Consider the following 72,089-nt stretch of genomic DNA (forward strand, 5'->3'; position numbering starts at 1 on the left):
ATGAAGACAGCTGTTCTGGCAAATACTCGTTTATTTATTAAGGGTTAAAATGAGGTAGGACACAGTCATTCTCCTATTATGAGATTTTTTACACTAGCCCTTCATCAAAAAATAATAAATAAATAAATGAATATAAAGTAGATGAACTGCTTTCCCTAGAGAACTTTACCTTCCTTTTATTTACTCCATGCTTTTGGTAATTGAGTACTTTAATAGGCCATTGAATACACAAAGTCATTCAACTGACCTCTTTAAGGAAGATTGATTTTTATTTTTCTTACATTAGTGCACAATAAAAAGCCTATTTACAGCACTTTGTGAGATCAGAATCAGACTGACTTGTCAGTAATGAAACAAATACTGCTACTGTACGTTAAAAGGTTCTTATGAACAATAAGCATACTCACAAATGAGTCACTAATGGGAGTTGAGAGGAAATTTTCTAAGTTAGTGTGTAAATAAATTTAACATCAGTGCCGTTTAGTTCATGTGTTAAGAACATAGTGAACTGAGCAGAGAGCCTCACTGTCAAACGTAAAATAACTACCTCTGCCAGCCTGGAACTGCTTAATCAATTTCTTATCTAAAATAATTACAATAAATTGTACATTGCACTTGTTAAAGTATAATTCTTTAGATCATTGCCTCATGTAAATCAATACAACACTAATGTGCATCCATTTTTAACAGCTAAGTATCCTCTCAGCTTTTCAGTAAATTCAGTATGAAACTATATAGTTTAAAAACTATAATATTGCATAATGCATAACAGTTTGTTGCACAGAAATAATTGAATGATAAGCTAGGAAAGCCTTCATTTGGCTTTGTCTATGAGGCAGGAGCAAGTAGGAAGTAGGTCACTGGTCTCTGAAACTTGAGGAACACCTCAAGAAGTCCAGTGGTGGGGGCTCCATGTCTTCCCCAGGCTTCCTATCACAGCTTAGAAACTTCAGTTACAGTTACAAAGTTCGGATAAAATTTTTCATTTTCTCTCTGAAGTGGCCTCTTAAAATTCTAATACTGTTATATTTCCCCATCTTTGTTCTTAATGTGAACAAACCAAATTCATTCAACAATTTTATTTGTAGAATTCCTATATAGTACTATTCCCTGAATCTGCTCCTTCTATTGCACATCTTATTTGGCCCAAAATTAGACACCATCCCCAGTGGAAAGTTTACCACTGTGGGAGGAAAATTGTTATTTTGAATGGTATCAGGTCATATTCTTTTGCAATTCCCCAGCAAAATCTACGTCTGTTTTTCCAATACCATCACATCACTGAGTGAAGTGGAGTGAGTAACCCATTATCCCCAAAGAATTTTCTTCAAAGAAGCTGCTTAGGCAGTTGTTTTCCAGTCTGGATCTCATTAATGGTGTGTACATAGATGCAGGAAATATTCACATAAATAATTTTTCATTTAAGAACATGAGACAGGAAAAAAATCTGTTTAGACTATATTTTTATATTATTATTATGCAAAGCCTCTTCATACTTGAATATTGTAAGAATAAAATTGCATTGTTCAGAAAATTCCACTTATTTTTTTCCACAAGTATGAACTTTTTATATGCACTTTGTCACACACAAAAAAAAATCTTTTTCTATTACTTCAGAAAATACAGATATGCAATTGTTAAATTGAAAGTCTACTAATATTTCCTCCCAGAAAAAGTTACAGCATTCAGATATATTTGGCTTTGGTAGACAATTTTCTAACTTTTGTGAAAGCCAAATTTCCCAGGTTGTATTGTACTATATTGCTTGTGAAGATGTACTTCAGCAATCCAATTACAGTAACATCAATGCCATCACTGCTAATCTCAGAGGGATCAATAAATCACTAACACTTCTGTCAAAGGCTTATTACTCATGTCCCTCACTACACACATGCAGCAGAGAAATCTGCCCCTAAACATTAAACCACAGTATTTAAAGTACCCGTCAGCTGAAAGTTTTCAGAATTATTTGGTACTCAGATGTACCTTATGTTTAATAGAGGAAGACCTCCTTCCTTTGTCATGTCCTCTTCTTGTTTTTCCTTTCTAAAACTAGAAAAACATTGACTAAAACACTTGGCTAGGAAAAGTATGCTTAGAGTTTTTTCCACTCATGTTCTTTTTTTTTTTTTTTTTAAAGAACTTATTTTTACTTAGAACTTGTTAAAAGCATGTCTTCTCACTCATGATTTCTTGGTTTTAATAAAAAGAACTACATATTTTAAAACTAAATGCTTTATTTCAGTGACGTGCCAGCTGTTCTTACACATATAATAATTGAAAATTGCCTAGGCAACCTGCATAACTACTCAGGGCATGAAAAATCCTCCAATGATACTGGCTCTGACAGTTTGCACTTAATCACTTTCTTCTTTAATCATGAGAAGTGCATAGTCTTGTGTCTGCATGGTACATTGCCTTGTCTACAGATGGCAGCGCTTTCCTTCACCTTCAGCCTGTGTACACATGCTGGCAAAGGCGAATTATCCTTGTGAGCTTGGTCTCCTTAGACTGCCTGTGCAGGCAAAAGAGGGAGATCAGTTTCTCCCAAGGAAGGATGAGAGTGCTTAGAGCTCCATTGCTTCTTGAGGAAAACAGAAGTGGTGAGCCCCAATAGACTAAAGCTAACCTTTGTAAAGCTAACCTGGTCTCCACTCACATAAATTATGATGGCCTCCATTATCCACGTTTCTTATTCCAATGACATATTAAATATGGAAGAACATTAAATTACATATTTATTTTTCTGAAATCTGATAGCACAGTCAAGTCTGTGCAGCTGTATGTTCACTGATGCAATATTTTCCATATCAACTTGTTTAGTTTACAAGTAATATTTCTAGACCTATAAATAACCAACAACAGTATGCCAACCCGATTTCTTTCCATCTCATCTTTAATAAAAGCTTAAATTCCACTCTGAAAGCATATCAGCAAATCAATCATGAAAGTGACAAAAGCTTATAGCTACCCAAGCTATAGTTAAGCTTATAGTTACCCAGGTCAAGTTAAGATCACAACTGCTTTACCAGGTGGATGCAAATCTGAACACTGGCTAATTTACCACCTTGAAATATACCTATTTTATCCATGAAACTTCTTGGTCTTCAGTGTGGCATTGACCTATATAGTCTCTTACCTTTGTGTTTGCACAGGTATCACCATTTTCAGCAGGAATGTAGTACATATATGTATTTAAGTGTTTTTGTTTGTTTGTTTGTTTGTTTTTCAGAAGGAAAAGCAGGACCAAAATGATTTTCTTTTAGTATTCTACAATGTTAAGTAGCAACAGTAAGAGACAACATTTACTTTTCTAACAAAAGCAAGGAGGTAAGCCTGGAATGCATGGAAAATAGAAAAAAAAAAAAAAAAGGAAAGGAAAAAAAAGTTCCATGACTCTCTTCTCAAACTATAGGTAGTTACATTTGCATTTTTGATTTATAATAGTAAATTAACATTCAGTACCCACAGTCAGGATAAATTGTACATAAATCAAAATTAACAAGTTAATGTATTAAATTACAGTGATCTGAAATGAACTACTTTATAGTACACAGATTAGCATTCAATTATTCTTAGGAGACAATAAATTCAATTAGATTCCGTATTTTATTGAGAAAAAAAAATCAGTAAAGTTCTCCGATCTTGGAAAATAATTTAGAGCCTGAATTAGGTTAGCAGTGTTTTCATGCGTCTAAGGGTATGCTTTTTTTTCAGACCAAGTCTTTAAAATAACAAACTAATAATTCATAGAAATTAAAGTGACATTTTGATCTTCATAAATGCAAATAATAACACAAGAAAAAGCAGTGATAAGCTCTACTGCCCCAAAAGAAAAAATCTCTGGAGATATCACTGACTCTTGATCCTGAAATAAGTCCTAGCTTTGTCTTCTATTATATTCTTTCATGTTAGTCATAAAGTTCTTCCATATTCCACTCCCTTTACCTATCTGGGGCCTCATTTTTTTTGTTGTGGGGTTTTACATTTGTCCTTGTGAAGAACAGGAATTTGTAACCAAAAAGCATACAAAGGTTAAGATATTTCCTTCCCTGTTTCGTCCATCAGATCAGAGTTCCAAGGACATTGATGGTGCAGATCATGAAAGAAAGAGTGCCCAAGATGGGAATAGGAGAATTAACTGTGACAGTTGTAGTTATCAGTACCAAGATTTAGCAAAAAAAAAAAAAAAAAAAATCTTACATCCAGGCATACATAAATATTTGAGTTACGAGCATTTGTCAGGAAAAACAAATTATCATAATGGATTTAAAATAATTTAAAATCTTGCATAGAAGTTAAATAAAGAAATGAGTTTATGTCACTATAGTCATGACAAATATGTCAGTAAAAAATATCATTTGAAAGACAGAAGACTGAAAAAGGAGCATACTGTTTCTTTTAAGTGTGAGAATTTTATTCTGATTTCAAAGACGGCATTTACCACTTTTTAAAAATATTAGTGTATTCTTATGTCAAAGATTGGTACTCAGAGTCAAGAGAGACTTGATGTGAAACTAAAGAGTGAAGGTTCCCAGCATGCCTGCAGAAGACTTCAAGGTTACCTAGAATATATCCAGGGCCACCTCAGTGCTAGGGGAGTCTGAGGGTCACACATATTGTCCATCTGCATAGTTACATGTGCCTACAACACATGACAGAAACCCTTTCGATCTCACAAAACAGACAGAAAAGCTGGATAAAATCACGAAATTTTGAAGTTCTAGAAAGAGAGAAGGAAGGAAGGAAGGAAGGAAGGAAGGAAGGAAGGAAGGAAGGAAGGAAGGAAGGAAGGAAGGAAGGAAGGAAGGAAGGAAGGATTATAATAAACTAAATAACTCATCAGTATTCCAGAGAACATCAGAAGGAGCCTTCAAGAAGATATATGCCTTACTGCATTTTAAACAAATATCAAGGTAGTTATAGGATAAATGCACTCTCATTTTATTTCTGTAATTTCTTAGAAGGAATAAAATAATATTTGTGTTTTTTTTTTTTCCTTGAACAATTACCAAAATTAAGTTGCTGTTATTTCCAGGAACCATTTCTGTCCCAACCATGAATGACAGGCAGAGAATTTCTGTAGTATTTCAAATGGTTTTGAACCACAACCCAGTGAATTCATACTCTGTAAGGGTGCTGGGCAGAACGAAGGTTATGCAAACATGCTCTTCTTTACTTTATTTCCCACTGTGTGCTATCTTTATCCTCACACACTTCTAGTACTAACTGGGTTACTCAGAAAAAAATAAATAAACAGGCTTTTAAATCATCAGTTCTATTTTCTAGGAATCCATTTACACCAGACTCATCACTGCAGTACCTCAACCCTCTAAACGGCAAGGCTGTCATGTGCAGATGATGCTCCCATATCCAGGAAAAGAGATGAAAACAGGCTTATTCATGGTCCAGACTCTGAGTCACTTATGCTAAGTTTTGTTTCATGCTCCCAACCAGTTCTCTCTGCAGCCACATCCTCCAGAGAGGGGTCTCCTGATCCAAATTTAATCTTCACAGTGAGACCTAGAGCAGGATGGTTTATTCAGCCAACAGAAGGTCATACCATTGCAACTGTGAAATGATTTAAATCATGCAGACCATCTTTGTAGAGATATTTGAAAATGTAGATATGCTTCCATGTTATTTTTAAAGCATACAGGCATTCAGTTCCTTTAGGGTGTCAGATGTCTTAGCATTTCCAAAGTAATCTTTCTGGAAACTACCTTGAGAAATTTGCCTGCATGACTTCCCTGGTCTTCTGACAAGTACCTGTGGCAGTGTCTGAGAGTGAGCTCCACCTTCTTAAGCCCCTGTCCAGTATACCTGCAGCATCATCTTTCCATTCCTGGAGCTGCAAATTGAAGAGCTAGACCGTGAGCTTTGTAAGGGACAAAACATAGCTAGCTTTTTTTTGACAAGCACCAGAAATAGCTTTTGTAGGGAGAAAATTTGGAATTCACAGCTGGTTTCCACCAATGCAGATTTCCCATGGATATTATTATTTAACTCCACTTTTTGAAATTCAAAAATGTGGAGCAGAGCTGGCAGCTGAAGTTTTACTTGTACCCCAAACCCTATGCTTTTGCCATATGATAAGCTGAAATGTGAATGAATCTCCTATCAGCAAAAATGTTGTCCATGTGAATTCTTAGCAACAAAAAGGGGAGTAAGAGAACAAAGAATTGGGAAGAAAAAAAAAAAAAAAAAAGAAAAAAAAAGAAAAAAAAAAGAAAGAAGAAAAAAAAAAAAGAAAGAAAAAAAAAAGAAAAAAAAAAAAAGAACACTTTTTAACTAAGACCAGCTGCTCAGGCTGTCTGAAAGACAAGAATTCAATTTGTAGCAAGGAACAAAACAGAGACCACTTGAAAATGTTCAAGTAGAAAAAGAAAAGCCCTCAAATGCAAACCTGGCAAGCCGCTTCCCACTCAGCTAGACACTCATGCAGCTGTTTCTTGTCTCCTGTTCCTCCTCAAGCAGAGCTGTACCTTGCTTCTTTGCAGTGTGGTGTCACAACCTCTCTCCTGCTCCACACCAGACACAGCCACAGGTATCTGGGTCTAACACATGAGGTATGGCACAGCCTGCCCAGGACCCACTTTCCAGGGAGCCCAGCTAAAAGACAGAGCATCATTTCCTTCACAGCCCTTCATGATAATGTAGCTTGTCTGAGAACCCCCATGTGGGTCACCTCTGCCATAGCATCAGCCACTCCTGGGTCTCACGTGTCTCCAGAGAAGATGTCTGCACAACTGGAAAGTGATTGGCAAAAACAAACAAACAAACATACAAACAACAACAACAACAAAAGAAAACATTCACTTCAGTGATGAATCCTTTTCTCTAGGAGACAAGATCCCTGTTTCAGTCCCTGAACACCTCTTTTCAGCTGTACTAGACTCTATCCCCTATATTCCAAGTAAGCACACAGCACTTGAACTGCAGCCCTTCTGGGGTTGTTTTTGTTTTCACTAAACCTTACACCCTTTTCCTCTAGAAAAGTTTTATCAGAACAAATATTTCTATGAAGAATTTCATTTTTGATAAAACAGTACTGCCTAGTGATAAGTACAGCTCTCATGGTTGCATCCAACCACATCAATGTACAAAACTACTGGGATGTGGTGAGCTTTGTTCATTGTTTACAGAAATGAAGGCATAGGAATGAACTCTTTTTGTCATCTGTCATAATTAGCAGTAAGTTAGTGTTCACTGAATAAAGCTTTTGGCAAGTTGTCAACCAGAAAACTGAAAATCAGAAAAAGAACATTTATCAGACCTGAAAAATAAGAGTAGCATTTAAGCATGTTTAAATCAAGATTTGGTTTAACTGTGTACAGCTGCTGTGAGTAGAGTGGAAACAAACAGAAATAGGCACCTGTTGAGAGAGAAGAAAGAAAAGAGATTAGAAGACTTAATCAACAAGCCAAAAAATATTACAGGATTCACTATGTCAGATCAGACTGTTGTTCTAGCAAGATCAGGGTACTTCTACAGCAGAGGCAGTGAGAAATGATTCTGCAGAGGGGAAAACACAACTCATCTGAACCCATTTGTCTTGGTTTCAGCTAGATAGAGTTAATTTTCCTCATAGTAGCTGGTATGCTGCTGTGTTTGGGATTTAGGGTGAGAATAATGCTGATAACACACCGATGTTTTACCTGTTGCAGAGCAGTGCTCACACAGAGCCAAGGCCTTTCCAGCTCCTGGTGCTGCCCTGCCAGCAAGGAGGCTGGGGGTGCACAAGGAGCTCGGAGGGGACACAGCCAGGGCAGCTGGCCCAGGCTGGCCAAAGGTATGTCCCATACCATGGGGCATCTTGCTGAAAAAATATACGGGGTGGTTGGCCAGGGTGGGGGGCGATCACCGCTTGGGGATGGGCTGGGCATTTGTCAGTGGGTGGTGAGCAATAAACTGTCTTTAACTCAAGCCACAAGATTTTTTTATTTTTATTTTTCCCCTGACTCTCTCCCACATCCCACTGGGATGTGTAGTGCTGAGCTCCTGATGGGTTAGACCACAATACCAGTTTAAACAGAACAGCTATATATCAAATTCACATTTAACCTCCAAGTTTCTCATTGACTTTTAAAACCACTGATAAATGCTTTGAAGCATTATATCTGATACTATTTTTCTAGCATATGTACCTACAGCAAGAATATGTTACTGAGGAAAAGTTACAATGAGCCATCAAACTGAGAGCACAGGACATGTTAGAAATATATGTGAGGCTCACAAATAATGATGCAGACGAAAGCAAGCTAAGACTGCTTCAGTGATACATGACTTTCCCTTTATTATTGACATGGGCATGACAAGGACAAGAACTAGGCATGCCTGCCCTGAGGTGAGGGAGCCTATGAAAAAGCCTATGTCCCAAGGCCACAGGCATATGCCACAAGCAATCCTGATCCATGACACCTGTCACAATCCCTCCTGAGCCATTTTCCCTCTGCTCCAAGAACATCTTCCCACTGCCAGCCCCCTCACAGGCTGGGGACCTAAGAGTCAGGCTACAGTATGTAATTTTTTCCCCAGGATAGGAGAAAAAAGACTCTTTCCCTTTTCTCTTTTTCACCCCATATATCATAATGCTTTTCTGAAAGGAATTCCACGTTCACAACAGCTGTATTAATAAACAAGGCAACTTTCTCTGTCTACCAACTCTTTTCATGCTTAGCAGCAAATTTCTATTTCTTTCCTCCATTTATTAGAGTTGATATGTATTATACCTCATAAGGTTCCTGTAAGGCTGAAGCACCCAGGATGTGTGAAATGTTCAAATCAAGCCAAGCCACAAGACATTACACAGTTTACAAATTGTGTAGGAAGGCGTTAATATCACAGAAACGTACAAATATTTTTCTCGGTTCCAGATTTTGACCATTAGTTGTTTGCAGCGAGGTGAAAGCTCATTCCGCGATAGTCATCTCATGAAGACCTCTTTCCCCAAGCAATCACTTTAAATATATGACACTCTAGGCCCTGCCTGAGTTTACTACAAGCCTTTAAGAGTAGTAAAAGTAGGAGGATGAACTAAAATAGAACGTTTCCTGTTTTATTCTGAAGATAAATATTTTGCAACCAGTGGATATGCAGTAACAGACAGATATATAAAGGTTGTGGCCCACCCTAATCATTTCTGTAGCATCTTCTAACATGGCATATGTTCTTATTCATGCAGTGCTATAGCTGGCAAACAGCCAGGTGTCCCCATCAATATCAGTGTTTTATCTGTCTCTGGAAGTAGCTAGCATCTCTTAAAAGGCAGGTCTTTTTAATCTCCCTTTGGAGAAATGAAAGATATTAAAGAACAAATTTATGAAAAGTTTTTTATTCTCTTTCAAGGCACATTTGCAAAGGCATTGCCACGTATGACTTGTTCTGATAGGAAACCAGAGAAAAGGTAAAAAGAATAAGATATCCAAGAAGTGTCTTCTAAGTGTTTGCTCAAAGAAAAGATTTTTTTGAAATAAAAAGTGGCATAACAATTCTTAGTGTATAAGGAAAGGTTTTGTTGTTTGCTTGTTTGTTTGTTTTTAGTTTAGTAGACTGAATTTCTCACAGTGCATGCTGGGACAGCACAGTCCTTTCTGTGCATCTTACACATCATTTGTATCTTGCCATGAGGTGACACAAAGTTTGTTATACTGCAGTCTAAAATAAAATAAAATTGGAAAGTAGAAGGTGCTGGGAGAGGGGGCTAATGTTCAACTACTTATTACTAAAGCATGTGCTGAAAGATTGGATCAGCTAAATAGGCTAACTATCACTTCAGTTCTCTAACAGAAAAAAAAAAAATCTTCATTCTTATAATTAAATAAACTTAAAACTAGCCTTATAGGATCTATGATCAATATGGTAGCAAAGGACAAGACAAGGTGAATTAATGTATCATAATTAATGCACAAGGCTGCACTAAGGCTGTCTGAAGGTATCCAACTTGGTGATAGTTAGGATGCAAGTGGTATTGGTCCATCTTCTTGCCTGAGAATGGCAGCATTCATTCATCCAAAGTGCTTCTACTTCTTTCAGCTTCTTAGTCAGCAATACCCCACATTCAAACTCAGCCTTTCTGAGATGGAGCATAAGAATTAAAACTTTCTGAGCAGAAAGAAGTGCAAACAAAAGCTTTCAGCTGTATTTCCTCTGATGGCTACAGGGTGAGAAGATGCCACTCCAGCAATACCCCTGTAGGTGCCTCAGCCTTTGAATTGCCTTAACAAGATACAGTTACTCTATAAAACAGAAGGTCTTCAAAGTACCATCTGAGGGACTAAATATCTTCTGAAAACAGCTTTTGTTGTTCATATGGAAGGTACACTGTGAAGAAAAGTCCTGCTTTAAAGCTGCAGGAGCTGACAGTGATTCCTCTCCATGAGCCCTTTTCACGCCCTTTTATCCAACCAATGCCACCTCCAGTCCTGACTCCTGCATCTGTTCTTGTACTTGGTTAAACCAATTGTTCTCCTTTGCTGTGAGCCACTGTTTGCCCTTTGGGAACTCCTCTGCTGTAAAGAACATCAGGTTGGCTGGAAACACTATCTGTTTTAGTTGTTGTTCGTTTTGTTTTGTTTTCTGCAAAGCCATAACATTTTCTTCAAAGTGCTTGGCCAGTTATAAGCCTGGGAATTCATCTACCTGAAATTCTGTGGAATAGCATTTAAACAAAAAGATCTTATCACTTCTCCCAATAACCAAATAAGTTTCTGGTTTCTTCTTCCAAATTCTTCAACAAGAAAGAAATATATACTCATTGTATATCATTTTTAAAGTACCTTGGAATCTCTCCAAATGAAAAGGACTATAAAAAGATACAGTTTTCCTATTTTAATTTATTTCCAAGCTCTCTGCTCTTTGATGAGACTACACAAAAATGCCTCCCATGGAACAATATGATGCCTGTCCTGACTGTTGTTTGACTAATTTTTTGTAAGCTATATAAATGAAAAATATCTGTTTAGAAAAATCCTTATATTTTTTCCTACCCTGGTTAAGAAATAACCAGAAATAGCTATACATGTATTGTACAGTGGCTATATGAGAGAATCCGATCTGACATGTTGCATATGTGACACCAGTTAATATTTGAAGAAAAAAGATTCAAAATTCATGTTCATTCAACATTTGCGTGCTCCTAGCCAGAACTGGCAAGCAGAGTTAGGCTTGTAAGACTAAAAAAAGATCTCTGTATTAGTCATCTGATATTAGTGGGGTTTGAATTGCAGCTGTGGTGTTCATGGGGTTATCATTAGGTCTGTGTGACTTAATTGTATTTTATTTTCTGTTTAAAATTCACTAATCAGAGTGAAATCAGAAATGTGATTTCTCTCACCCACAGAATAATTACTTTCAGTACAAAGCTTGTGAAGAGGTCTGCTTTTCTTTAAAGAATAAGTGGAATTTAACATAATTTTATGCATCAACAGAATACTTCAAATGTCTTTCTCAGCTGCCATCCAAGTCTACAGAAGCCTACAGGCTTGTATATTTTCTTGAAAGTTTCTATGTGTCCAAATTTTCACTTTGTATATGCCCAGATTGTGCGCAAGACAGCCAACTACTTGCCTTGTTCCTGCCTTTGCCTGCCAGTTACAGCTTGGAAATCTCCCAGGTGCCTCTTTGGGTTCAACCTAAAGTGCAGTTGCAGTTGCCATAATCTGGTATTCAAGAAAGTGGGAAAAAAAAAATGTAGCAGAACTATTTTGATGGCAGAGCACTTCACACCATGCTCAAATCCAGCTCTGGGACCTGCTACATGAGGTTCAAACTTGTATCGCTCAGACGAAAGAGTCCCAACAATACCCATGGAACATATAGGAGTTTCCAAAATTTTTTGGAAATGGAAGCTGTAGAAAGATTTACAAAATGGAAAACTAAAGCTTGTCTGCAATATAAAAATGAAAAAGACCACTGGCTGTAAGTGGTGATGTCTTCTGGGATGATGTGGTGTAATGACCACACGGACACCAGGGTTCTTTTAGGATCAGTAACTGCTACTACTTTACTGATGACATAACTTCAACTTCAATTTATTGAGGACAGGCTCCCTTCTTATACCATTCGCTCTACATCAGTACTTTTCCACTAAGTATTCATTGGTCAACTACTTTGTGCGGCAACAGCAAACACCCAGCAACTTCCATGTCTTAACAGCTGAAGGACTAGCAACCCGAGACAGCAAGGCGTCTCCTGAATCACCCTTCTTTATTCCCTCAAAACTCTTTACATTCCTTATATCCTCATGGTTAAGAGTCCAATGTTATCACCAACCACGGAGCTTGTCGACCCTCATGGCCACACACCCACAGGATGAGAAGGGTTTTTCCTCTCTCTGATCTCAGAGATACAGAACATATTTTTTCATTAAATGAATAAAATGTCACAAATGTTTCATTTTATCAAGAAAAATATATTTCAATTACTTTCATAACATTTTATACGAAAAATTTATTATTGTTCTCATTATTATTAGTCATTTGTATGGCTGCCACACCAATGGGGATGTAACTCTGGGTTATGGCAAGATCAGCAAAAACCACAACAACAACCACAACCACAATATTTTTAAAACACGCACAAACACAAATGCAAGCAAGAACCATCTATATCATTATAGGCTGCTGTAACGGTGTGCTCCCCCACCCCTGGCCCACCTTCAGCCTGGCCATTGCCTTGCTCAAACAGTGGCTGTTTCACCTGAGGCCTTGCTCATGCAGATGCTGACCACAATACCGGCTTAAGCTGGGTGCTGGAGGAACTGACAGACAGACATCTTGCTCAGCAGCTGAGGGCCAGTGGAGCATGCACCAAAAAACCAGCATGACTATTAGTCCATCATCTTACCCCATAAATATTGAGCAGGCCAAGAGCCACTGGAACTCCTCTGCACAGCCCCTGGCTGCACAACAGTATCTCCCCTTGAGTCGGGATGCCTCTCAAGGCCTGCTGCAGAGGTCCTGTACTCCTTGGGAGAGATTCCTTGCTGTAACAGGTCCTCAGTAAGTGATTAATAGCTTGCTAAAATTTGCAAACTTCACTAAGATTATATCTCAAATTGACTGTGCACATATAATTGTTAGATATAAACCACTGAACAAGCCTGGGACTAGGAGTGGATTCAGCCACACCTAAACTCCTCACCTCTTCCATTCAAGGCATTCAGAAAGCAAGGGGTCCACTCTGAACCTTGGGACTCAGCGCGAGGGTCTCCCTGACACGTCTGGCTTATCCCATCCTCTATGCAGTAAATAATCAAGTGTACCTTGCCATCTCGAATCTTGTTAAGTTGATGTCTTATTTACAGTTAAGCTTTGCTAGATCACTACATTATATCAATAAACATATTGCTGCTTCTCTTTTACAAGTGAAGTATATAATGTAATCCACAACAGCTGCTGATATCAACGGGGTGCAGTAGAGTGGCTAAATTTCACCGTGCCCTGTCAGAAAAGAGAAACTGCATACTAAGGAACAGCTGCCAACAAACACTTCATGTATGTGTTGGAATATAGGACAGAACTGTAAAAACAGTCATAGTTCATGTAGGGACAAAGCACTGTATTTTTCTAAATAGATGGAGGTAATTGCTGAGTTTTGGGCATCTATAAGAGATACGAAGATGAAAGAAAAAAAAAAATGAAGATAACTATGTACATATAGCAGCTTTATGTTTAAGCATAAAATTTCTAAATCCCTTTTTTCAGCTCCCAGAAGGTGAAGACAGGAGACAGAGCAAGACTGGCAAGAGGAAAGATTCAAGGTACACAAGGTAAGCCTAATTCTGGCGTCAACACCAGCAGCACTTTCCTCAGTCGGTGTGGTAGGCCATTGCTGAGCGTCAAACAGCTTGTGTTTCTCCCTCTTCTACTCTGAATGCTTCTTGCACCCTGACACAAACCAGAGATAAGAAACATCACTGGGCTGATGAGGAAATAGTGCTCTGGGACCACAAAACAGCTATTACAGAGGGCAGTACATTAATGCTAGCTTTGAGTTAAATAAGGGCATTTTTTAATAAGGGCATTTTTTGGCCAAACTAAATTCTTCTGGATGAAAGGAAACACAGAAGGGAGGTATTGAAGTATCCCTAAAATGCTTCATGACATTTCCTTGGCTGATTAACTATGGCTTTGCCAAGTACGTTACAATTTCACAGTACAGAAGTATTTTCACAGATCAGTCAAGCAATTGTCCAATAGATGAAGAATTTCAATGCTGGGTCTCAGGTTTTTAGAAATAGAAAATAAATGCATTCAATAGGTTTCTTGTCCATAGTAAACAGCAGTAACTAAAGAGCATCTTTTAGTCTCAGATCTATCATCAGACTGCCTTTATGATTGCTTTCTGGTTGCTCTTTGAAAACCTTGTATAGCAAAATGCTCTAAGAAAGGTCATGGCTTGTTTGAAGAGAGATAGTTAAGTATTTGCTTTGATGGGAAACAGTCTGAAACAAAGCACATCAGCAGTAATAAATAGTCTTCCAAGACATGATGGCCTCTTCCAAGAAATTCTGCTGCATAACACAGAAGTTTCTGAACTCTCTTTTTACCTTTCAATCCTTTCCTACACACCAAATCTCATGTTTTCCTTTTGTACTTCAGCACCCACTATTTCTACTTTATTTCCATACACTAAAGCCTTCTAAATTGCTTGCTTTCAAGCCTTTCAGAACATATTTCAGATTATTTGAACAGAGATAAGTTGTTTTTCTGTTTAAATGATAGGAGAAAATACAAATTTACATCTTTCAGAAAATACATAAAATTATTTCCAATTTGTTCAGAAATTTTTCTTTGTCTGTGCTATATGTTATAATAGAAAATGCAAATTAAACAAGTTCTCATTCTAGGTCAAAACATAAAAGCCTTCCTCTATTAAAATTGTCTAAAATGAGGGATCAATAACACTTTGGAGTGTCCTCCCATCTCGATCCCTAGTCCTCAAAGCCACATCAAAAACTTGTGTTTAGTAAAAGTTTTTCTCTGCTTTTTATAACCCTCTCTTCCTTTTTGCAGGTTAGAAATGGCCTTGAAATGGCAAACAGATTATTAATGATACCTCAGCCATGTACAAAATATTTCACCTAGCTCTGCTGGGTGCTGATGACCATTAATAGTTTCTCCATGATACGTACACTTTAACATATTAAAACTTAACATTCCAGGATAAATTTTCTGCAAAGTAGTACTTTATAACACTTGACTATTTTAAGACAAAATTGTTCTATTAATAAAGTCCACCTTAGGATGTACGAAGAGATCCAGCACTCAACTCACCTAAGAGCTGGTTTGCAGAGAAGATCTGCACACAGCAGCTCACAAAAATTCCATCTCTGCGTATGCTGCCAACCAGTATCAAAGGGATGCCACCTTCATGTGGTATTTTTATGTTTCCCTGGGGCTTCAGCTCCCCACCACCATCTTTCTTTTTACCAGAGCTACTGGCTTATGCTTTATAGTATGTTCCTAAAACTGTGAGTTCAGAGTTCTGTGTCTTCCTGTTACCAAGTTCCCAGAGTCTCACTTTAAGGTGTCCAGGCAATCAAGCTGCCATGTATGAAGAAACAATGAAAACTAAACATTTATAACAAGCATTAGGAGAAGAAAATAATATTTTAAGTTACAGAGAGGAATCCACAAAAACTTAACACCTTTTAACTTTCCTGATTTACCTGCAGTCTTCATTTCAAGGATAGACCAAAATTAAATCCATGTTTGATTCTAGAGTCTTGTGGAATATTTTATTTCTGAGAAGAAGCAGATGTTAATCAGCTAGTTTTCTGAGATAGGCCTTGTAGAATAGATACAGTTTTTCACCAGTGGGAGAGAGAGAGAGATCTTGTACACACACACATAAAAACACACACAACATATTTCTAATATCTTCTAGTTTTTATATTGTCCTAAGCATCTGCTATCAGTCACTGTTATAACAGTTTTCTCATACAAGTTGCCCCTCTCCTACTTCCAAGTATTCACAGTGTTAAATCACTAATAAACATGAATACTTTCAGGAGGTTACAGATTTGTGTACATCTTTGCAGTGGAGTACAGCGGATCTGATATTTTTCAGTATCCTTTTTAGTGTGGAGATAGCAATGTAGATCCCTAGGGCCATCATTATGCCCTGGACCAGGTCACCTATGAAGGAGATGGGTATTGCCCTTACAAAACTCCCTAAACCCATTTCAGGTGTTGTCATTGGTATAACAGCTTTGAGAGATGGATCAGAGACTGTATATTTGCTGCCAAGTTCAACTGGCATTGGAGGAAAAGCATGCTGAATGGGATGGTTATTTCCACAATTAACTTCCATAAGTAGTGTCACCTAAAGCTGACTCACCCAAGGCACCAGGCAACGGAGGTGCCTCAGCCAGCAGCCTTCCCATACAGAGCACGGCAGCTCCTACTGCTCACACAGGACCAAGCTCCTGCTGTCAGCCACCTTCCTCCTGCCAGCAGCTGGCCGTGTTTGCATACCACCTCTCCTGCATTAGCCAAACAGTAGGAGGATTTCTGGATGTCAAATTGCTTTTCAATATGTGATCAAGCATTGCACGTAAGTGCTTCATGGGATGTATTTATGCAACACCCTCTCCCAAGCTTTGCACACTCCATTAGTCAGCTACTCGGATGCCTGAAGAGGAAGGTAAACTTGTTTTTCTTTCTGGACAGTTACAAAACAATACTGCCACCACAGCAAATAGTTTATGAAGACGTATACCACTGCGTCTTTGAATAACCAAAACTGTTGTGTATTGGCTCAGAATTTTACATTCCCCTTTGGAAGAGAATATTTGCTTCCTTCTTAGAAAAGCAAAGAGTCTCAGAGACTAAATATTACAATGGACAGAAGACTCTGAAAGTGACGCTAAATCTTAGCTTTCTAATTACCAGCTGTCACACAGTTCTAATCTAACCCAAGGATATGCTCAAAGCTGTCAAATTCCCATTTAAGAGGCATAAGAGACAAGGTCCCCAGAATTTCCAAATAGAGCTGAAAATAAAATAAATCATACAGATAAGAAAATCTTTATTTTTTTTTACCTCCTTCATATCATTTAATCTAACTATATGCTTTCTGAGAAAATTTCAGCCTTAGAATTTTACTTGTTAAATCACAATAAAAGAGATTTGTCTCTTGAGATACGTTCCTGAAATATGGTATCAAGTAATACTGAACAACACGTCCTACTGTTTGCATGTGGTATGGACACAGCAGGAGGGAGGAAAGTGTTTACTTTCCTAGTTACATTATAATCAGTCACACGGATAATTTGAGACAAATATTTGTATTGATTTTGAAGATATGGCCAAAACGTATGCCTTTTGAAAACAGGATTATTTTGTCAATTATCCCCATCACGTATACAAAGCACTGTTTCAAACACTGAAGGAGAAAACATGTTTTTCACCTCTTCTGTTTTTCAAAATTAGATCATTTCACGCATAGTAGAATACTAGCATTATGGTGACAAAGTTTGTTAAAGTTGTGTATAGATTAAAATGTAGGAGAGAATATAAATATATGAGGAGAATATTATTAGCTGTTAAGATTAACTGGTAAATTAACATTGTTATGAGACTTTATTCCCCAGAACATACTTCATGAAAATATCCATCTTTTCTTTTTTCACTTTCCTAAATTAACACTCCTTTATTATCCAGCAGATTTAGAATGCCTTGGCACATACACCAAAGTACATCATCAGCTATTCCTTTCCTGAGTATAGCTGTCATTTTAGATTCCATTTTAAAATTTTTATTTCTTAGTCTTAAAGAAAAGCTGCTTCTTGATATTAATTTCCTTTCCCATCAGATACTGTTGTTCAGCCTAAAATTCCTGGATGTCCTTCCCAGGGCAACATCCATGAAATGCCCTGCTGCTCTGAGTGGGGACTTGAAACAAAGCTGGACACCAACTTCCCTGATGGTAACAGTAATATCTGTTATGTGTCCTATAAACTAGAATTTGTCTTATGCTACTGGCTAGTTTAGTGTTGGCTTAATGCCTGAAATGGTGTTTGAAAACATGAAGGTTTTCATCCTTCTAACTTTCTGATTCAACTACAAAGATAATTCTTTTGGAAGATATATAATAATTCTTTTTATTCATAATTCTTTTATGACTGAGCCATGGGCTTTAATTTCATGTACTGGCAATATATGCTTTATGTATAAAAGTTCTTTTATTCATGAGTTTTCAACATACTTTCAATTTCAAAAGCCATGTCTTTATTCTTGTACTATGGTGACAGATTATCTTTACTGCCTCTTGACGTTCATTTTCATCTTTGTGTAGCTCACTTTGTCCAGCTCACTTCCTTAGTAACCTTAACTTAGCTAATGGAAACCCAAGCTGAAAAATTCACATAATGCAAAGTTGCATCCTGCACATTTATTTGTTTGACAGTTCTATGATGATATTGCACTAAGCTGTGATTTTTCGGGCAGGATTACACAGCTACAGCTTTTCTGTATTTATACACAGACAGGTTCTAATCTACTCAGGAAAATCTTCTCACCAGGTTGCCTGGTCCATATTCTTCTTCTGGTGGATGATACCACACACATGGCAGCCAGGTGCTTTTCCTGAAGGGTAGCAATAATGCAAAGTTTATAATGAAAGAGAAAATTCCTTGTTCTGTCGGAAATTCTGAAGCTTTCCATTTGGTTATTAATTAAGACGAGCTGTCAAACTTTCAGGATTTTTCAAGAAACAAAACAAGCCAAAATGCTTTGTTTCATCCACTTGAAATGTCTCCTTTGTGTTTATCACTCTGGTGATTAACTGATGCACTCACTATGCTATACTATATATCTGCAAGATACAGTTAAATATGAAGCACTTTGATGCTAAACAGGCAAAAAGAATTTATTTATTTGACATGTTAGGTAAATTATCACAAGCTTAATGAGTTCTGCTGAATCCACATTTTCTGAAGAAAATATCTCAGTGGAAAAAAACAGATCTAGAGTGGTTGTGTTTGATTAAGAACTGATAGAAAATTAAAAAATAATAATAATCCCCACATAATTCCCTGACTCTGTTCTCTGCATGGGCTACATTGCTTTACTGGCACAAGGATGAACCCTGGCTCAAATTAGTGAGGGGTTTTAGCATTTTCTTTCACTGGATAATGCTCTGTAAATTTTCCTCTCAATATCTTGACATATAAAGATATTGCTCAATCATTAAATTTGGAGTGTCTCAACACCTGGGTGTCATTTCCCTGTTGTCTGATGGTTTAACCATTTCACGTTTCAAAAAGCTTGCTGCTCATGCTGTGCCATCTTGTTAGCACACAGCCTTCAGATTGGAGCTCTGTCTTTTAGGCGGCATCAAAAGTATCTGGAGATGGAACAGAATTCTAGCAATTCAGAAATATCACATCTCTGAGGAGGTGGGACAGGGAAAACAAGGGAATTCTTGAGGCTTTTATCAATCTGCATAAGGAACAACCAAACCATATGAAAGAGTAACACTAAATCAGCCTTCAAACAAGCAGTTTGAAATCAGTAGTCCAGAAATCAGTAGTCTAGAATACTTTGTTCTTTCTTGACCATGCCCCACTTGTATCATTTGCAAAATTATATGTATATATAATATATATAGTTCTGAAAACTTTCACAAAAAGAGTATAGAAAGGAAAGATTAATTGTATCTTCCTTCCTTCCCTTTTTCCTACCCTCCTTTCCCTCCTTCCCTCCTTCCCTCTTTCCTTTCTTCCCTTTCTTCCTTCCTCCAGTCCTTCCGTCCAGCCTTCATCATTCAATGAGATAAATGGGCTTTGCTGCACTTTATTCTCTTTCTTCTATTGTTTCCACAGTTCATATCCCTCAAAAATGTGTTACTACACATTTCCTTCCCATTACACGGCCACGGTTGCTTAAGAAGACAACAACATATCTGGCTAAAAGCTAATGTGTAGATGTTTTCTAGCTGATTACAACAGCTGCAAGCAGAACAATGGCATTTCAATACTTTCATATGGAGTCCATCAAGCATGTTCTAACAAGTGATTTTATGATTTCAGTAATGGTCTGTTCATATTGACCATAACTTGGCAGAACTAAGCAGGTCTGAACTTTTGGAGAAAGTTCTGTTTCCTAAGCGATGGCTGCTTTTAAAGGACATTCTCTTTGAACTTGGCAAGCAGTTTGGGATATTGGGCAACACTTCAGGGGCTGCTTCTTTATCTGTAGTAAAATAGCATCACTTCAATGACATTTTAGTTTTTCAAGTCTAAGATTCTTTTTTAAAAAATAATGATCCTTGTTTTCCCTTGAATTAATTAACAGAGTTTATCTTTAAAATAAAGTGTTATATTACTAATATACTAACTATTCAAACTAATATATATATTAATTTAGCCTCTTTGCTTTCACTAGGCAAAATATGGAATTTAAATAGAACAGGCTATTTGAATAAAACTCCCTATTAATGTCTAGATTTCCTATTAGAAAATGATTATTACTTAGTATAGGAAACAGAACTAATGTTGATGTTTGTGTGACAGAATTTCTCCCCCAGGACACTTAAGAGTCATAGATTTTCCCTGAAACACTTTAAATATTGCATACTTGTCTTAGCTCTGTGACAGTGAGCAACACAGATCACAAGTTTTTCTCTTAGTATACTGGAAATAATACAAAATCTTACTGTTCTCACAGCATGTGAAACTTGCTCTTTTGGTCCCATCTGGTATCAGCACAGAAAAACATGGAAATGAAAGTGTTCTATGCAACTCTAAAGATTCCTCTTCTGCCCAGTTTTTGAATGTACGACAGTATTAATGGCAACTTAAGTTAGCTACTTTGGCATATGTTAAACTGAAAATAAAAGATATCATCTCTCAGCATTAATCGCCTCAATCTAGAGCAGTGACTGCCTGAAAACTTAGCTGTTCCCCTCTGCATACAGCAGCAGAACAGCTCTCATTTTTTGTACTGTCGTAATGATGCATAATCTTATTTTAATATTTTATTTATCCATGTAGCTAGAAAACTGCATGACGAATATTTCATTCCTTTTCAATTTAATGTATGTTGAATGTACTAGGAGTGAGGGACTAAACAGTATTCTACATACACATGCATGTGCACATACATGCAAAGAAGGTTATTTCTCATGCACACAGACATCACAAAGCTTAACAAAGGAAAATGCCAGGTTCTGCACCTAGGAGACACAGGTACAGACCAGGACCAGACCAGTTCTGCACCTAGGAGACACAGGTACAGACCGGGAGAGAAGTGGCTGGAGAGCAGCTCAGCAGGGAGAGACCTGGCGGTGCTGGTTGACGGCAGGCTGAACATGAGCCAGCAGCGTGCCCTGGCAGCCAAGAGGGCAAACTGCAATTTGGGGTTCGTTAAATACAGCATGGCCAGACAGTCAAAAGACATAATTCTCCCCTGTATTTAGTGTTGGTGTGGCCTCAGCTCGAATATGGTATAATGTAACCTTGGACAATAAGAAACAATGAACTACTGGGCTGTAGCTGAAGGAACACTCTGTGACCACCTTGGTTTTTAGAGGGTGATGGCAAAGCTAGGCAACAGATTTCGTATTTAAGCAAAGACACTTTCAACTTGTAGAAAACATTTAGCATTAAGGAAAGTGAAGGACATTTGACACACAGGGATTTTACTAGGTGTTTTCCCAACTTGAAGAAGAAGAGGAGGAAGAGAAAGAGAGGAGAAGGAGAAAACCACTATAATTCCTTATGGTAGAATTCTGATACACAAATATCCATGGACTCAATTAAATCCCCAGGATTAGAGATATTTGAGTAAGATTTCTAGGGTTTTTTTTACACCTTTTTCAATCTGCAGCAAAAAATCCACAAAATTAACTATACGGCTTGTCTAGTGGCAACTGTAAAATATTTAAATCTTAGCTAAACTTAGAGTGGAAAGAGAGGAGAGAGTGAAATAGCCTTACACTCTCTCGTTAATCTGGTATCTCTGCACAGCACAAGTCTGAGATCTCAGAGATGATGTTTGGTCTGCAAGCTTCAGTAACTCAGTGGTAATTCTGTTTTGCTGTGCTTTCTGAAGCACAAGCAGAAGCGCTGAACCAGAACGCTGTTCACTGTTTTCCATATCGAGGATTTTTAAATGGAAAGAGGCAAGGAACACACAAAGTTATTCCCTAACATGAAATGGGAAGTTGCCCCCACTATCTATCAGGTCAAATGACAAGACCAAATTTTTAGAATCTCTGTAAGCAAGAGAAGTGAGACCAACTGCCAGAAGTACGGCTGATTGTCAGGCTGACTGCACAAATCTCCCCACACTGCCTTCCTGCAGGAGCTGTGGGACAGCACAGCCCATCCCTGCTGCCCTGTCCCCTGCCCAGCACAGACAGAGCTGGGCTAGGCAGCCCTCATCCCCTTCCTCCACCTCTCATTGCCTCCAGGAGATAGGTGGCTACACAACAGTGAAGGCAAAACAGTTGTCCAGTATTGCAGAGAAAGGTATTTTAAAAGGATTAAATACAGGTTTCCATAGTCACCGTGCATGTCCCTGTGAGAACGATTGTTTTTGCAAATTGGTCACTCCAGTCTGGTAACTGCTGAACAAACAATGGGAATGTAATCAACTGGAAGCAGGTCCAGTAAGCAACACCATAATGTTATTCTATTTTTATATATTTTCTCAGCTATTTAAAAAACAATCTCAGCCAACTTTCCCCTGCTGTTCAACGAAGTGTTGTAGGACACCTAATTTTACAAGAAAACCTTCAACCTTCTGCTGCATCAGGACTAATTTGACTGTTAATGTTTTATGGAAAGAAATCTTTAGAACACATTTTATATCACTTTTCAAGCCTACTATATACTACCAGAGGAAAATTGTTAGGATTTTGTTCTTTCCTCCAACTGTGGTACAGAAGAAGCTCTAATTTCTCAAAAATATAATCAAAAAAAAAAAAAGATAATTAGAATGCTCTGTTTTGTTTTTTATTTACAAATTCAAAACATTGATTTTCATTACAATGCAACTGTACATAATGTGTAGAGCAATAACTCTACTGTAGTACAGATATACATATGCAACGCAATACTAAAATATGAACAAAAAAAAATGTTATTTGGAACGAAAATAATTCATTAGGGCGCAGTTCTCTCATAGTATGTTTACTGCTAACTTGATAAATACTCTTAGTTTTTACCCCAAACATTCCCTTTTTGTGACTAGTTAAAGGTGAGAACATTATTTAGAAATGTTTATGCATGTTACAGACATACATTCCAAAAATAAAAAAGAAAAAACAAAGAAAAAGAAAAAAAAAGAAGGAAAGGGAGAGAAGGGAAAGGGAAAGGGAGAGAAGGGAAAGGGAAAGGGAGAGAAGGGAAAGGGAAAGGGAGAGAAGGGAAAGGGAAAGGGAGAGAAGGGAAAGGGAAAGGGAGAGAAGGGAAAGGGAAAGGGAGAGAAGGGAAAGGGAAAGGGAGAGAAGGGAAAGGGAAAGGGAGAGAAGGGAAAGGGAAAGGGAGAGAAGGGAAAGGGAAAGGGAGAAGGGAAAGGAAAGGGAGAGAAGGGAAAGGGAAAAAGGGAAAAAGGGGGAAGGGAAAGGGAAAGGGAGAAAGGGAAAGGGAAAGGGAGAGAAGGGAAAGGGAAAGGGAAAGGGAAAGGGGGAAAGGGAAAGGGAAAGGGAAAGGGAAAGGGAAAGGGAAAGGGAAAGGGAAAGGGAAAGGGAAAGGGAAAGGGAAAGGGAAAGGGAAAGGGAAAGGGAAAGGGAAAGGGAAAGGGAAAGGGAAAGGGAAAGGGAGAAAAAAGGAAAAAAAAACGAGATGGAGAAACAGAGTAGAACATTAGAATTATACAACCAGTTTTGTGAACCTCATTCATTTCCTCTTGCAAATCAAGTGTCCTGAGGTCAGCTATGCTCTTATCATACAGAAAAAATTAGAAAGTGCTAGACTTGTCCAGAAAGGATTATCTTCAATATTTTCATTTACAAATATAATTGAATGACAGCAGTTTGTTTTCAAGCACCAAACTCCACAGCCTGAACCTCATGCCTGCGCTCCACAGGGCAGCACCACCAGAGGGCTGTAGACACCAGGGACTGTTCGGGACTGGTCTAGTGCTGCAAGATGAATGTTGCACTGCATTTGTTCACCTGGTACCAAAAATATTTGACGTATGTCACTGTATTAATACTAAAAGATGTTGAAGTTATCCAGAGGGATGAATTTCCACAGCACTTCCATAAGAACTGCACTGCCAGCGACAAAAGAAAATCTCACAATTTGCATCTGTGTGCATAAAGGATTTTTGGTTGGTTGCTCCAGTACGACTGAACCAGTCTTTGTTTCTGAGAAAATTTCCTATGCAGTGAAGGCACCCTCATTAGTCATGATTTTGTATAAAGAATAAAGTTGTTAGGAAGATATATGGTAACCAAGTCTGCTTTTAGTGAAGAAAATGACAGCATTCCTCCAAACTTCTGGAAAGCAAGAATTGGGATAGTAATATATCACTATTGGGAAAACAAGAAACTATAGGCTGGATTTTAGGCACAGTTTTGCCATAAACTTACCTTCAGCAAGCCATTAACTTGTGTTGCTGTGCCTTGTTTTTTCCATCTTCATAGGAACACAAAGAAATTTACTGAATTCATAGGACTGCATCAAAGAAAATGTATTGTCATCAAAAAAATAGGAACTTTTCCAATCAAGCACCGTTAAACCATCCAACTTATTTAATCTTCATTTCCTCTTTATCAATCCAGTTAATCTGTTTGCTAATTCAGTAGTTTCTAACAACTCTTCAAATATTTATTTTGCTCTGCCTACAAGTTGCCCAGGAAAACAAGTACAGCACTATTTTTAAGTATGTCCCCTTTACTGAAAATGGAATGCGCTTATTTATTCCCATATAATGAATGTGGCACAGTTATTCATCAATTTTTTAACAAGTGAAGAATGTACAATTTTCTAGTCTCTTGTTGAAAATACACCCTGGAAATGTATATTATATTATCCACAATCATAAGTATACAAACATCTTGGAAAAATCACACACAGAAAATGTTACACAGAGGTGATTAAACACGTGCAAAAATATGCTAACAATTTTCCTTAAGTCTCAGTATTTTAAATGCTGCAATGCTTTACCATACACAGACACAACAAAATTACTTTGGTACGTAGGCAGATCATGCTTAGATTGAATTTCCACAGAACAGACAAATGTTACAAATATATTAGTTGAGGATAATATTGATTATAGTTCTGGCAGCATTCTGCAGAAACCTACACTCTTCACTGTAAAAGAGTATGATAAATTAAGTTGTCAAACTACATACTTCAGAAGCACTCGATGTTGGGGCAAAACTTTGTTTTTGGCATAACTTGGTGTTATAGCCAAATGCCACTTAATATTATATTACATAGTGTAAAGAGGAAACTCAGAGCTTTCTTTATCCAGAGTAAACTGGTACAATATTAAGGATCTCTCCTCTCCTAAAAAGTGTGCATTAGTACCTGATCAACTACAGAAAACACGATGCCAAAACCTCAGGTCCTCTTCATTTGAGCTTAGTTTCAGGAGGTTCTTACTTGTCAATAAATAACTTGCTTTAGTTCAAACGACTAAGATTTCTTAAGTATTCCAAAAATATCTGTCTAGGTGAGTCTAGCTCAAACTGCAGTGGTAATCTGTGTCAGTCCTAGATCATTGGATTCTTCTCTCTCTTGAGGACAGTAGGATGACATTTCCACGACTAGTCATACAGGTTTGTTTGTCCCATCTGTTTCCCTCATATAAGCTGGGTCTTGCACAGTGTTTCTGACTCTGCTCGTGCTCTGCCTGTCCATCCTCATCTTGAGGGGGAAGCAGAAGTCCTTGAAACATCTCTTGAAGTTTTCATCCAAAAAAGCATACAGGATTGGATTGAGGCTGCTGTTGGTGTAACCCAAAGCGATACAGAAATAATAGCTGGATATAGCAGCAGTACTGTGGGACACGTCCCCTAATGCTTCAACCAGCACAAAAATGTGAATAGGGGTCCAACAGATAATAAAAACTGCCACAACCACAAGAACCAACCTGGTGATGCGGCGCAGGTTTCGATCTTTCTCTCGAGACCCTGAGAGAAGCCGTACGCTTTTAAGGCGCAGGATCATCAGAGTATAGCAAACAATTATAATGAGGACTGGAATAACAAATGCAAAGACAAAGACACAGATTTTCATGAAGATGTCCCACCACACGTAATCTCTGTCTGGAAATTGCAAGGAGCATTCAGTGCTCGTGGTATCTAGAAATGAAATAAGCAAGAAGAAAATTGCTTTATTATTAGATACTCTAAACAATATGATTATCATAGCATAAGCTAGGAAAAGTGATTATCATGTAATGTGATACTAATAAATAGAGCTAGTATTAAATCACTCCAAGGAAAGCTTTCACTTACCACTGAAACTGGTTTTACACAGCTGTCTAGAAATTACTTAGAGAGATATGGGCTTTTTAAAATGCATAACATTGTATAAACTTTGCTTCCCACAGGAGAAGCTAAAAATGCAGAGTCACAAAAACAAAAATTTATAAAATGAGTTGAGCAATTGTTTCCATTTGAATCTCACTGAGATTTAAAGCCAGAAAGAATACCAGGTTTAACGGAGTAGAAGACTCATAATTATTATCAAACTATATATGTTTTTGTCTGTGGGAGGAGCAGATTTTTGGTATCATGAATGGTGGGAGCTGAATGAGATTTTGATTGTAGGAAGGTTTTGCCAATATATGACAATTGTGTAATAATCTTTTCCCACGTGTCTCCTTAGAGTACATGTAAGTGCTTGTATTCTGAAAAAACATTTTCTGGCAACAGCTTCTTTTCAGTTACATAGAAGCAAATAAAATATGTGCGTGTGCAGAGTCAAATGGAAACTGCTCTTTTTGCAGATCATGTCACTGACTGCAGTATCTAAGCCACTAACACCATCCCACTCCCTTTCTCCTTTCCCATGCCAGGATTCAAAACCACAGGCTCTCACATTGTTGTATAACCCAGAAATATTCCATCTGACAGGAGGTTGCTAAGGCATGAAATATGAGGTTTCATTTGCTGACCTCATTACAGCCTTCCAACATACAAACCACATGGAGAAACAAGGAATAAGATAAATGGCAAAGCAAGACAAGGGAAAAATTTACAGCTACTATCAGCAGTTAAACTGCTCTGAAGACAAGTCAAGTTAACCCAAGGATTTTTCACTCTGAATTGTAGCTTAGAGTTTATCCTCTCAAGCACTGCATTATTCTAGTGTTTGGTGGTATGTTTTATCCATTTATTTTCATTTTCCCTACTGAATTCTACATTTCTCTACAAATTATTACGTATTGGCTTTTATTGAGTCAGAGCTAAAGGTGGAAAGCTTCAATACACTGTTGTACATCACTTTTTCATGTCTAAAACAGAACCAGTCGGGGAAAAAAAAAGAAAAAAAAAGAAAAAGAAAAAAAAACCATCAAAATATATTTGCTTGCTATCAAAATGCTTCACAAATCAAGCTGATATTGCAGCTGATATTATTTTGAAAAACATCCCCAGAGGCTGGGGTGGGGAAAGTTATCCTAGAATCATAAAATTATTAAGGTTGGAAAAGACCTCCAAGATCACCTGGTCCAACCATCGCCCTACTACCAATGTCACCCACCAAACCATGTCCCTAAGCACCACATCCAACCTTTCCTTAAACACCCCCAGGAACAGTGATGTCACCACCTCCCTGGGCAACCCATTCCAATGCCTGACCACTCTTTCTGAAAAGAAATGTCTCCTAATTTCCAACCTAAACCTCCCCTGGTGCAACTTGAGGCCATTCCCTCTAGTCCTATCACTAGTTATCTGTGAAAAGAGGCCAACCCCCAAATTATAGTATCATATAGGCATTTCCATAGTTAGATATCAGAAAAATGTTACTGGGTGATATTGAACACTACTACATTCAAATAAAAGGTTGAAATTGAAACTAAATATTTTGAGTTTTTATTTTAAAGAATATAATGACTAATTGATGTTTCTGAAAGCTGAAAAGTGAAAAAAGTCTCCATCTGTCAAGACTGATGGAAAATGTAAGATGACAGCACAAGCATTATTTCATAAGGTTGCAACTTTCACTCAACTCTTCTAAATCCTTTGTGATTATATTTTAATAAGGCAATTTACTTTTACTTAATATTATTATAGAAACATCAATAATTATCTTCAAAAAAAACTTTCACGTTGATTATTTACTGCTAGTTGTAGTAGATCATGGCCTAGCAACAGCAGCAATAATACCCGGACGCAACTACAATGTCTAGACTAGTAAAGCCAGATGTGCAGTTTGGGACAAATGAGAGCTATGATTAGGGATGACTGCTCTAGACCACATCCAGCTACCACCTAATAACCCCTCCCTCTTCAGGTCTATTGATGTAATTTCACTTATTTATCAAAATCATTAGATTAGGAAAAGCTCCTGCTGTTTAAAAAGTTTGTGCCAGCCAAATCATCTTGAGAAAGCCACAGGAATACATATATATATATATATATATAGTTTTGCAGCCATTCCTGAGAAGACAGGAGCTGCTGAACAGCTGGAGTCATGCTGGAAGCATAAAACCTTCAGCTGCAGCTGGAAGAGCAAGACCAGCCACAGCCCAGTCATCATCCCTCAGCAAAGATTTCAGAGTCCAGGCAGCACTTCCAGTGACAGAAAAGGAAAGATCAGAAATTACTTGAAATTTTCCAACAGAAAATGAGAATTGTTAATTCACCAAAATTATTTCCCTAATCCATCCTGATCAAAATAATCTGAAAGAAAAACAGGGAAAAAAAAACTTGAAATGTTTCACTTTCAGAGTATTCAAATAGATCATTCTGATATACCTTTTCATAGCAAATTCTCTTTTGTTTTAGTTTTACCTTGAAAGATATTTTTAAGATGTAGTTTATTAAGTTAAAAATACTAAAGCAATTATATATAATAAATATAAACAAATGTCATAATATTAAGATAAAATAATGTTAATTCAGTGTATTAAATGGAATTTATATAATTATAAAATATAGTCATAAATATTCTCTCAGAAAATAAAAAAAGTATCAGCATAGTTAACTCATTTTTTTTTCTTTTTGATGCATAGAAAAGACAAAAATGGATTTAGCTTACAAAAAGATAAAGGCATGGATACTTTATATGTGTATTCCAACATATACTAGTGAAAGTCAGTATTGCTAATTTTCAATAAAATAAAATAAAATGTAAAAAAAAAACACAACCCTTTATTAAAGAATCTGAGTGGTTATGGCTGGAGGGAACCTATGGAGGCCATCTGGTCCAACCCCCCACTAAAACAGGCCACCCAGAGCAGGCTGCCAAGGACCATGTCCAGGTGGATCTCACAGCAATTTAATTTATATGTAAAATCTTATCCTAAATTCATTAATATTGAATGTTATCATAAGAATATATAAACCATATTCCAAATATTTCACTGCGCTCTATAAACGAAGTGAAAAACATTTTCACTTCATATATAGAATGCAATGAAATGTTTGGAACACGGAATCCTTTTCTTTTTCACAGTTAACATCAAGGATCAAAAAATATCGCTGTCAAAGATGCAAAATATCATACTAATTTTCAGGAACATTGAGAGAGAATAATATCCAATTTGTACTTTATACTTGTTGCCTGAAAATGTGCAGAACTAAATTTAGTGTCACAAAATGAGCACTTAAGATGCTCATACTGTCATACTGACTTTTCCCACTCTGGAAGCCATCTATTCCAAATAGATCAATATATTTAGAGGAAAATGCTGCACTTCAGAAGGTATTTTAGTGTAAATATATATTAAAATGTTTGATAAGATACCACTTAAGATTCATTTTACTCCTTATGCGGGAAGTCTATTTCAGTTAGGTAGCTTAGTAATACCTCACCTTCAGGCATCCATATTCCTCTCTATTCAATTGGAGCCTTCATGACACCGTTCCCCACAACATTCTCCTCGAGAAACTGGCTGCTCGGGGCTTGGACTGGCGTACGCTTCGCTGGGTTAGAAACTGGCTGGATGGCCGGGCCCAGAGAGTTGTGGTGAATGGAGTCAAATCTGGTTGGAGGCCGGTCACTAGTGGAGTCCCCCAGGGCTCGGTACTGGGGCCGGTCCTCTTTAATATCTTTATCGATGATCTGGATGAGGGCATCCAGTGCACCCTCAGTAAGTTTGCAGATGACACCAAGCTAAGTGCGTGTGTTGATCTGCTCGAGGGCAGGAAGGCTCTGCAGGAGGATCTGGATAGGCTGGAGCGATGGGCTGAGGTCAACTGCATGAAGTTCAACAAGGCCAAGTGCCGGGTCCTGCACCTGGGGCGCAACAACCCCAAGCAGAGCTACAGGCTGGGAGATGAGTGGCTGGAAAGCTGCCTGGCCGAGAAGGACCTGGGAGTATTGGTGGATAGTCGGCTGAATATGAGCCAGCAGTGTGCTCAGGTGGCCAAGAAGGCCAACGGCATCCTGGCCTGTATAAGAAGCAGTGTGGCCAGCAGGTCTAGGGAAGTGATTGTGCCCCTGTACTCGGCTCTGGTGAGGCCGCACCTCGAGTACTGTGTTCAGTTTTGGGCCCCTTGCTACAGGAAGGACATGGACGTGCTCGAGCGAGTCCAGAGAAGGGCGACCAAGCTTGTGAGGGGTCTGGAGAACAAGTCTTACGAGGAACGGCTGAGGGAGCTGGGCTTGTTCAGCCTGGAGAAGAGGAGGCTCAGGGGCGACCTCATCGCTCTCTACAGTTACCTGAAAGGAGGCTGTAGAGAGGTGGGGGTTGGTCTATTCTCCCACGTGCCTAGTGACAGGACGAGGGGGAATGGGCTAAAGTTGCGACAGGGGAGTTTTAGGTTGGATGTTAGGAAGTACTTCTTTACCGAAAGGGTTATTAAGCATTGGAACGGGCTGCCCAGGGAGGTGGTGGAGTCACCATCCGTGGAGGTCTTTAAAAGACGTTTAGATGTAGAGCTTAGGGATATGGTTTAGTGGAGTACTTAGTGTTAGGTCGGAGGTTGGACTCGATGATCTTGAGGTCTCTTCCAACCTAGAGAAATCTGTGAATCTGTGAATCTGTAATATTTCTGGGAATACTAATAGTACCTCTGATTTCTTTATTTTTTTTAATTATTTTTCAGCAATAAAGGTTCCATTAAGGCCAGAGAGGGAAGATTTACACAGACATAAGATTTATTCTGTAGGGAAAATGCATCTGGAAGGACACCTCTGGGAGCAATCCTGAACTCTGAGAACAAAAGGGACTAACTGTGTGTAGGCTTGGAACTTTAAATACAGTCACTTTCCTTTTAATATTCAGTTGTTGTTTAAATCTGAACCCAACAGAGGCCCCAGAGCATATAAACAGCAGCTATTGTCATCAACATAATATAGAGTTTCAGTACTAAGATCCAGCTGCCAGGCAAAGGGAGGATCTTTGTTTTTTTTTCCCCTTCACCATTTATCAGTGCAATTCATGAACACACCAGACAAGATAATTGGCAGTAAATGCTCAAGAGACACCTTAGATCAGACAAGCAGGGCTGAATGGTAGGGGCTGACAAGCATTTGCTAATAATTCCTAATCTTATTTGGCCCAGGTGAGGTGTGTATTACTAGTCGCTGCTTCAGGAGGAAGGAAAAAAAAAAAAAAAAGGCTGCCTGCCATGCAATGTGAAAAAGGCATTTAATCACTTCTGGCCTCAGAGCAGCCCTCTGAACTCAATGTGATGCTTACAGTGAATGACGAGAACATTCTGCTAGTTAAGAACACTCCTAACAAAACACCTGGTTGAGCCAATGTCTCATAGCCTTCAAGATTTCATCTGTAGTTAGACAATCATTCTTCCCACCTGGAGATGCTTGGAAGTGAATTTTTCCTGAGCTACGCAGTATTTCATAGAGCCTGTCCAAACTTTACTGGGGAGAAGAGTTACAGCACTGCAGACCAGGACGCTTGATCTCCCAAAAGGCTGATGAAGAGTTCCCAGAGAGTCTCTCCTCTCACCTACCCAGCATAAGACCAGGAGCAAAAACAACATCTATACATCTTCAGTGAAATCAATCAGCCTTTGAGCAGCTGAACACCGTTGTTTTGTTTGCATTGATCTATGCCAAGAGTTTAACACACACCATTTATTTTCTCTGCCAGATAAAACTGTGTCCTTATGTAAAGTTTACCAGTTCTCTTGGGAGGAGTGAAAACTTTCTACTAGAAAAGGTTGCTAATTCAGGAACTTATTAATCATTCTTCAGAAGATCATTTACATTGCAAAGAACACTACCACCAAATAAATATGTATGCCCTGTATTTCATAGGTTATATGTGTCAGGATGGCCTCAACATCAGGACATCATTAGAGGTTTCAAGCCTTTTGAATATACAGAGGTGCTCCTGCACTACTGTCATGCTTGTGGGTATGATGTATATATCTCCCCTTTCCCTGACAAGGAGGATTTCAAATAAGATTAACTCCCGAGCAGGCCAGCTTTGGTAATGAGTCACCAGTTATAGGAGTGAAATCTGCAGTCCCTTATGGATTATAAATTTCAAGTAAAGCCTACAAGTTCTCTGCACACAGATTCATTGACCTCATGTTCTTGTAGTTGCTTCCCTGCTATGCTTTGTATTCCCAATTCCTCTGCTGAAGCTTATTCCTAGCCTTTCCAAGTTTCCATATACACCCTCTTTCCTTTTTAAACAAGAACTTCTGACTTTGTCATTTACACTGGATTTAGCTTACTTTTCTCTCTCCAGCTACTGATTTTTTTTAGTTTTTTTTTTTTTGCCATACCTTCAAGTTCTGTGAAATGGCTCTTGATAATAAGTTCCCAAGTCTTAATACTAATGATGGTTTTAATATTAATGCCAATGAGAAGCAATCTACTTTCTGCTCTTGGAACTTCATCAGAACTACTCTCACAACACCTACAGAAAGCACCTTCAGCCCACATTTCAAGTTGGCAAGGGCATCTGAGCTTACATTATCTATACGTCATACAGTGATGTTCCGCAATATATTTCAAAATGTCAGAAATTTGGACATACTTTCTGAACCAAGGAACATGGGTGTTCTGTGTGTAAAGTGTACCCAAATTATTGAAGTAGGAACAAAACAGGTTTAGTCAATATTCAAAGCTACATTTTATGTCATTTGAGAAACAAGAAGACTCAGTTCCTTCAAAATGCTCACACTCACCTTCCCTGACTTTGGTACCTCCAAGAACTATTGCAGATATACCAACAGATGAGGACAACAGCCAGATACAGATATTGATTATCTTTGCCTTGAGTGGAGTACGGAAGTCCAGAGCCTTCACAGGGTGACACACAGCGATGTATCGATCAACACTCATCATCGTCAGTGTGAATATGCTGGTAAACATGTTATAGTAGTCGATCGAAATAACTATTTTACACAGCACATCCCCAAATGGCCAAGAGTTCATCAGATACTCTGTGCTTTGGAAAGGCATGGTTGTGGTAACTAGGGCGTCTGCCATAGCCAGATTGAAAATGTAGATGTTGGTTGCTGTCTTCATCTTTGTATACCTGAAAGACAAAAAATAGTAAAGGTTATATGATTGTATCAGCACATTCAAACATGTAATGGCTTTTCAGTCAGTCTTTGCCACAGTCATTTTTTCACTATCATTTCTAGTTTTGTGACAGAAGTGCACACGTTTAAGACCCTTGGAATTACAGTAAACACTTTTCACCCTGTCCTTCAGCACCTGCATTAATCAGTTACAACTATTCACCACAGACGAAAAGAGACATATGAATAAATTTAATCTAATTATCCAAAAGCTGGTTTCAATTCTGTATTCTCAAATCCATCTATAAGCAATTTCTCTTCTTCACTCCTATATTTCCAATTTCTCTTTTATCATCTGCATTTCCCAGTCCCCTCTTTCATGAATGCCAACATAAAAGATGATGACTAAAAAGTGTGATAACAGTAGGGGAAAAAAAATCAGCAATGTTTTATCTGCATCCTTTAATTTCACCAATATGAAACACTTGTTTTGTCCATGTGGTAGGAACCTTAATCCACACAGAGGAATAGGATCCCAGACAGCACCCTGCTTTGTTCTGCACAATGACCCAGTCTAACTCTGGGGGCATGACTCTGTTACAGGGTGCAGGGGACTGCTGCCAGCTTTGCTACAGACACAAAGCAGGAAGGACAGCCTCTCTCATTTCCATTATTACCACACCGATATACTTAACTCTCCTTTCTGAAATTCCTCAACAAGTAGTTACTTCTGCTTATTGCTGTTAATTTATTATGAGATTCAGTGACAGAGTTTCTCAAAACTCAAAACAGTTTCACCCACATGTTTTGAATGGGTCCCCAAACTAAAAGATGCACATGCAACACACCCAGAAACACATCAAGCTAGATTGTGCCAAGTATCATTAACGAATTTGCAATGGGGAAATGAGATTCTATCAGTTCAGCTAATGAACATGTTGGGCAATGTGTCTATTTATCTTTTAAACTTTGACATGTGAAATCAAAATTAATTTGGAAAAAAAAAAATATTGAGCAGAGTTCAAAAGAGCTGACAAATGTGCCTAGCAAATAAATTAAATATTAATTAAAATATAAGCAGGAATGTCATTTAGTGACCTACATGAAGCATGAAAAACAGCTTCAGTTTTTATGCTTCCTTCTAATTAGAATTCAGTGAGAAAATGAATCCAAATGCTAGTTCAAAACATGGAAATGAGAACTGCAAGGGGAAAGAAGGTAAAAACCCTTCTCACTCAGATGCCAAAAAGCTGTACCCGCTGCCTGAGATGACTGTAAAGATTCCTGGTACTTGCTTCCCAAGGGAGTGTTGCCTGCTGCCCAATGAACAGTTCTAATACAGGTTTATATCTTGAGCAAAGCCATAGCACTTGGAATAGCGGCCAAATGAAGCAGCTCTACAGCAATGGTGTGATCCCTATGGTCTAGTCTCCCTCTGCCCTGGTTTGAGCTTATCCAAGATAAAAGGCAGAATAAAGGTGTGGAAGCACCCACCAGTCAAAGCTGGGCTTCCCTAAACTTTCCAGAACAGCATCCTCAACAGAACCTCCAGCAGGGGAGGCAGTCTATCTTTTAGGTCACATTACAGCCCCTAAGAGACTGTAGAAACACAAATATGAGAGTATATAGCAAGGAGTAACAAATATAAGATGCATTATCAGACTAGGAATTTTCCATTTTCCTCCTGGGAGGGGGAGGTAGAGGAAAAAAAAAAAAAAAAAAAAAAAGCAACTCTGAGTGATGCATCTCAGTTGTAAGACTAAAGAAAAACTCACTAAGCACTCAACGCATATGTGCGTATATATATATATATATATATATACATTTGTAAATTTGGAAAGCCTACCTTGAAGCACCACAAAAATAAGTGAAAGAAAAGGGGCAAATTCTTACTGTGAGTAACTTAAAGACCTCAAAACATTTAGTTTATCAAAAAGAACACCAAGAGGTGACTTGATTACAGTGTCTGAAGTCCTCCACAGAGAGAAAATAGCAGGTACTGAAGAGCTCTTTCAGATTGGAAAGAAAAGCTTAACAAGGAGACATACATAAGAGTCACAGCCAGACAAACTCAGCTTAGAAACAATGATAGATTTTTCCTAACAACTAAGGTGATTATTATTGGGAACAAATTACACAGGAAAGGAGTAATTTTTCCTTCTTTTATGTCTTCAAATCAATGTCTGACGCTTTGCAAGTGGCTGTGCTTCAGTCAAACGCGAGCTACTAGACTCAATACAGGATTATTTAAATGAAATGCAATGGCCTGTGATAAGCAGAGGTGAAATTACTAATAGCTCTTCTGAATCACTACTTCTGTAAATCTTTTAAAAAATCCCCACGGATTTGGATAGGGAAAGTTTGCTTTCACATACAGAAGAATTTGTCTATCTTTTTCCTTTAAAGAAAATCAGAACATTTTCATAAAAAATAACTAAGAGGGTTTTATTAGCCTTAAATAATCAAATATCTGAAAGCCTTTCTGTCTCATATTTCTTGTTCCTGGCAGCCTGAATTCAACTTTTGTTGTGCATGTGACGCCATGACACAATTTAATTACACGTCCATGTATACTATATTTTCCCATTACCTCTTTCCCCCACCCCTAGCCTTCCAGTAGCAGAATAGGAAAGACCCTCTGTAAAATAGAACTTCTTTTTTAGGTAATTTCAAAACTCAAAGTTTTTAATCTGCAATATGAATCATGTTCTCTGTATACACAGTGTGTATTAATGATATTATAAATGTAAAGTGAGCAATTTTGATTTTTTGGACTACACAACGTATGCATGAATAAGTAAAATAATTTTCCTCAGTCCAACAAGAAGGATGTCTTGTCTTGTACAGGTAGTAAGAAATACATAGTCATCCAAGCATCAGCATTTAGACAACCTTCAATGTAAGCAAATCAAAGTTGTATATGGGACTGAAAATATATTTAAAAAAAAAAAAAAAAGTGTCATTCTATCTATAAAACTCTGTGAAAGGCTTTGGCTCATTTCCCTGATCCAAGCACATACCAACGCTGTCTTTGATAGCCTTACCTTCTGTGTGCCTGCTGCCTCCCAACAGCTCACCAGCCAAGCAGTCTCACGACTAGCTGGCCTTGCCCAAATCCCCCTGAGTTTATAGACCACAAGAAGGTGCCTCTTTGCATTATTCACTCTCAGCCAGAACAGGCTCCTATATTATACACTCTTCCCCCTTGTCCATGCTCAGTATAGCATGAGACTTTTAATCTTAGGGTCGTGGGTTTGAGCCCCACGCTGGGCACACAAATGATGCACAATGCAATTGCTCACCAACCACTGCTCGGGGATAGGCCGAGCATTGGTCAGCGGGTGGTGAGCAATTGCATTGTGCATCACTTGTTTTATACACATTATTAGTAGTAGATTAGTAGTAGTACTAGTATCATTATTATTATTTGTTTCCTTTCTTTTCTATCCTAATAAACTTTCTTTATCTCAACCCACAAGCTTTCACTTTTTCCTGATTCTCTCCCCCATCCCACTACCAGGGGAGTGGGGGATGTGAGCAAAGGGCTGTGTGGTGCTTAGCTGCCATCTGGGTTAAACCACAACACCCCTTTTCTGCCAGACTGGGAACAAGAAGGAGGAAGACTAATAAATAATGCTCCAATAAATACCTTATTACATTTAGGCAATCAATTCCCCCAGGCACTGCAGAGCAATGATGTGTACCTAACTAGAGGATAAATGGTTCACTGGTTAACCTCAGCAATGCTAAGTCTAAACACTTTTTACTATTGTAACCTTAAATCTCATTGACATCATTTTTTTATTTTTTTATTTTTTTTACATTTACGCAATGTAAAGAACTTGATTACTTTCATCTGAAAGCAGTGGCCTCCACATAAATGAGATGCTGGCCTTTAAAGCTGTTAGGCAAGATGGATTAAATCACAGAATCATTCAGAAGTTCATAAATTCAGAAGAGCCTTTGAGAATCTGGACTCAATCATCCAAACTCCTTTTGAATTTTTGGAATTAAACATCTAAAAATTATTAAATGCTTAGATGCCTCTGAAGATATGTACTTGCAGGCTTAATCAAAAGTCCAGTTAAAGTAATGGAGTGAGAGCTGTTGCAGTCAGACACTTTGAAGTGGACCCTGATAGAGTCTTGACTCTAACACAAGATGAGCAATTTGATCACTTTTCTACAACTCATTTCTATTGCACTAAAATATTGGAGGCAATATTTTGGAAGGTTTGAGCATCCCCCCCCGACACTCTTCATTCACCTAAATCAGCACTCGAAGAAGGCAAAAATAGCGATGGAGTAAGGGAATCCTGCCTTCCTTTACAAAATTAAAACTATTGATCAAATAGTTGAATGTTATTTAAGGGAAAATACTGCTATCTGCTTAAATTAGCCTAGCAGAGCAGAATGAATTAATACTAATGTTACATAGGAATGGCAAGTCTCACTGATAAATCAGCTGCTAGCATCTTTTTGCAAGAAGCAGGAAATCCTCCGATGACTTAAATTAGTTGATGGATTTTGCAACTGCTTGTCAAGCTATAAGCAGGTCTCAAGCCTCTGTAGGCTTTAAATACCCAGAAGATTTATGAAAATCCTGCAGAAAAACAATCAAGATAAAAAGAAAACTATAATTTGGATATATATTTTGGATGAATATATGGTAATGTTTTTTAAGAAACAAGATTAAAATGATGTGTACTTACATATCACAAGTAAAATTCTCAAAGCAATCACATCTTAACCTAAGTACACTTTCCAAAAGTGGAAAGTTCTCTGAGACTGACTTTGGACTGACCTTTAGAAAATTTCCACCATCTCTCACTTAAATCATCATTACTGTACTTTTCCTCATGGAGCAGAGTTTCCTTTGCATGTGTTTTTAAGACACTAAATAGGATAAAAATTACACCTCCAACCCAATCTTATCAATGAAATTGGGGTGATTAAAGAAGGAATCATGCTAGTAAGAAGTTGGTGCACTTTCAGAAAAAAAAATAAAATTCATTAGTAAACCTGCTAGCAGAGCCCCTTAAAGGTGTTATCTCAAGAAGAAGAGAGGAGTGTGGTTCTACAGTACAGCATAATACTAGTAAAGTTAATAAAAACTGAGAAGGTAGATCTGGTCAAAAATTTGTCATGTACCTGAAATAGGCTAAAATGTTCCCTGCAGTGTGAAATGAGGGGTAGGGAGGGGAGCAAGTCTAACAAATATACTACAACAATGTTCTGCAGTAGCAGAGTGAAAGTACAAAAGCATGAAATACAAGGTATAACAAACATATTTTTGGCAGATACCTGAGCCAGCGAATGTAAATGAAAGCTAAAGCACATCTAAAAGCAAATTACAAAAACACCTATCACCAGGATGCAGGCTCTGTTCCACTAGGCTCCTCTGAATGATGTATATGGAGATCAAGCAGCTGAAAAGCTTATTCATGAAAGCTCTAAATCTCAAGGCTATATTCAGGGCACGCTCAATACCATTCTCCGTCAGAACAAGGAAAAAATAAAAAAATAAAATAAAAAAAAAGGAGGAGTATGCATTCCAAACACCAATTCAAAAGGATGGCTCAGCTATCTTTTGGATCTTCAAGCTCAATGTAAAAGGTTTATGATAATATGAAGCTAAGGTTGAGGTCAAAAGAAGAACGCAAAAAATCAATATGCTGCTGCTTCCATGTTCACATTGGGTTATATGTTATTATTATATTTTGAATGACAGACAGAATTGAGCAAACAATTAGAAAACAATTGAGTCTGCCACTTTAGGCAAAAGCAAACATTGTTACTGTACACAGTTAAATTTTGTTTGTCTGCAACATCAAATTAGTTAGGAGCTTATGAAAAATTGTATATGTTGCCTTCAAAATAGTATCCTAAAGTGGAATTCTATTTACTCATAAACACCTGCAGGTACCTATTTTTAAGTGGCTTAAATAATACATGATCTTGGCTTTTATGCTTCCCTCAGGGAGCTTAATCTACCGGAATGTCAGAAGATATCACCAAAATCCTGACAATTTACCACTACAATTATTCTTGTGAACTAGCCATAGGCTGAGCCAGAACGAGATCTTCCAGATTTAGATGTAGAAACATTCCTACCTGAGCTTCTGAATTAGGGAAGAGAAGGTTCAAGTTTACATATAACCCAGTAAAAAGAAAAAAAAAGAAAAAAAGAAAAAAAAAAACCTCTACATAACTAGGATGAACTATTTTTCTTCCTTCTATGATAAGGACTTTTAATATTTTTGTGTGAGTTCAAAAGCATCTTTTTGAAGAAATATGCTTAATGTTAGAAACACCAATACTCTGAAATTTGTACTTCTATGGTTTTGCTAGGAGAGCTCAGAGAGACCTTGAGAGCACTGTGATTTATCATGTCTTATATTGAAATAGAGGGAATGCAGAATTTTACAAAATTGGTACTTAAAACCAGTACATCTCATATTATCATTAGGGAGCCTAGACAAAATGTAGACTATGTACCTGATTTTTTTGACATCTAATGGAAGAATCCAGTCCTTGTCAAGCAACTGACTCTGTTGAGAAACTTTATGCAGCTGCAGATGCTTTCTGGTAAACTGTCAGGTTACACTGAGTGTTACAGGGTGTTACACAGCCCATCCTAATCCTTCTCACTTGCCACCTGCATATTAGCCTAGTGAGCTGAGTCTCTGTCTCAGGTAACATTCACTTTTCCCATTGCTCTTACCTCTTGAAAGCCTATTTTCTTCGTGAAGGACATCATGAGCCCCCTTAACAGAACAAAACGCTTCCTATCTTCTTGTAGGAGTGGGAAGAGAGTTTTCTGTGCAGTAGAATAGTGATTGCCTGGCAGAGAGAACAGATCTCATTGCTCAGGGGTACAGGGATAGCAGCTCCCTCAGAAGTTTTTTCAGGGTCTTGTTTTCCTGCTACTTAGGTAGCATACATATGCAGAACTTGGCAGAAGCAGCCAAATGCTACTGAACATTTATTCTCATCTAGGTGTTTCTGCAGGAGAGAAATAAGGAAAGAATTCAGAAAATACTCACAGAGGGGTCCTGTGGAATGGGTATCACTCTTGTTCTCAGAACAAGACATCCAGCCTCCATTTTGCCACAGGGATGAATAATAACTGCCACTGCTGGGAGTGTTTTATAGGACAACTACACAATTGGGTTGTGTGGAGACCTGAGACTCAGGTCAGCAATCCTGTAATGGAGTTGAATGGGAGACAAGGGACCTCCCTCTGTAACAAGTACAGGATTATCTTGTAAGGTAATGAATGCATACACTAACAGTAAGCCAGCTCAGCGAAAATTCATAAGTCCCTCTTAGGAGGCAGCCCAGAGGCACTCTCTGGACTTTACTCATTCATCTGTTTTCCTCACTTGCCTCAGAGAAGCCCCCAGCACAGACCAACTGAGCACACAGTTTTCCAAAGGAGATGAGGTAAGTGAAATGCAGGAAACATTAAGATATAGTTGACTGAAAAGCACAACTGATAGCTTTCACATTAAAAATGTTTTTCTTCTCCAATGCACTTTAACAAACCAGTCATTCTGAAAGCCATGTAAAAGGGTAGGTTGCAAAGCTGTTTGTTGGCTAGCAGAATGGTAAAATAAAATTTCTGACTGTGAATAGTAATTGAACATAATGAATAGCTTGTCTGAACTAATCCTACCATGCAGACTCCCACCACTACTCAAGGAGGACTTTCTTAGTTGCCCCATGTTAATCACTGTGGGTAGACTATGAACGCAGCAGGCAGTGAATTTGGCTAAATAGTCAGTCAGGAAATGTAATGTCTTCTGTCTTCCATATGCTGGGTAGCTAGGTTTGGCAACCCTAGGTATGCATTCACAGTGCACTGCAGAACGGCACCAACTTTATAATAGAGAAGAGCAGCCAGGCAGAGCACCGTGCGTTGCACAGGTGCAGTGGTCTGAGGAACAGAGAAAACAGAAAGGTTCTGCACGTGTTCTTGCCATGGATTAATGAAAACTCGTGCTCTGAAGAAAACCATGTTAGGTTCTAACAATCATGCAGAAAGGAAAGAGCTTTCATTTTAAACAATGTCTCGAAACTGAAAATAGCAAACTGCCTAGAACTAATTTTCACTTCTCTAGGGATTAAAAGCTGAATCTAATGAGATCTGAACCCTCTGGTTTCAGGATAAGTAAATATTTCAAAGATAATACACAGTCTAGCATGCAAATTTCCCAATAGGATCATAAAAATGCTGTGCACCTCTATATATTATTTATTTATATCTTTTTTATATTCTGCAGAATGCCAGCATGGGTCAAACACACCTCTTTCTATGTCCTCATTCCATCCGTACACACCCCTTCCCCAAAGCTAATTCAGTTTGTGCACTCATGCCTGCCAGTAAACAAAATGACATTAATATTGGCATTTCCTCACGCCTCTCAAATTCCCCCAAAGAGAAAAACAATAAACAAAGCACAAAGACTGACTTGAGGAGTAAACACAGGGTCCACACTTTGAGAGAGTTTTCTGATAGGAGGACCAAGAAACATTAAGCAAGGTTCCTGGAAGTAGATTTTATAAAGTTTTTCCTGGTTGCTTTTCCTTTGGAAAGTAACTGAAATTGAAACTCTCCTTGGGAACTCACGTGTTTCAAAGAATTTCAGGTAAGGGACCAACAAATCACAGTTTGAATAGAGTGTGAAAGTAGGTAGACAGCAAGGTTATCCCCCCTTGCCCATAGTGCATCCTGGGCCAAAGTCACCATGTTAAACATTTTCTACCTCAACACCCTTCCAGCAAATTCAAACTCTTACATTGTGCAAAACTAAAGGAAGGGTCCCCACTCTTCCCTCACTCTGTCCCCCTCACTGTTTCCCTGCTGCGCTCCCTCCCCACATGCTGGCCAGGAGCATAGTCCTCCGCACCCATCTCCCAGCTGAAGACTGATGATCTGTCTCAAGCTTCCTGCCTTGCCAGCAGCCAGACTGGAAAGTTCTTGTAAGTTTTCACTTTCTGCCAGTTCAAAAGGGCTCCCCATAATTTGTCTTGTTTCCGGCCATTAATTCCAGTTATGCCTTTCTCTGAGAGAGATGACTACCTGGCTGCTAGCCCAGCGGAAGTGTCTGGATGGATACCAAATTACTTTCCAGAAGCCAAAGAGATTACTCACTATAAGCTATTGCCTCTCTTTAATATTCTCTCCAATAAATATTCCTTCTAACTCTTTCCTGTGCTCTCTCTAGTTTTTCAGTATCAGATCTTCTTATCATAGCATGTTATCAGAAAATCATGTTGAATTTCTTATCTGCTTATAAATCCCAGGTCTTACTGTCTAGCAGGATATTAAATATATTTTAAAACATTTAATTTTGTTTAAATGAACTGCGCTTGACAAACTACCAATATTTTTTTTTATAAACCTGTTCTACCTGCTCTACCCTGGTCTTTGTGCTATCTGTAAAAGCTGTCAGCAGTGACCATCCGTCAAAGTCTTGTTGATAATAATGCCATGTCTGGCCAAGTTCTGCACAGCCCACCAAAAGTACCTCCATTCAGCAAGGTGAGGCCAGATGTTCCTTCAGGTCCTGTGATGAACTACTCTCAATCTACTTGATGCCTCTGGACTGATAATAGTCGGGTGTTATGTGTTTCACCAGGTAAAAATAGGTAAAAATCAATAAACTTCAAAAAGTATACTACAACAAGGCCTTTACATTCAGCAGCTAATCCCATGATTTCATAAAAGAATGAAATGGCTGACTGCAAGTAATAGAGAAGAGGCAATTCAGCTAGGTTGACTGTCCCCAGTTTCATTTTTCATTTCAGAACAATATAATTTCCAAATACACTTTAATAAATTTAGAACAATAATTTAAAGCACATTAATATGTAATCTTTGATGTTATCAAAATCTAATACAGATCTAGACCAGTATATTAAATCAATTTCATTTTTGTATATGTGTCTACTTTATTTTCATTATGGTTTGGAATGAACAGTGGATAAAATTTAAAAACGATTTGGAAAGGAGCTGGTTTTAGATGATATTTCTTAAAAGACTCTTCCTGTTACATAAGATGCCACTTGGTTCGATGAATATCAGAACAGAAATGTATTACTAGTTACTCTTTTTCTTAAACATTAGACTGAGCAGCAGAATACAAGCTTCGTCTTCTCCCTTAGGAATGAATATACATATCTGTGACACAGCCTCTCGTTAAAACTGTTTTTGAATGTAGAAAATTATTCAGTTCACTGGAAGCTTGAAAGATAATTTTAAAAGTAATACAGGACTGCTTATTTAAGAATTTGATGTCAGCAGCTGTTCTCAATAAATGACTTCATTAACAATGGAGGTAAGGCACATGCAAAAAGTCAGTCTGGAGCGGGTAAGAGGCAGTCACATGGCTCCCACAGAGTTTTTACCAGAGTATGTTTATGGTTTTTGTAAGAGCCAATCCATTGTTAAAATCGTAACTCAGCTTTCATTTAGAGAACTTTTGTTCCCCTCCAGCTATCACAAGAAAGCACCATTTTGTTTAAAGTTTGCACTAACATTTTGAGAAATCAATTCAGGAGAGGGGAAGTGGGGGAGGGAGGAAGAAGAAAAAAAAAAAAAAAGGACTATTTTGCTTCCAAGGACAAATAATTTTGTTTACCAGCTTCAGCCATCTATTTTACTTCCAGAAAATAAGGCCTGTGAGGGTTTGAAATAGACTCTCATCATGTTAAGACACACAAAAATGTGTAACTTTACGCAGGTGAGGTAAGATAATTTCACGTGGTTTCTACAAAAATATTTTGTGCCTCCTCTTCTCCTCCACAGGGGGACTGTGCTTCCCACATTGCATCTGCAATTCCCACCAGTTTAGCAAGCAACATGATTCCTTGTTTCTCTCTTACTGTCTCCCAATGAAAAGCAGCAGCTGCAGGCAAGTGTTACATCCCGTGTGCCCCGCTGGCTGTTGGCTGACAGCAGACCTCTCAGGGCTTGTACAAGGACCACGCATCTGATCATAACACAGGGAGAGCTCCTGCAAACCTTAGAGAGTGCCAAGAGTGCAGGTTGCACTGCATACATAAGGCAGAACTACTTTCTGCATATTAAAAATCACCGTTCTCAATGTGCCTGAGGAACCTGGGGTGCTTACATTAGCCCTGGTCTTGCCTAGGATATTTAGTGATTGAGTTTTGGCTTTTAATCTAACAGTTACTGTGTGCGTTTAAAGAGAATAAATACCCATACTTCCATTTTATATGAGGAATCTGAGCCACAGAGCCACAAAGTGACCTTCTCAGGTAAGAACAATGTGTTGTATCCCAAAAGTAAAACCAAGGGAAGAATCCAGGTTTCCTGAAACGTGGTTTACCAGGCTGTATGGCTACCACAGTACTAAAGTACCATTCCCGCCCTGCTTTCAACACAGCTCTCTATGGGAGCTGGAATGATTGGTTGCCAATATGAGGAAATTAGATAGATACCCGTACAGTGGTGAAAAACGTCCATATTACCTTATTTCAACTCTAATGTTTTCCTATCACACAGATTTCTCAACACATTAAAGAGATATATTTCTCTCTCTATTTTCTCCAATGCATTTTTCTCCCTATGTCTTTAAACTATATGAAAGAATATATGGCTGCCTCTGTCTCAACCTACACTTTTCCATTTATATGTGGAATATATATGTCTTTCTCTTCTTGCCTTTTCAACCCTTCTGTTTTCTTCCTGCTTCCACTTTTGCACTCACTGAAGCAGAACACACACCTGTTTGTCTCAGGAGGGATGCACCATCTCTGTGCATGTTGTCTCCTCCTCATTACTGGGCAGAGGGAAATCCCACCCACTCCCTCAACACTGTAGGTATTTGGACACCAGCTGTCCATCCTGGGAAAAAGCTAAGGTCTGGAACATAGCCCAGCCCTCCAGTAAAGGAGTTGTTACAATCATGTAGGAAACATATATTTGAAGTAATTCTTTCCTCCTTTAATAAACTGTGAAATGACATGGTTTGCTCCCTAACCAAAATTGAAAGATCCCATGGATTTATCAGATGCAGCTACTTAACTTTCAGGACTTGTACACGCCACTGAAGTGTCATTCTCCCGTCACTTCTGTGGGTTTTCCCTCTCAGCAGAAGCACAACCACCACACCCGAAAGATATTTCAGACACCCAGCACTCTGCATGTATGCTGCTGGGATGGTGACTTGCTGGTCTCCATGAGCTCCTTCAGCAGCACATGCGAGGACATAGCTAAGGGCCTACCCTTGTGTTGGTCTTAAATCAAGGAACAGGTCAAGGCCTGCCTACTCTACTGCTTCTGGCTGAATTTGAGCCTGCTTTGGAAGGGTCTCAAGACCATTTGGAGACTCCTGAATCTACCACAGCATTGATACTTCAACAGTTTCATTGAAAGTTTCAGAACATCAGGGGTATTTTTTATGTCACGCAAAAAGTGTCTCGGTGGTCGACTGCTGTGGTTTAACCTGGACGGCAGCTAAGCACCACAGAGCCGTTTGCTCACCCTCCCACCAGCACAGTGTGATGGGGGAGAGAATCAGAAAAAAAAAAGTGAAAGCTTGTGGTTGAGATAAAGGCAGTTTATTAGGACAGAAAAGAAAGGAAAATAATAATAATGATGATGATAGTACTACTACTACTAATGTGTACAAAACACGTGATGCACAATGCAATTGTTCACCACCTGCTGACCAATGCCCAGCCTTTCCCCAAGCAGTGGTGACTTTCCCCAGGGTGACACCCCAGGCCAGCCACCCCATATTATTTGCTCAGCATGACGCCCTATGGTATGGAATACCCCTGTGGCAAGTCTGGGCCAGCTGCTCTGACCGTGTCCCCTCCCAGCTCCTGCTGCACCCCCAGCCTCCTCGCTGGCAGGGCAGCACCAGGAGCTGGAGAGGCCTTGGCTCTGTGTGAGCACTGCTCTGCAACAACTAAAGTGTCAGTGTGTTATCAGCATTATTCTCATCCTAAATCCCAAACACAGCACCATAACAGCTACAAGGAGGAAAATTAGCTCTATCCTAACTGAAACCAGGACAATGACAATATCAGTTGTTGTTTAATAGAGAAAAGGGAGGAGGAGACAGGCTTGCTCTGCCTGCTGGTCCAGTCAGAGTTAGGAAGAGGAGAGCAGATCCAGGATTTGGAGACATGAGACATGGCAAAGAGGGGATGCACAGAAACCCTCTGCTCAACTGGTGGATAAAGAAGAGCCATTTTCCCATCCTCCTTGAGATCCATGGCAGCTGAAAGAAAGGCAATGTGGGATGGCAAGGGGACAGGTTCCCCCTATGCCTTGCCACCATCTTTCACAAACTTCCCACACAAAAGCACATTACTGCAGTCTGCATTCTTCAATGGGTCATTAAAACTTATCCTGAAGTGCAATCATGCTGAGAGAGGATGTGAGGGAAAGAGAAAGGGAGATGAGAGGCTAGGACAAAAATGAAAAAATACAACTCTTGCATGAACATTTGGAATATTTAAACAATCCAAATATAATGTAAATAAGTTTGTAATGTAATTGCTGGAACTGGTAAGAAAGGGAGGCAAGGCTAGCTAGACCCTCACAAAAAATAATCTTAGGAGAGAAAAAGAACAAGAGAAAAAAAAAAAAAAATATATATATATATATATATATATGAACTAGTGTAATCCATACATGTTAACTTTCAGGGCTCTGGCTACAACTGAAGTTTTTTCCACTTCTCAAGCCAGTTAATCAACACTACCGCTGTTAAGCAAGTGATGATTTAGAAAAACTGCCTGTGCCACTATGCATGTCAAGTATGGAGTCTCTCTTCTTGCAAGGTAAGTTCAAAAAGAAAAGAAATCTCTACTCTGAAAGAAGGGTAAAAAAGCGGGAAGGAGTACAAAATCTACAGGACCACGAAGATGGAGCAAACCAGTTACTCCACATTGACCACAGGCATCTTTATCTATTAGACCAGCTTTTAAAGGGAATTTTACTTCCATTTTTCAAGGGTATTCACCTGGTTATAACTCATCTTTCACATAGTACATCATCAATAACTTCACTGCTTCCAGTTAACTTCCCTCTATATCAAGTCTAACAGGGTCATTTTGCCATTCTGCAATTGCTTGACCCTTATCATGCACTCTTTATGAACAAGATCCCTTGCAATCCTTCCATTTTTCTTACTGTGCTCAAGCTGATGTTATATAAGGAATGAATACTCCACAGAATTATTCTTTCCAGAGGTTTTTTTTCCTTTTTTTTTCCAGCATTCAAATAGAATGTGAAGCAGGGTTCCAAGAAGTTGTACGATTTCAGTTCCCTTGGTTGCTCATTATCACTCTGCTGAACTGCACTATCCGGGCATCTTTATAAATTGCAAATGGACAGGACAAAAAGAGAGAAAAATCATGCTGGGAGCTAAAATATATGCTAATGTACAAGTATTGGTGCATTTCACTAAGTATTTTAATGTGAAAAACTAATTGATACAGATACACAGCTTTGTCCTGCTTCTGGAAAAACAATCGGAAAGGTCTCTGCATCTGCTTTGCTTTCTTCAAGACACCAACAACTGGAGTTAAACACCACTAAGCAGAGAAACAACACACCTTGGTTTATGTTAAACATTTCCTTTTTTTCTCGTCCTGTTAAACGAGCCACTAGGTGACAAGGCAGCAAAGTATCAGTGTCCACACAACTAGACACATAAGCCATCCCTAGGGGACTCCTCACAGGGGAGAAAAAAAAAAAAAAAAAAAAAAAAGGCTGCTTTGCAGAAGTTTCCTTCTCCACTTTCCCTCGGACAAGGGCAGCCTCTCATCCCTAGAGGGCACCCGGTGAACGCAGCTCCCGGGCACCAAGCACCTTTCCTGCAGGATTCATCACTTTTAACCAGCTGCTCCCTTCTGCCTGAATCTGCGCTTCCAGACAAGCCTCAGTGACTGAAAAGGTTTGGAGTCATTCCAGCTACCTTTTCTTTTCCACCTCCTCATATATGCACCCCACCAACTGATAAATTTCAGGACAGCCATTTGCATCCCTTTCAAACAGGTACCCCAAAGCCCCTTACCTTATGATGACAAACATGACCAGAGAGTTTCCCACCAAGCCGACCACAAAGACCACTGAGTAGACAGCGGTGATGATGATGGGGATGGCGGGGGAGATGCTGGTGTGGTTGTGATGGGTGTCCCCGAAGGCCCCGGTGGTGTTGCTGTCGTAGTCTGCCCAGCCCAGGGGCCAGCTGCTGCTGGTGCTGGGGGGGCGACAGGGCCCCGGCAAGCAGGTGGAGTCCAGCTCCTCACGGAAAATCTGTACAGGGGCATCCATAGGGGCCACAGCCCCCACGGGCAGGAGAGAGACCAGCAGGGGAGCGCAGGCTGTGGGAGGCAAGTGTGCTGAAAAGAGAGGGAACGAGGCAAAAGTGCTGTCACGGCCACTGGATGTTCAGCCCTCTAAAATTTGTACCTGTTAAGGGAAGCTCTGCTGTGGCAGGAACTGTAATTTGCCAAGCAGAGATTTAAGTAAACCGCATTCAAATTCAAAAAAAAAAAAAAAAATGCAAGTTTTACATCTCGGTGTGTAATGGGTAAGTGCTGCTCCTCCGGGTGCACAAGGAAAGTTTTCCTCCACTTTCAGAGATTACACAGAGAAACAAATCAGATGGGAAGCAGCTCAGATCCACCCCCACACTTTAACCCTGTCTCTCCCATCCTCCATATTTAAATCAAACAGCATCCTAATGACAGGAGCTCTTTAAGCTCTACTACAAGCAAGGAGAGAGAAACCCACCACCTCTCTGCACATCTGCTTTAACTTCCAGCCCTGAGTTATCTTTTTCCAGATCCCCTATCTGCTTCCAAAGAAGGGACATGAATTACCTCTTTCAGTCCAGGGAAAGGAAGAGAGTCCTCAGACAGATGTTCTTCGCAGGAAAAAAAGCATCCCCATATCTTCTGGAAGTACCACAGATCTTCTTGGACTTTTTGAACCTGAGGCACCTGCACCTCTGGAGGTGCGTGCTGGCAGCCGAGCCAATTCCCGAGCAGGAGCAGTGGCGTGCTAGCAGCAGTTGCTGCTGTTCCAGCTCCCACCACTTCGCCTTTTCCCTCCCAGGCTCTCTCTGCCTCCCTCTCCCCCTGCCAGGGCTCTGGCAGCACTCTGCTCTGATGCACGCGTTCTCCTCCGTCTCTGTCCCTGCAGCTCAGGAGCTCACATGACTTCTGCCTAAACGCTCAGAGGCAGACAAACTAAAAGATAAGCAAGAAATAAGTTCTGTAAGGAATGAATACTTGGTTTTACTCACTTTTCCAAATCACCTTTTCTCATTTCCCCTGCACTCCCAGGCCTCAAGCAATGATTTCCTCTGCCTTATTGAATTCTGCATGCTTTTACAGGCTAGTAGATGCTGAATAAAAGGATTTTTTTCAGTTTACATCCCTTGTCTGGTCCACCAGCCTTTTCCTGCCTCAGCTTCACAACTGTACGTCCCAAATGCTTCTTGCAGGGTGGCTGTGCTCCTATTCCCTTATACCTGTAACTCAGGCAGAAGCAGGGTATCAAAGCAGAGAGGCAGAAACAGCTGAGAACACCCCGATCACTGTCCTTAATTTATTCAAGCCATGCCACACGGTGTGAGAAGCTAGGCATACCAGCGATAGAGAAGTGGCACATGCAGAAATCAAATCCCTCGGAATTGATCCCGTAAATACTCCATCAAGTACCAACACCACTTAGTGTTCAGGATACCCCTTAATTTGCACACAGACCTTGAAATCCCCACCAGGACTCCCTCTAAATGGCAAATCGGAGAGGTGAGGCAAGAACCTGAGAAGTAGCCTCTCCCTTGGAAGAAGTGGAAAATGTCCAGACTGGCTGCACCTCAAAGCTCCCAGCAGGACAGCAGGTCTCCACAGGCAACTGCAGACCGTTGTGCCTCTCTGGGCATGTGTCGAAGCTCAGACATCCAGAAAAGGGGTCGTGAGTTTCCTTCATCCTTCTAGAAACTTTACTTCAGGTTCCTCTTGTCTGTGATAAGGCTGAGGTTTCTATTTTTAAAACATTTGTTTCTTTCTAAACCTATAATCAAGATGAGAAATGGTGTCAGCTGTTGAATCAAAAGTTATTGAGATTTAAAAGGTACAGAATCCCCTTTCTCAGAGGCAGAGGCTCAAGCAAACATGGTGATGGCTCTGACAGTGGTTCCTGCTTCCTCCAGAGCATCAGCATCTGCTCATTACCTGTCTGAAAAGCTGTCTGAAAGTTTCACCTTTAATGGAGATGTCAAAAAGTGCAAGACAGCAAACACACAGCAGAAACACCCCCAAGCCAAATACATTTTGAAGGAGAAACACAGGCCTTTGACAATAATCATAATTTCTTGGAAGAAAAACTGAGATCCTAACATAAAGTGTTCTCGCCCTCCACCCCTCATTTTTTCCCTCTGTAATCCATGGGCCCATGCAAATGCACCAAAAGGAATTACTACCACTGCTTCTTCTCCTACATATATTTATTTGGCAATTTTTAACTTCTTGTGAACATCTTCACTGGACTTCTCCACATTCTGGAATTAAAAAATACAGGAAAGCCAAAATATAGCAATATTTTAGCATTCATTGATAATCCGTCTCTTAAAAACCATTGTTTTATTTGGATTGTACCTTAAATGTGAGCATATGCAGCTGCAAAATAATCAATAAAATGGATTATAAGGGTTAGGCTGGTGATACGGAGGAAGAAGCAACAGTTTGTCATTCTGCAATTGCTACAGTTGGACAAGAAACATCTATATGAGGAAGAAAAGTTTGTTATTGCTCTGCATAAATCTCAGGCACAGATGGTGTGAAGAAATCAGTAGGATTAATTAACAGCAGACTCAAAGATTTTTCAAGCATCAGTGGCTGGACAGTGCGCTCCTCTTTCCCTAGCTAAATTCTGTGCTGAAATTCTTCAGTCATCTTAGAGTTAGCACAAAAAAGTTGTGCTAACAGCTGTAGTCACTGACCCTTAATGGAGTAAGTGTACCTTATAGCTGCACGGGACACATGCCCTGAAGTCACAGGGGAAGACAAAGGAGTTTGCAGATCTAACCTGTCTACACACCAACACTTCTGCCTGAAGCCCCCCGATGGAGCTTGCTAGACAAAAGGCCTTGTGCTTTCAGGGGAAAGCAAGGAAATATTTATCTTTTTTTTTTTTTTTTACAAAAAAAAGGCATAAGAGCACAGTCTCAACCATTTAGCTATAACCTGCCTCTTGCACCAAAGTTGTAAACCTGTGGCTTATGCACCCTCATTTTTTTTCACTACAATACTATAGATTCAGTGTTCACCTCACTGGCCTTTAGGAGACAAAAGAGAAATCACCTGGACTTGTTTTGCATTAAATGCAAAAACTGTGCATTAAATGCAAAACTTTTGCATTAAAAATGTAAAACTAAGTACAAAATCCTATATTTAAGAATCATGATTTAAAATGCGAATCCCAGCCCTCTATGGTACAGAAATGCCACATCCATCTGTCTGATAGCTAGACAGTACAATACACATGTATTTACCCAGCAATGTGGTTTTTTTTTTTTCCCAGGCTTTCTGCATCATTCACAGGTAAACTACACGATATTACTACGTTTAAGTGTAAGGAAACCCATAAACTGGGAATCTTGTAACTGTAAAGTGTTTTCTTTTGTAATCCTTGTGAAATTCTTTGAATGAATAAAGAACATGGGGGAAGGGAGCTATGTGATATTTCACAGTAGCAGTGGGGGAAGGATATATGCGATATTTAACAATAGCAGGTGGGAAGGTTTCCATATTGTCTTTTTTTTTTTTGTAATTGCCAAAATCTAAACTAAAGAGCTGCCACCATCAGCACTGTGCTTCAAAATCGCAATAATGCACTGGGACATTAATTCAGCCCTGACTCAGAGGTAAGAACGAAGTGTACTGAATCACCGGCACGACTCGCGGTGCCGCAGCAGCTCGCAGGTTCTGGGTGCTGTGTGAAAGCTGCTGAGTTTCCAACATTGCTTCCCTGAAGACTGTGCCACTTTCTAGGTTTAAGTTAAATTTTTGGAATAGGGCAGACCTTGAAGTCCAGCCATGAGCCAGACACTTTGGTACAGGATCATGTGCAGAGGTCTCTTTTATTCCAGAAATTGTGAGGGAGGCAAGACGAGTTAAGTGCAGCTGGCTATCGAAATGCTTTTTTTAGTCCATAATTGTTTTTACTACCTGATTGACCAAAGGATACAATAATGGTGAGCCCAAATAAAGGGAGGAGATGCTGGAAGAGCTTTTCTGTGCTTTCAGTTGCCAGGGAAACAAAGTTCTCCTGTGTCTATGTATCCAGAAATGCGGGCCGGCTGTGTGAACACGGCTTCATGAAATGTGACATATCATCCTTTTCAAAGACCAGCAAGGCAGAGAAAGGGGGAAAAGAGAGGAAGTATATGTAATACTCCTTCCTAAACAGCTTTTGTACGTACATTTTGGTCATAGCAGACTGTGAATGTTCAACATACGACTTGTAATTTGTTTTACACTTGAAAGATGGCAGAAGTTAGTGTTCATTTTAAAATAAATTATTAGTATACTTCTCTATTTTTAACTTCAGAAACCAACACAATGAAACTCTGAGCACAGGAGGAACCTCTGTGGCCTGTCCCCAGACACCTCCATCTTCCACGGAAAAGTCCATGTGGGCAGGGTCAGAGACCAGCCACCCCCAAACTGCCAGCCGCAGGGAGGCACTGGGAAGATGTTGGCATATTTCTGACCCCAGGACTTAGGAAACGAAGGGTGGTGTACAGGCAGGAGTTCACTGGCAGCGAGGAGGTGACTGGCTGGGATTAAGGACTTCTGCAAGTCGTAATGATAGAAGCTGCTTGCTACGCTCTGCTGTCACCCCGGCTGCAGAGGCAGCATTGTCAAAGCAGGTGGCCACTTTGCCATCTTCCCTGCACTTTGCTTAATCGGGGTCCCCAGCTGGAAGTTTTCCTTCTGCCCAATTTCCTGGAGCAGGCTGCAGCTGTGGCTACTGGAGGAGATGCGAGCATGCTGAGAACAGCTGAGCATGAGCTAGAGAACCATTCCTAGTGCCTCCCTTTTTCAGAGAAAACTGTAGTATTCCTCGAGCATCTGTCATCCTGTTCTTACCTAAAATAAAATAAAATAAAATAAAATAAAATAAAATAAAATAAAATAAAATAAAATAAAATAAAAAATAAATAAAAAAGCTGATTCTTAAAGTCTCTCTAATTATTGTTTACTAATGATCATTTGCCACTGCACCTCCTGCAGAGCACTATCTTAATCATCTTCCATAGTAAGTTGGCTTCCCAGCACATGGGAGCACAAGGCTGCCGGTAGCTGGCACACCGCTCAGGGAAGGGAATGGGGGTCACTTAACACAGCCCGAACTTCAGCTCTGAGGCACCAGAAGCTGGGTAAATTTTACGGGAATAAATAAGAATCAGTTTAAGATTAGGCCGGTGTCTGGGGGGATGATCCCAGTGGATTGTGTGGGATAAGTACGGGCTTCTCCCCAAAGGGCTCAGGCTCCCAGAGAGACTTCTCTTTACCTTTTCAACGAGAAAAGAAAGGATCCTTTTTTCCAGAGGTAAGAACTACGTGTCAATTACATTCCAATGATATCCAAATCTTAATCCACTTTTTTTCAGAGCTAGAATTGTTTGTTCTTCACTTTTTCAAATGCCTAGCAGAAGTCAGACTTGGACTGAAAGCAAATGACGCAGCTGAAGAAAAGCAAATTTTACATGGACAACCCCTAAACATTCCCCCTTCCAACTCCTTTGCCTGCTGCTTTTGGCACCTTCATTCAGACATAATCAACTGCTTAAACAGTGATATAAGAGAGGTGAATTTAGCTCTCTGAATAAGGCGTTGTGCCTGCACTGGCTGACTAAGCCGGTGTCTGCCAACTCCAGGACGTCATCCCCCCTTCCCCTTTCCCCAGTTATCGAATCTATTCATCACTCACTTGATAATGCAGAGATCCCACTTGAGCCATAGGAGTGAATAGTATAGGAACGGTCGTGCTGAGAGTGAAGGGTATCAAGAAAAATCAGGCACGGAGGGCAAAGCTCAGCACAGGAGCTGGAATAAAGAGAAAGTGGGATTACTTAAATATATACGTACAGCGACAAGCTGTACAGGTAACCAGCTGCCAGTACCCATGCTGAGAGCTATTTTCCGAAGCAACAGCAGAGGGTGTCGGTGCCCTGACGTGGGGCCACCGAGCAAACCCGATGGCAGCCCTGCTGCCCACCCGGACCTGGTCCTGGACCTGGACCCGCTTCTGCAGCAGGCAGCCAGGGGCCAGAGTCCTTTCGTGGTGCTGCCCCTCTCCCAGCATTATGACTACGGGTCTTCGGTTTGTCCCCCATCAATGTATTATTAGTATTATACTATTATTACTGTTATTACCCAGTGGCATCGAGCAGCAGAAAGTCGCATACTTTCATCTGCAGCCATTAGCGTGAAATGACCGCATTTCTTAGGACATAAAGACTAAAAGTTCGTGCAGAGTAAGTCACCAAAAAAAAAAAAAAAAATGCACAAACGTGCATTGTTTGGTGCTGTTACTAAATCGTAGATTACTAAGTGTGGAAATGAATCTGAAAACTCATGCCAATGTTTTGCAGCATATGGAAGTGCGACGTGTGAGACATTTGCTTAAACAAATGATGAGAGAAGGAAATGTGTCTGTGATCAATTGCTTACAGCCCAGTTGGTTGCCAGGCTGGAAAACTCACGCTTCACTTTGAAGGGTACTAAATGGGTCCCATAAAGTATGAAAGCTCAATTGTGTTCTCATTAATCAGTGTGCGTAGTGCCACTAAATCCAGTAACACTGGTCATGGACTGAAAGGTACCAGGCTAAAAAGCTCATTTGTAAAAGACATGGACAAAGGGGGGGGGGGGGGGATAGTGCGTGGAGAAGAGAAATTTCTCAGTACAGGTATACAGGTATAACACAGAAAACTGCAACACCACGGGCTGCAGGGGGACAGCCTGCTCCACCAGGGGCCTCTCCCCAGGCCGCAGGGGAACTGCTGCTGCCTGCCTGGAGCACCTCCTGCCCTCCTGCTGCTCTGACCTTGGGGGGCTGCAGGGCTGGTTCTCACTCCTCTCTCTCCCACATGCTGTGTGCAGCAGTTTTTTTTCCCTTTCTTAAATCTGCCCTCCCAGAGGTGCCAACAACATCACTTATTGGCTCGGCTCTGGCCAGCGGCAGGTCCCTTTGGAACTGGCTGGCACCGGCCCTTATCTGACAAGGGGCAGCTTCTGGATTCTTTTCACAGAGGCCACCCCTGCAGCCTCCTGCTACCAAAACCCAGCCACATAAACCCAATACACCAGTCAGGCATTTTACATAGCCAGCTGTTTTTGCTGGAGCAATCTGGTTTTTATCCACATAGACTATTAAAGAAGAAGGTATGAAACCACAGAGAAGTGCTTATTTCATATGACACAAAATAATCATCCATTAACTTAGAAATCATTAGACATGAATACAGCCTGTAATGATCCTCACAACATGTAACTTTTTGGCTCATTTGCATTCTGTGACAGAAATTCTTCTAAGAAATATTCACCTTAGAGTGAATGAGCCGAGCAACCTGCTTGCTATGAGGACAATATAAGGATACGCACTGTTCCTCAGAAAAATCTGCATCATAACTATAACCAGTGTTGCTCCTAAAATTTACTTACAATTAACTAGAACATAAAAACTTTTTTTACAGGCTTGTCACCCAATGGGTCTAAGTAACTGCAAAATAAGCCAACAAATTTCCCGAGCCTGTCCTGCATCAGCTGGCAAAGACCATACCTTGTGTCCTAGCTTTTCCTTCAGTAAGAAGAGTTCAACGTCTGTAAATAGCCTGTTGGAGACTTCTGAGTTTCTTGAACACAAATTTTGAAGGAACTGTCTATCTCAATGACAATATTACTGTTGAAGATGGAAGACAGAAACATATATACACATACAGGGACAGCAGCTGAGTCTGTTAAATTAGGTCACGGTTAGCATTACAGAAGCAATGTCTTTAGGCTTTAGCATTTCCTCTTGGTGCTGGTCCATTGTGGATAAATAAATATTCAGAAAATGACAGGTAGTTCTCTAGTATAGAAGATAAAACTCTTGCTAGACATGTAGAAAGCTGAGCTTACCTCCTTGTACCAAGCAAATATATTGACTTTCTTGCTCTCCCACCTGTTGTCCACATGTTCTATCTATCCACTAGGGTATCAGTCCATCTAGGTGAGCCTGACCTTATTGTGCATTTATTCTTACCCCATACATTTCTGTTCCCTCCTCACATCAGAATACAAAAGATTTTTTCCTCCTTAGGAACCAAAATTATGAAATGATATTAAAATTATGATCTCATTTAAATCTTTCAAATTTGAAGTGTTGACTATAGTTTTTGAATGATATTTACCTTGAATTTTTCTAGGTGCTTATGGCATGTTGTATAGTTTAAAAACACATGATGCTTATAGAATACTTAATCTACCTCTTAAACTCATAAAGAATTAAAAAACTCTCAAAAAGTATTCCAATTAAATTTATTCTCTTAGTAGTCAATGGTAAATTCAGACACGATCTTGGGCCCTCTAGCAAAATTGGTTTATTATTTATGATGTTAAAATTGCTATGTAAGAGGCTAAAAGTCAGAAAGAAAAACTGCCTATCGATAACCAATGTCCTGCAGTACTGGCATAGTCAGGTGAGTGTAGTATAGAATCATAGAATCATAGAAAAATTAAGGTTGAAAAAGACCTTCAAGATCATCTGGGCCAACCATCACCCTACCACCAATGTCACCCACTAACCCATGTCCTTAAGCACCATGTCCAACCTTTCCTTGAACACCTCCAGGGATGGTGACTCCACCACCTTCCTGGACAACCTGTTCCAATGCCTGACTGCTCTTTCTGAGAAGAAATGGCTCCTAATTTCCAACCTAAACCTCCCCTGGAACAACTTGAGGCCATTCCCTCTAGTCCCAACACCTCACGACAGCACCCTTTCCTCTTCTGGGATGTTTATTCCTGGCAGGAGGCATAGATCCTGCATCCCGAGGCCCAACCACACCCCGTTCCATTTCCCCTCACTTTTACCCTCAACCCCCTTACGACGGAGGGCGGGGGCCACCACCCCCAGCTCCCCTCCCGCTTTGCCACCCTCTTCTCCTCATAACCCTTCTGCTTTAGAGAGTCCTTCTGTTACAAAAAAGGACTGGAAGCAAGGGGTGAACCAAGTGACTTCCCAAAAATCTTATGTAGAGTCTTGCAGCATTACAAAATCTGTATCCTTCTAGTGTTGCATGTCAGTGACCCACACAATATTGTTTCAGAAATCTCTTCTTACACACAGCTTCTCAAAACAGCATTTTAGAGCCTGTCTTAGATGATCACAGGGATGAATCCTGCTTCCAAGGAAACAAGGGTCTGGGTTTCACAGACAGGTCTGTTGAATACCAAGAATCAGAATGAGGTGTTCTCCCTTCTACTCTTCAGAAAAATGAAGGCTTCCTCTTATCATTAACTTTTCCTCCATTATTTGACATAACAATTGGCCTGAAAACTACAGGACCAGCTTTTGGGAACAGAAGAGGATGAAAGAAGAGTGAAGAGCCATTTTTCTATGGGAGAAGTGACACTCTAAATTTTGTATATGGTCTGGACAAAACCAAGAATGAACCATATGAAAGTAGAAAGATTCAGGCATAGGCTTCTGTCCTTGTACCTTTGTTTCTGCTGGGGAAAAAAAATTTATTACGAGCCTAAGTCTGCAGCAAAGAATTACATTCCTGACTTCCCATAAGTGTCTTGGGGGAAAAAAAGGTGATAAACAGTTCTTATAATTAGATTTTCTGTTTCTTCACGTCTATTGCTTCAAAAATAGCCCGGGATCTTCAGAGTTCATGGTCATCCCTCGTGCTTAGCCCAGACCCATGGCCAGATTGATTTGGCATACTTGGAAGTGCTTTACATGCACATGCTGGGTTGCAGGTGAAGGTTTTCTTTTGCAGATGTTGCCATGGAAGCTTCTTAGTACCTCTGCTCTGATAAGCCTTTCCTGTGCAATTACCAGCTGGCAGTTTGGCTCAAAAAGCCTACAGTCCCTCAGCACTGTGATTAATCTGAAGGCTTGTGGCGTGTTCCAGCTGACCCCCTATGTGCCCGTGGTTGCCTTGGCTTGTTAGCCCTTCATTCAAACTGCTGGTTTTCCTGGGTCCTGCTGTCCCTGTAATTCCTACGTTGCAGCTGCTAGTTTACACCACAGGTTAGCATGTTACACCAAGCACCTGTATCTAAAGGAAGTAATCGTAAGGGAATGCAATAACTACTTAATGATGAGCTATGATAACCCAGACATTTCTGTGTATCTAAGGTAACATGGTCATAATCAGACAAAATAGTAATCTTATCTATAAAACATGGGCTTTCTACAGAGACTGTTGCTTCAGCAATTTATTTCAACTAATTGGAGGCCAGTATTATTTAGCATTATTCTTTTGCAGATTTTGTCACTTTAAAGCATAGATAAGAACCTAAACTTTTCCAGGTTGATAATTCTTCCTGTACAGAAGGTGTTTCTAGGAAAGGATCCAGGTTCAACACTTTGAACCTATGTACCATATACACAGACAGTTGATGTTTTTCCTCTGTGATTGTCCCAGGTTGCTTAACAGCAATGCACTAAATGAGTTAGAGAGGTACTCTCTAAAAATAACTAAAACAATTGTCATTGTAATTATTTGTCCATGTAGGCAAAAGATTTTGAAATCCCCATACTCTTTTTTTTTTCCCTGTGGGCTTTGTTTTCTGCACGACCGAACAAGATTAAATAAGTTCTGCCAGCAAAGTTGTCTGAACCAGTCCTGAGTGGAGGAAGAAGGGAAATGCCATTGGTTATAGGGACTTTCTTCATTTTGTTCATTCTGATTAATTCTGACACAAACAGTGTGTTAGAAACCTGCTTAAGCACCACAATACTGCTGTGAGGCAGATAAACTAAAAATACTCACCATCTGTAAGACAGAGAAAACACATAAAGGTTACAGTGTGCTTCTAGACATACAGGAGTCAGTAAGAGGGACAGAAGCAGGCTGTAAAGTCCCTTCTTTTTTGCTCTAATTCTTCTTTTTTTACCTGGTTGTGTGCCTCATTTTTCTGTAGGCTTTCCTGTCATTCCTCTTCCTAAAGCTTTTAACCCATGTTAATATCACTGGCTTACTGGTTTATCAGACCTGCAAATGCTCTGTGAGTTAAACAGTCCATCTCTGACAAAAGATTTCCACTAGAGGTTGGTAGGACTTGGTCTGAGATAATGAATTAGCTCTGTAAGGAAGGCTTTATAAAACAGGCCCTTACACAGTGCATTTTTCTTTTTTCTGATTCCAGATCAAGAAGAAGGATGGAAAATAAAAACATGCCTAACACAATACTCTGTGGAAATATTTATCCTTTCTATTTCACACTACCTGCATACTCAGGAAATTTGTCACTTTCATAGTCTGAATACATCTCTTTTCCACACCGGAGAATGAAAGGGATTATGAGAACAATGTATTAAACTACAGACTAATAGAAATTTTTCTAGTATAAAAACCATGACTTATCAGTTCTGCAACTTTATGACAGAAAGATTTATTGACAAGTGTGCATGAGAATAACTTCGGAAACTCAGTGGTAGCAATGCTAACAACTAACAGTGCTTCAGCCACCAGTCTTAAAAAAATAATTCCACAAACAGAAATATGTATTTAGTACACGTATATAGTTGATCATTAGTACAGGCGTTTCTACTTCACATTGAAAAACATAAATAACAATTAATTACAACTATAAAAAAAAAAAAAAGACATGCCATCTGCCTTTCTAGTTTTCATTTTACTTCCCAGAAGAGAAATGAATTAGACGTTATCAAACCGACCTTTTGCTAAGCCTTTACACCTCTTCTAAGTTTGAAAAGGTTCTCTTAGGAAGTATGAATTGATACACGAGAGATAGCAAACCCTCAAGGTGTTTTAGCCTTGTGATCTTTTCAGTGCAACCAAAGAATAAAACCTGAAAATAAGAAAGGATGACACATTTAATTGTTCCAAATGGTTCCTAAATTATGGTTTAAATTAGTTGGCAGAATTAAGCCATTTCACTGAATCACCAAGTTCAGCAAAATAAGCACAAATCCGTGCCCCACCAGCCTTGCCCTACTGCAGCCAACAAAAAGGCATGAGCAACAGTCTCTGAAGAAAAATTACCAACCTCTCCCTGTGACAGGCAGGGCATTAGAAAGTCTCCTGTCCCTTCCACAGCCCCAGCAAAGGGCTTTTTTCAGGTTGTTTAAAATTACCTTTTACAAAGTCACCACTACAGCAGGTAAAGCCTCCTAAACATTGTCCTCTCTGAGATATTATTTTTCAGTTTTCTGACCAACTTTCAATACTAGCTCTATTTTTTTCTTCATGCTAACTTTCTATCTTCAGTTTAAAGATTTTGAGATAAATTAGCAGAGAAAAAAAAAAAAAGTACTTAACTACTTCGGAGAACAAGGTTAGGCGGTTTGTTTTTACCTTGTTTTTTTTTTTTTTTTTTGGCTGAGGCACTCTGACACTGACACTAGAAGAAAGACTTCATATATTTTCAGAAGGAATCACCCTGAGCTGGGAGAATGCAGCTCATGTGGAAATTTCCCCAAATGGTGCTGTGTTGAAAGCTTTTGAATATCTCATGTAGTGCCTTGAAAAGACTTGTCAGATCTGGGAAGGTGAAATCTCCATAGAGTCTGCTAGCCCTGAGCAGCAGAACTCAGCACATCAGGTCCTGCCCTTGTGCCAAGGCAGCCAGGAAGAGAAGAACTGAGGGGAAGGAAGGGAAGGAGGGCTATCAGGCTGGGGAGATGGGACGTAGAGATACAGAGGCTGACATAAGCAGCTGACTGTTTGCCTGCAGTGTTTACTTAGAATAAGAAGTAATAACTGTAGAAACTACATTGAAAATCTGATTTTTAATGATAATCTCTCAAGAGATTACTGTCGAGGAAAATAGTCTGTGATTTTTAGCTTGTGAACAGAAACAGTAAAGATTATAGCTATGATCACTTAGATACTTTTTCCTACCTATTCAACATCAACATTTTTTTCTCAGCATTTCCTTATTTTCAGTGGCCACTCAGCATACAAATAATTGCATAATATAGAATAAATCCAGTTAAAAATGCAAAGGTTTGCATAATATCTCCCCAATATTTTCCACAATTCGGACATAAAGCAGGACCTTTCAGAAGATTTAGTCCATCTAGCCTGGAGCAACTTAAGGCTCTCCAAATCAGACTAAAAGCAAGGGGCAAAGATCCAGGGCTCAGGTCATTCTGTAGGGGAATAAATAAATAAATAAATACATAAGTAAGAATTTGGTGTGAAGAGTTAGATGAAGTGAAATGGACAGAGGAACTGGAAGTGGACTGGAAACAACTAGGACAGCTTCAATGAGTCCAGACAGAACTGAGAGCTGTTTCTGGAGAACAAGGAAAGGATACAGTCACAGAATGACCTCAGTCAGGGTTGGAAACTGTCTGAAAAGGAATTTTTGTGAATTGGAGAGGTAGAGGCAGAAAAGACCACAAGGATGGAGTAACTGTCAGGCACAGTTTTTCCTGAGTGGCATTGAAAAGATCTGGAAATTTACACTCCTGCACAAGTAACTTCTGTGATCCAGGCCCTCATACACATCTGGTCTTACTAACATGACCTGCTCCTCTCTGGTCTTGGCAAATTTCCTTTTACCAAACACTTACTCTTTCTCTCCTCTATTAAACCATTTTACAGTCTACTTTTCTTCTGCGAGCATTGTCCAGCAGGATGTCTCTCAAGCAAAAACATTCAATAATTACGTTCATGCTTTCTTCCATGTTACTTTTTTAGTTCAGAAGTCCATAGATTGTTTTATTTTCCACCTCATTGCAAGGCAGATGAGCAAATTATCTCTCTCTAGTAAAATTTTATAGGTTTATAAAAAGGATGCTTTGAAATAAATCTCTCTAGAAAAATTGAAATTGGACTTGAAACAAATGATTTTCTGAAGTTCTATGCTTCATAGTGATTTCACTGCCCTGAAGGCTGCAGGCACTCAATAGTGCTCCCAATAGTAACCTGGTAATCCAGTGGGGTCATTTTGTTACCCCATTTGTTACCCCCATTGATTACCTGCTTTTCTGTAGTCTTGTACAGAGAAATTGTTACAGCAGCAAGAGTAAATTTTCCCAGGCAGGACCATCGTTTTGAAAAACCTTTGTTCCTTGCTAATGCCTTGGCAAATTGCTGGTTTACCTCCATCACCATGAAATTAACTTCTTTTTGACATTGACAGAATAAAGATTTTTTTTTAAAACAGCAGAAAATCTGTTCTTGGTTGAAGGCTTTTTTTTCCCTGCCTCTGACTTTCCCTTCCACTTTCCTCCCCTCAAGACCCTGTAGTCTTTGGTCCACTGAGATATCTGGAGAAGAAAACAGTCACTATTTCACAAACTAGCTACATAGTTCCAGTAGCCAACAGGACTAATAAAACTGAGGTAATAAAAGAAAAAGTGAAAATAGAGGGAAAATTCCTACTATTTTCCAGTCAACAGAAAAACACCCACTGGCTGCTTCACCATCATGGCAGTGCCTGTAATTTCCAGTATTTATGGGGTTTAGAAAACACAGAAAAGAAAATGTTTAATACATGAAAGATGGAAAATTTCTAAATTGAATTTTTCAATTCTTGCTTAACTGCACATCCTGAATTTTTGAATGTTTGTTTTGTTTGTTTGTTTTAATTTTAGACAGTTTTTCACCTAGCTCTTATGTGGAAAACATTTTGTGTGAGTTTTCACAAGAGTTTGATGAATTGCTTCTTTGCTGTTAACAGAAGAATCTGAACATGGAAGGACAGTTACTCTGACATTGTGTGCTTATAATTAAACCTACAAAAATTAGCCATCATACATAACTGTCTACGGAAAAGAACATTAATTTAGTATGAAAGCATGTTCATTTTTAATTTTGAAGCCTATTGTGTTTATGAACTTGATTTATTAGAGTGTTTAATATTTGAAAGGAGGAGCAAGGATGGATATCCTGTTGTATTTTTTAATATCAGAAGAGTTGTTGATGTAACAAATATTTATTTTGTAATAATGCACACATAATCTCCATGTTTAATCTATAATGCAAAGCGATAAAACAACATAATAGTCTATCTGGTTTATATATGTTCTACAGAGATGACACGTTCCCAGCCTAGAGAAAAATGCAGAGCAACATGTTGATATTGAAGTTAATCAACATGTTATTCCCAGTGAACCACTCTATCACAGACTTAGAAGAAGTAATGGATTGGCAAAAATGCACTGTTCCAAGTAGATAAACGATGCTCAAACCAACATTTAGAAAACACAAATTTATTAAACACTTCATCATATAGTACATTTTTAAGTGCACTTTGGAAGGAATTAGACATACATCACTTCTGTCTGTTTCTATTTTCCAGATATAAATAATAAAAGAGGACATTGTGCCCCAGATAACTAATCTAAACCAAGCCAAGTCAGTGGTCATCACAGAGACCTTTCAAAACTCATAAATATTTGAAGAACAAAATAAACTGTCCTAGTAGCACTGAAACAATTCCTGTCCTATTTAAAACCTCCTTCTTCAACCTCTTTATCATATGGGGCTCCTAATGTGTACTCTGTTCTCTATCCAACCATCCAATTTCACCAAACTCATTCACATCTATTCTGATTATTCTTTTGACAAGCTGGTTTAAAATTGACTAATAGGTTTAAAGCCATTAGGAGAGAAAGAGAGAGTAGAAAATGGCATTTGGTTTTATTCATTTTTACCTGAAAACAATTAGTTCACTCTAAAACCTTCTGAATTATAGATATTCTGTATGTAGGAAAATAACAGCACAGCACCGCCAATCATGGAATATCTTCACAGTTAATCAATTGCATATGGTTGGAGATTAAAAGAAGACAGAGAGGTTAAAATGCATAGAAATTTCTCCCATTTCAAGAGGAATGTAACGTAGAATAACAGGTCCCTACAGTGGAATTCACTGGAGATTTGGATTGTAGCAACAGCAGAAGAAAAGCATTATCATCCAGCAATGACTGGGTAATCTATTTTGTTGATAGGTACAAACTAATGACAGTCTGCAACATACATGTTGATTCACTGCTTCCATCTGCCAGAAGGAGGAAGATGATGTTAGGTGCCATAAAAGATGAAGAACGTCTGAACATGAGAGAGAAAATGGGAGAATTGTCGAGGGAAAAAATTAAAAAAATAAAAATAAAAAAAAAAGAATGAATAAAAGCCCCGAAGGTGAACTCACAAGAAAAAGAAAAAAAAAACTACATGTGACAACAAAACCTTACGAGGGGTTTTATCCCATCCAGGACTAGTTTAATTACAGAATCTGCTTGTTCAAGATAAATTGATTATCCAAAATTTATGAAGTTAAAATGTTACATGTAATCAATGAAGATCAATAAGAACAAGAACTTGTTTGAAAAATATGGCTTCAGAATAAAGGAAGAAAACCATAAGATTGTTCATAAAAAATAAAATATATATTAGATAGTAATTTTATTGTACTCTGGCCTCATCTGTGGTTAGTGAAGAAAGAGAACATTTCCTCACATATTGCAGCCACACCAAAATGAGACAAGGGCATTGAAGGGCAGCCAATGTCCATTCAGTGAAGGAACAGAAGTGCTGTCTCATTGTGAAAAGGTCAAAATTAAAGAGAAAATAAATACTAAAAAATATGGAGAAGAGCAGAGTTTTAGAAACAGATGTTTTTGGTTTTGTTTTTGTTTTTCCTGGAAGAAGTTTAATTAAAAGGAGAAGGAAGTGCAATAATGAGAATGCTTTTGCTCTCTGCAGTTAGGAATAATCAATGATCAGCTACATAGCTGAAAGATTTGGAATGGATAAGAAAGCAACAAACAACTTGGAACTTAGAATTTACTTAGAAGTTACCTCCGAACTTAGCTATTCTGAGAAAAAGCCATATCTTACTTATATTTTCAGAAGACCATATTATGCTGATGGCTTTCAGTTCAATTATTGTTATACTCGCTTCATTGTTTAAGGTCCAAGTAATTAACATTGTGTTGTGTTTTTGTTTCTTTGTTTGTTTTTTGAAATACGTTAACGTTTATGGGTTTTCTGTCCAACATAATTAGTTTTGCGTCCTTTGTAATGTTTCTACCATTGACCGTATTGGTAGTACTTTGAGTAAGCTTACAATCTATTTATTTTAGTTACATTTATTATGTATTATTTTTATTAAATTTCTGAGAGGTTTAAAGAAGATACTTTACAAAAAAATAATGCATGACATACATTATATCTATATTTTGTCTAGAAAATTCAGTTTCAAACTTAGTAGGAAACAGGAAACCAGGAAACAAGGATTTGAAACTAAGAAATAAAAAAAGTAGATTACTGGTTTTTCTTTGTCCAGCACAGCTAAAACTGTAATCTCTAACAGGTCATAGATTAGTTAGAGATTTTTTTCTAGTTATGGAAATTAATGTAGACTGAAGATTTTTTTTATAAACACATTTCTAAAACTGGCAGAAGTCTTAGGACATTCTTAAATCACAAGGGAAAGGATGTAATCCTCAGAAATGATGGCAGACTTGCACTGAAATTATTATTTATAAAGGGTAATGTATGTGAAAGAAAACAGATAAAGTAAATCCTATGAAATATTTTGCAAAGCAAATTGCAGTGACAGACTCTGGTCCTTAGCCTAAGCTGTGAAGAAAAGCAAATTTGTTCAAAAAGGAAACTGCTAAAATTAGCTTAGGATGCTTGTGATCCTTGAATCAGGCTCGTATGGTTCGGATGCAAACAATTTTCTTCTCAAGTAGCTGATCAAGGAGCCTGGAAAAGGCTCATGGCTCTGCTAGATGTGGTCACCAGGGGCTTCTGGAGAACCGGAGATCCCAGAGACCCTCCTTGGCTGAGAGCAGCACAGGTCAGGGCCCAGCCCACTCCCCATGCACAGGCCAGGAGCAGAGCTCTCAGCTTTGAGGCAGGGCTGGGATTCCCATGGGCCTGACATGGACAAGCAGTGTTGCCCCATAGAGACTTACAGAAACCTTATGTCTAGGTGCCTTCATGTTAGGCATCTATTATATTGTTGTCCTAATTACTGTATTGGAAGCTAGCAGGAAGATGAAGAATACTTAGTCTCTACCCACAAATTACTTTTCCTGCTCTTAGTGGTAAGAGACACATTAAAGCCAGCTGCATAAGTGACAGGAGCTTTCCTTCTGCCTAACCCGGCTATTTGCTCTATTATTTCCACCCAGTATGAATTAATCACACTGTTTTGTTTTGGTTTGCTTTTCTTAATCAAGGTCTCTAACATTTTAGATCTATCATCTGACATTTATGTGCCAGGAACTCCCTAAGTTACTCTGTGCTGACCTTTCTTCCAAACTGTAAATTTTCAATTAAAAGAGAAGTGTGATGAGAAGCATTTAACATCCATAACTACCTCCTGCCATTACAGGCAGCAAGGAAATTTGTTATCTCCTCTTAGCATATGCTACTTCTGTACAGCATGGAGTCACAGAGTCACCAAGCCACCCTCTCTCCCCAGCAGAGAGAAATTAAATAATTCCCAACTTTCAGTTCCGAATGAGATAGAAGTACCAAGGCCTGTCCTATAAATCAGGAGTGCTTCAGAAGACTCGTGGCAGGTAGTGACTCATGGTCGTACATGTTTTCAGTACCCACAGGAAAGACAACCACTGCAATGGAAAGTGCTTGAATGGTCCAATTCACAAGAGAATCATGAGCATATTCCATATCCATAGTAGCATCAGTGTGCATTAGCAGAAAGTTTAGCATGTGGCAGAATTAATATTCTTTATTCTGAGCTTTCTATGCATACAGAGCAATAGACTACAACTGCTGCAATTTGCTTATACACCAAAAAGACCTTACAGCCCACCTCTGGGGCTGGGAGTCCCTCTCAGTGCACTGAGCATTTGCTGTTAAAATACTCGAAGTTAGTGCTCTAAATTTCTTCCATAGTCAGTGGGAGAGATGTGCGTTTAGACACCAATGAGGTTAGCTGACATGGTGCTGAAGATGGCTACTAAATCATGAAGTTTCAGGTTATATTTCTTAAATCTACAGCAATAAATCATGAACAGGTTGCCCAGAGAAGCTGTGGATGCCCCATCCCTGAAGGTGCTCAAGGCCAGGCTGGATGGGGCTTTGAGCAGCCTGGTCTGGAGGGGGGTGTCCCTGCCCATGGTAGGAAGGTTGGAACTGGGTGATCTTTAAGGGTCCTTCCAAACCAAGCCTTTCTGTGATTTTGTATGAAATCATGCAGTTCACTTCAAGTCTGTGTTTTGGAGAAGAGTTCAGTCCCAGCATAAAGTCAGTTTGAAGAAAAACCCAAATGCAGGGCTATAAACAGAATAAATGACATTAACTTTTCTAAAACAAAGTACTGTTGCTGCACCCAAAAGAATAGCAAATTGTTCTCCAAAGAATGCTTGACTGAACCATACTTCTGTAGCTAGGAGGTCAATAAAATGCTTCATAAATTTAGGGATTTCTATTAGGTCTTGATGAATAAATTAGTCTATAGCCACTGTAACCAGGCCACTGCTTTATTTCTTGCTTCCTTTAAAAAGTTAATAATCACTTTTAACAATCACATAGTTCAGATGATTTGCACCATTTGATTAGACAAGTACTTCATGCCTGCAGACTCCTAGTGTTATTCTCTTCCCTGATATTAAAGTTATTTTTAAATATGGAAGAAAAATTCTTGAGAACTGAAAATCTTTCTCCCTGAGAAATCCACATCCATTCAGTACATGTTAGATTCTGGTGTTACATATAAAAAGTTCAGAGCATATTCACTGCTCTATGGAGACTATGGTCCTACAGTGTACAAAAAATTCATTGATGTTTCACAGACAGTTATTTTTTCCCCTTCTCCAGCTAGAATATATTCTGTCTGGAGAGAATGAAGGAAGCTCCCTGACCTGCTAAAGTTGACTGTGATCACTGAGAAAATTTCCATGCCCATGGAATTTAACATTCTTGTTTCTGTTTATTTTCCCTGAAAATTCATCTTGAGAAAAAAAAAAAATTACTTTGAAATTGCTGTAATATTTTACTTCTCCAGTGTATCAGTACATATCTACAATTGAATGTAAGAAATGAACTTTTGAATTAAAATTATTTTTGTCACCAGGAGATAAATGATATCAAATATCTCCACAGAGTTGCCTTCTTTCACTGTATGTGGAATACTCTAGTTCATAAGCAAAAATAGCACTATTGATTGTCATGATAACTGTCTCGATAGAGTGTGCATGAATTTAGAAATAAAAAGGCATTTTTTTAACCATCTGCACCTTGGAGACTCAGCACAAACTGGAAGGCTAGGAGGATTTTATTTTCTTTTTATTTATTTTTTTTCCTTATGACCAAGAATAAGCATTTTGTAGACCAAATCTTACCCTTAGCTATATTTCAGTAATTCCAGGGTCTTTACCATCTGCTTTTGTGACAGCTGTAACACTGTCATACCTTGTACAATGAGATTCAACAGCTCATCACCTCCTTCAGCAGAGGATATGTATCATACCGGCTAATATTTCTTTACTGTGGCACTAACTGGTCCTTTGCTTGAATAAGAAGAGTCACACTCTGAAACATGATCAGAAGGTTATTTCACCTGAACAAGGTTTACCCTAGGAGTCCCTGGGTTTCTGAAACATGATCAAAAGGTTATTTCACCCGATCAAGGCTTATCCGAGGTTTTCTAACATGGTGAATTTCTAAAGACTGTAAAACTAATAATAAACACTTAATCTGTTTTCATACAACTGTTATTATCTAGGGTGAGGGTAAGGTAGCTTTCAACATTATTTAATAAAATGTTTTAATTATTAGACATTGTATTCCTTATGAGAATGTCAGGGGTTTAAGTCCTGGTTTCACTAAATCCGATTGTATCCAAAATTGTCAGCCATCACCTGCCACTTCTGCCAGTCTCAGCCGATGAAAAATGACAGACTATAAGGAAGTCAGGCTGCAATTTTTCAAGCAGATACAAGAGCTTCAGAGAAATGCTCTTTTGTAACTCTATAAACAATTTATCTTTAGTATAGCACAGCTGTGCTTTTTAACAGTGTAAACAAAATATCTGTAGGACCAGCAGACTGCACACTGCTCTTTGACATCCAGCTGGTTGTCCACCACGACTCAGAATGACAATGTTTTATACCTACACTGAAAAAATGTTGATGGATAGGCTTAAACACACAACAACTTTTAAACCTTGCCCCTTTACTGTGTCTGTAATGCCGGCCTGAGCACTTGTTCCCCTATTGAAAGCAGGCTGAAGACTTCATGCTCCGGAGTATGTCCCCTCATCATGGCCAGCAAGGCACTCGCCAGCAACACATGGGACTGTGTGCTGCCTTAGCCCCATGCTACTGCTGTGGATGGAAGTGTGACATTTACTTCTGAATGCTGCCAAGCATGAGTTACACGAATGAGCAATGCTGCAAAGCTGTCCAAGTTTAAAAAAAAAAAAAAATCAAGACAGTGAGCATGAGACCTTTAAGATATTTTTTCTGATGCTTTTAAACTCTACCACTAGTAATGACAGCTATAATCCTTGTTCTGTAATCTCTGTAAAATACAGATTTTTTTTCAACCACAACTTCTTGGCATAAAACAGGAAAGACATCAATGTTGTCCAGTAAGACAATGGGTATTAATGTCAGTGCTCTTATCACTACAAAAATGTTTCCAGAACTAGCTAACCAGTTTTCTTCACATTTGGATTATTCTTGAGATATCACTGGGATTCAAAACCCAAGTCCAAACCGAAGACTGACTTCTCCTTAAAATATATTTAAAAATCCAGTTTGTATCTTTAAAAAACAATTTCAATTAAAACAAATGCTTGAATAAATATTTGTCACAGAACCTGTCTCAGCGCTTGTTCAATCCAAACAATAAAAAGCTGAGTAGTCAAACAAGAGCAGTGTTGTGCATCTTGTAATGTGCATACATATTTGCAATGAACACGAAAAAATGTTTCATCTCAACAGCCCTCGGTTCTGATCCAAGTTTTACTCTTTCTTTTTCTTTTAATAGTATTTTTAATCTTGATTCTGGTATCAAAATGTTCTTTTAAATTTTATTGGCAAGCAGACAATATTTTTAGAACATATTTATTAATGGACAAAATTTTGATAAAGTATTTTTGATCTGAGTGAATCTCACAACTTCTTATGAAATACATAATACTGTCTATGTATATATGTGTGTTTGTATGTGGATTATTATATGCAAACATACATATACACATAAATATGCATATGTAAAACTATAAAAGTTTATTTAAATTTTTAAGCTGTTTTGTGCTGCTTTTATTTCCCATAAAACTTTTTGCATTATTGAGAAAATAATGTTTAACTTGAATTATCATGGTTGCAATTTACTTTTTAAGAGCAGCATTTTCAGTGTGGGGAGCTCGCCAGGCAGAGCATGGAAGAAACAGAAAAGGCAAAGGGGAAGATATTTGGTTCTGACTTGGTTTCATTTGCACAGCTCTCCTTCCTGTGCATGTGCATTACCATGGAGATTTTAAAGGAGATGAAATGTTTCATTACCTTCAGGATTTCTGCTTCACACAGGGTACATATTCATCAGAGAGATGCAGTAAGAAGATAACTGTAGCTTTACTTGCCATGATTAGCACGAACTGGCACCAAAGAGTGTCCCACCACTGCTGTTGAGGCAATGAAATCCTGAGGGAGCTCAGGTTCCGCTTTTATCTGTCCCAACTTGTTTGTGACTTTGAAAAAGTCCAGCTGGATGTCATGTTTGTTAACAAGAAGGCAGTAATATTCCTCAGCCTTACAATGACAAGTTGGGGCTGAGCTAAAGAGCATCTCACTTGTGATAGACTGAAAAATTGTAAAAGAAAGTAAAGACTTAATTCAATTCCGGGTCAGATCAGAAATTCTTTAGTTTGGAACCAGGCTGAAATTACATTTATTTTCTAAATTTTAATCTGTTGTTCTCTCCTACTCCCAACTGGTTTTTAAATGGTATTTATATTCCACGTGTGTCTGTGGTGGGTTGACCTCGTCTGGCTTCCAGATCCCCACCTAGCTGCTCTCTCACTCCCCTTTCTCAGTAGAACAAAAGGAGAAAATAAGATGGAAAAGCTCATAGGTCAAGATAAGGACAGAGATATCACTCACCATTTACTATTGCAGGCAAAACAGACTCAACCTGGGGAAAATTAATTTAATCTATTGACAATTAAAATAGAGTAGAACAGAGAGAAACAAAGACAAAACTAAAAATACCATCACCTCCTTTTTCCTAAGCTCAGCTTCACTCCATCACTTCCAGC

At 39.0% G+C, this 72,089-nt stretch overlaps 1 protein-coding gene across 1 annotated transcript; it reads right to left on the bottom strand.

Moving 5' to 3' along the window:
- Positions 1–23,992: 23,992 nt before the first annotated feature.
- On the bottom strand, positions 23,993–50,715 carry OPRK1 (opioid receptor kappa 1). Its single transcript, XM_013184873.3, has 5 exons — positions 50,346–50,715; positions 49,458–49,826; positions 48,647–48,974; positions 33,247–33,599; positions 23,993–26,271 (listed from the first exon to the last, which is right to left on the bottom strand). Exons 3-5 carry the CDS (start codon positions 48,904–48,906, stop codon positions 25,739–25,741), a joined length of 1,146 nt encoding a protein of 381 aa, XP_013040327.1. The 5' UTR covers positions 48,907–48,974; positions 49,458–49,826; positions 50,346–50,715; the 3' UTR covers positions 23,993–25,738.
- Between the last annotated feature and the right edge of the window lie 21,374 nt (positions 50,716–72,089).

The sequence above is a fragment of the Anser cygnoides genome, chromosome 2 (assembly GCF_040182565.1).
Source record: "Anser cygnoides isolate HZ-2024a breed goose chromosome 2, Taihu_goose_T2T_genome, whole genome shotgun sequence".
Lineage (NCBI taxonomy): Eukaryota > Metazoa > Chordata > Aves > Anseriformes > Anatidae > Anser > Anser cygnoides.

Excerpts from the sequence above, each read along its gene's own strand:
- OPRK1 (XM_013184873.3), bottom strand. The coding sequence starts at position 48,906 with ATGGATGCCCCTGTACAGATTTTCCGTGAGGAGCTGGACTCCACCTGC. Across the intron at positions 33,600-48,646 it reads GTCATGTTTGTCATCATAAG|GTATACAAAGATGAAGACAG; the intron begins GTAAGGGGCTTT and ends TTTGTCTTTCAG. Across the intron at positions 26,272-33,246 it reads AGGTACCAAAGTCAGGGAAG|ATACCACGAGCACTGAATGC; the intron begins GTGAGTGTGAGC and ends TTTCATTTCTAG.